This window comes from Rattus norvegicus, chromosome 4 (assembly GCF_036323735.1).
Source record: "Rattus norvegicus strain BN/NHsdMcwi chromosome 4, GRCr8, whole genome shotgun sequence".
In the NCBI taxonomy this organism is placed as follows: Eukaryota; Metazoa; Chordata; class Mammalia; order Rodentia; family Muridae; genus Rattus; species Rattus norvegicus.
The window spans coordinates 101,912,509-101,984,597 of NC_086022.1; the positions used below are offsets into that span (position 1 = coordinate 101,912,509).

Consider the following 72,089-nt stretch of genomic DNA (forward strand, 5'->3'; position numbering starts at 1 on the left):
TTACAGTAACATGGGCTGGCATTTGTGTTCTCTTAGGGTCTGTATGACATCTGTCCAGTATCTTCTGGCTTTCATAGTCTCTGTTGAAAAGTCCTGTGTGATTCTGATAGGTCTGCCTTTATATGTTACTTGACCTTTTTCCCTTACTGCTTTTAATATTCCTTCTTAATTTTGTGCTTTTGGTGTTTTGACTATTATGTGATGGGAGGAGTTTCTTTTCTGGTCCAATCTATTTGGAGTTCTGTAGGCTTCTTGTATGTTTATGGGCATCTCTTTCTTTAGGGTATGGAAGTTTTCTTCTATGATTTTGTTGAAGATATTTACTGATCCTTTTAGCTGGTTTTCTTCACTCTCTTCTATACCTTTTATCATTAGGTTTGATCTTCTCATTGAGTCCTGGATTTCCTGTATGTTTTGGACCAGTAGCTTTTTCCATTTTCCATTATCTTTGACTGTTGAGGTGATGATTTCTATGGATTCTTCTGCTCCTGAGATTCTCTCTTCTATCTCTTTTATTCTGTTGGTGATGCTTGTATCTACTTCTCCTTGTCTCTTCCTTTGGTTTTCTATATCCAGGGTTGTTTCCATGTGTTCCTTCTTGATTGCTTCTATTTCCATTTTTAATTCCTTCAACTGTTTGATTGTGTTTTCCTTGCATTCTTTCTGGGATTTTGTGATCCCTCTATGTAGGCTTCTACTTGTTTATGTTTTCCTGCGTTTCTCTAAGGGAGTTCTTAATGTCTTCCTTAAAGTCCTCTAGCATCAAGATCAAATATGATTTTGAATCTAGATCTTGCTTTTCTTGTGTTTGGACATTTCGTGTTTGCTTTGGTGGGAGAATTGGGCTCCGATGATGCCATATAGTCTTGGTTTCTGTTGCTTTGGTTCCTGCGCTTGCCTCTCACCATCAGGTTTTCTCTAGTGTTACTTTGTTCTGCTATTTCTGACAGTGGCTAGACTGTCCTATAATCCCGTGTGTTAGGAGTGCTATAGACCTGTTTTCCTGTTTTCTTTCAACCAGTTATGGGAACAGAGTGTTCTGCTTTTGGGCGTGTAGTTTTTCCTATCTACAGGTCTTCAGATGTTCCTGTGGGCCTGTGTCCTGAGTTCACCAGGCAGGACTCTTGGCACAGTAAAGTTGGTCTTACCTGTGTTCCGAGTCTCAAGTTTGCTCGTGAGGAACAGAAAAGGAGATGTAGATACAAGAATCACCAACAGAATGAAAGAGAGAGAACAGAGAATCTCAGGAGCTATAGATTACATAGAAATCATCAAATGAACTGTCAAAAATAATGTAAAACAGAAAAATCTACTGGCCCAACACATACAGGAAAAGCAGGACACCCTGATAAGATCAAGCCTAAGGATAATACTTATAGAAGAGTTTGAAGACTCCCAATTCAAAGGACCAGTAAATATCTTCAATAAAATCATGGAAGAAAACTTCCCTAACCTAAAGAAAGAGATGCCGATAAATATACAAGAAGCTTACAGAACTCCAAATAGATTGAACCAGAAAAGAAACTCCTCCCTTCACGTAATAGTCAAAACACCAAATGCACAAAACAAAGAAAGAATATTAAAAACAGTAAGGGACAAAAGTCAAGTATCATATACAGGCAGACCTATCAGAATTACACCAGACTTCTCACCAGAGACTATGAAAGCCAGAAGATCCTGGACAGATGTCATACAGACCCAAGGAGAACACAAATGGCAGCCCAGGTTACTGTATCCAGCAAAACTCTCAATTAACATAAATGGAGATATCAAGATATTCCATGACAAAACCAAATTTACCAATATCTTTCTTAAAATCCAGCCTTACAAAGGCAAGATAAACCCTTAATTGTTTTTGCAACAAAACAAAGCAAAGAGAAGCAAAAATTTAATTTCTCATCCAAACACAAATATAACAGGAAGCAACAATCACTATTCCTAAATATCTGTATACATCAGTTAACTCAATTCCACAATAAAAAGACACAGATTAACAAAGTGCTTACACAATGAGGACCCAACATTTTGCTGCATAAAGGAAACATACCTCAGAGACAAAGACAGGCACTACCTCAGAGTAAAAGGCTGGAAAACAACTTTCCAAGCAAATGAAGAAGCATGCTAGAGTAGTCATTCTAATACTGAATAAAATCAATTTTCATCCAAAGCTCATCAAAAAGTTAAGGAAGGTCACTTCATATTCATGAGAGGAAAAACTACACCAAGATGAATTCTCAATCCTAAATATCTATGCTCCAAATACAAGGACACCTACATTCTATCCTAAAACAAAAGGATATACCTTTTTCTCACCACCTAAAGGTACTTTCTCCAAATTTACCAAATAATCGATCATAAAACAGAAATCAATCAATAAAGAAAGATAGAAATAATCCCATGTATCTTATCAGACCAGCACGGGCTAAAGCTGGTCTTCAATAGCAATAAGGAAAGAATGCCCATATACGCAAGGAAGTTGAATAATGCTCTACTCAGTGATAACTTGGACAAGGAAGAAATAAAGAAAAAATTAAAGACATCTTAGAATTTAATGAAAATGAAGGTACAACATACCCAAACTTATGGGACACAATGGAAGCTGTGCTAAGAGGAAAAGTCATAGCTCTGAGTGCCCGCAGAAAGAAACAAGAGAGAGCATATATCAGCAGCTTGACAGCACAGGTAAAAGCTCTAGAACAAAAAGAAGCAATCATACCCAGGAGAAGTGGAAGGCAGGAAATAATCAAACTAAGAGCTAAATTCAAACAAGTAGAAACAAAAATCACTGTACAAAGAATCAACAGGACCAAGAGCTTGTTCTTTGAGAAAATCAACAAGATAGATAAACCCTTAACCAGACTAACTAGAGGACACAGAAGAGTGTGTGCAAATTAACAAAATAAAAAAAAAAAGGGTGACATAATAACAGGTAAAGAGGAAATTCCAAAATCATCAGATTCTATTAGAAAAATCATATAATCAACAAAACTGGATAATCTGGAGGAAATGGACAATTTCTTAGACAGATACCAACTACCAAAGTTAAACCAGGAACAAATAAACCATTTAAACAACCCCTAACTCCTAAACAAATAGAAGCAGTCATTAAAAGTTTCCAACCAAAAAGAGCCCAGATCCATATGGGTTCAGTGCAGAATTCTATCAGACCTTCATAGAAGACCTCATACCAATACTATTGAAACTGTTCCACAAAATTGAAACAGATGGAGTGCTACCGAATTCCTTCTATGAAGCCACATTTACTCTTTTTTTTTGTTGTTTTTTTTTCTTCTTTTTTTTTTATTAACTTGAGTTTTTCTTATTTACATTTCGAGTGTTATTCACTTTCCCGGGTTCCAGGCAAACATCCCCCTAATCCCTCCCCCTCCCCCTTCTTTATGGGCGTTCCCCTCCCCATCCGCCCCCCATTGCCACCCTCCCCCCAACAATCACGTTCACTGGGGGTTCAGTCTTAGCAGGACCAAGGGCTTCCCCTTCCACTGGTGATCTTACTAGAATATTCATTGCTACCTATGAGGTCAGAGTCCAGGGTCACTCCATGTATAGTCTTTAGGTAGTGGATTAGTCCCTGGAAGCTCTGGTTGCTTGGCATTGTTGTTCATAAGGGGTCTCGAGCTCCTTCAAGCTCTTCTAGTTCGTTCTCTGATTCCTTCAACGGGGGTCCCATTCTCAGTTCAGTGGTTTGCTGCTGGCATTCGCCTCTGTATTTGCTGTATTCTGGCTGTGTCTCTCAGGAGCGATCTACATCCGGCTCCTGTTGGCCTGGACTGCTTTACTTCATCCATCTTGTCTAATTGGGTGGCTGTATATGTATGGGCCACATGTGGGGCAGGCTCTGAATGGGCGTTCCTTCTGTGTCTGTTTTAATCTTTGCCTCTCTATTCCCTGCCAAGGGTATTCTTGTTCCCCTTTTAAAGAAGGAGTGAAGCATTCACATTTTGATCATCTGTCTTGAGTTTCATTTGTTCTAAGCATCTAGGGTAATTCAAGCATTTGGGCTAATAACCACTTATCAATGAGTGTGTTTTTCTGTGATTGGGTTACCTCACTCACGATGATATTTTCCAGTTCCAACCATTTGCCTACGAATTTCATAAAGTCATTGTTTTTGATAGCTGAGTAATATTCCATTGTGTAGATGTACCATATTTTCTGTATCCATTCCTCTGTTGAAGGGCATCTGGGTTCTTTCCAGCTTCTGGGTATTATAAATAAGGCTGCTATGAACATAGTGGAGCATGTGTCTTTTTTATATGTTGGGGCATCTTTTGGGTATATGGGCAAGAGAGATATAGTTGGATCCTCAGGCAGTTCAATGTCCAATGTTCTGAGGAACCTCCAGACTGATTTCCAGAATGGTTGTACCAGTCTGCAATCCCACCAACAATGGAGGAGTGTTCTTCTTTCTCCGCATCTTCGCCAGCATCTGCTGTCACCTGAGTTTTTGATCTTAGCCATTCTCACTTGTGTGAGGGGAAATCTCAGGGTTGTTTTGATTTGCATTTCCCTTATGACTAAAGATGTTCAACATTTCTTTAGGTGTTTCTCAGCCATTCAGCATTCCTCAGCTGTGAATTCTTTGTTTAGCTCTGAACCCCATTTTTTAATAGGGTTATTTGTCTCCCTGTGGTCTAACTTCTTTTTTTTTTTATTAACTTGAGTATTTCTTATATACATTTCGAGTGTTATTCCCTTTCACGGTATCCGGGCAAACATCCCCCTCCCCCCTCCCCTTCCTTATGGGTGTTCCCCTCCCAACCCTCCCCCCATTGCCGCCCTCCCCCCAACAGTCTAGTTCACTGGGGGTTCAGTCTTAGCAGGACCCAGGGCTTCCCCTTCCACTGGTGCTCTTACTAGGATATTCATTGCTACCTATGAGGTCAGAGTCCAGGGTCAGTCCATGTATAGTCTTTAGTTAGTGACTTAGTCCCTGGAAGCTCTGTTGCTTGGCATTGTTGTACATATGGGGTCTCGAGCCCCTTCAAGCTCTTCCAGTTCTTTCTCTGATTACTTCAAAAGGGGTTCTATTCTCAGTTCAGTGGTTTGCTGCTGGTATTCGCCTCTGTATTTGCTGTATTCTGGCTGTGTCTCTCAGGAGCGATCTACATCCGGCTCCTGTCGGTCTGCACTTCTTTGCTTCATCCATCTTGTCTAATTGGGTGGCTGTATATGTATGGGCCCCATGTGGTGCAGGCTCTGAATGGGAGTTCCTTCAGTCGCTGTTTTAATCTTTGCCTCTCTCTTCCCTGCCAAGGGTATTCTTGTTCCCCTTTTAAAGAAGGAGTGAAGCATTCACATTTTGATCATGTCTTGAGTTTCATTTGTTCTAGGCATCTAGGGTAATTCAAGCATTGGGCTAATAGCCACTTATCAATGAGTGCATACCATGTATGTCTTTCTGTGATTGGGTTAGCTCACTCAGGATGATGTTTTCCAGTTCCAACCATTTGCCTACGAATTTCATAAAGTCGTTGTTTTTCATAGCTGAGTAATATTCCATTGTGTAGATGTACCACATTTTCTGTATCCATTCCTCTGTTGAAGGGCATCTGGGTTCTTTCCAGCTTCTGGCTATTGTAAATAAGGCTGCAATGAACATAGTGGAGCACGTGTCTTTTTTATATGTTGGGGCATCTTTTGGGTATATACCCAAGAGAGGTATAGCTGGATCCTCAGGCAGTTCAATGACCAATTTTTTGATAATCCTCCAGACTGATTTCCAGAATGGTTGTACCAGTTTGCAATCCCACCAACAATGAAGGAGTGTTCCTCTTTCTCCACATCCTTGCCAGCATCTGTTGTCCCCTGAGTTTTTGATCTTAGCCATTCTCACTTGTGTGAGGTGAAATCTCAGGGTTGTTTTGATTTGCATTTCCCTTATGATTAAAGATGTTGAACATTTCTTTAGGTGTTTCTCAGCCATTCGGCATTCCTCAGCTGTGAATTTTTTGTTTAGGTCTGAGCCCCATTTTTTAATAGGGTTATTTGTTTCCCTGCAGTCTAACTTCTTGAGTTCTTTGTATATTTTGGATATAAGGCCTCTATCTGTTGGAGGATTGGTAAAGATCTTTTCCCAATCTGTTGGTTGCCGTTTTGTCCTAACCACCATGTCCTTTGCCTTACAGAAGCTTTGCAGTTTTATGAGATCCCATTTGTCGATTCTTGATCTTAGAGCGTAAGCCATTGGTGTTTTGTTCAGGAAATTTTTTCCAGTGCCCATGTGTTCCAGATGCTTCCCTAGTTTTTCTTCTATTAGTTTGAGTGTGTCTGGTTTGATGTGGAGGTCCTTGATCCACTTGCACTTAAGATTTGTACAGGGTGATAAGCATGGATCGATCTGCATTCTTCTACATGTTGACCTCCAGTTGAACCAGCACCATTTGCTGAAAATGCTATCTTTTTTCCATTGGATGGTTTTGGCTCCTTTGTCAAAAATCAAGTGACCATAGGTGTGTGGGTTCATTTCTGGGTCTTCAATTCTATTCCATTGGTCTATCTGTCTGTCTCTGTACCAATACCATGCAGTTTTTATCACTATTGCTCTGTAATACTGCTTGAGTTCAGGGATAGTGATTCCCCCTGAAGTCCTTTTATTGTTGAGGATAGTTTTAGCTATCCTGGGTTTTTTGTTATTCCAGATGAATTTGCAAATTGTTCTGTCTAACTCTTTGAAGAATTGGATTGGTATTTTGATGGGGATTGCATTGAATCTGTAGATCGCTTTTGGTAAAATGGCCATTTTTATTATATTAATCCTGCCAATCCATGAGCATGGGAGATCTTTCCATCTTCTGAGGTCTTCTTCAATTTCCTTCTTCAGTGTCATGAAGTTCTTATTGTACAGATCTTTTACTTGCTTTGTTAAAGTCACACCGAGGTACTTTATATTATTTGGGCCTATTATGAAGGGTGTCGTTTTCTAATTTCTTTCTCGGCTTGTTTCTCTTTTGTATAGAGGAAGGCAACTGATTTATTTGAGTCAATTTTATACCCAGCCACTTTGCTGAAGTTGTTTATCAGCTTTAGTAGTTCTCTGGTGGAACTTTTGGGATCACTTAAATATACTATCATATCATCTGCAAATAGTGATATTTTGACTTCTTCTTTTCCGATCTGTATCCCCTTGACCTCCTTTTGTTGTCTGATTGCTCTGGCTAGAACTTCAAGAACTATATTGAATAAGTAGGGAGAGAGTGGGCAGCCTTGTCTAGTCCCTGATTTTAGTGGGATTGCTTCAAGTTTCTCTCCATTTAGTTTAATGTTAGCAACTGGTTTGCTGTATATGGCTTTTACTATGTTCAGGTATGGGCCTTGAATTCCTATTCTTTCCAGGACTTTTATCATGAAGGGGTGTTGAATTTTGTCAAATGCTTTCTCAGCATCTAATGAAATGATCATGTGGTTTGTTCTTTCAGTTTGTTTATATAATGGATTACGTTGATGGTTTTCCATATATTAAACCATCCCTGCATGCCTGGGATGAAGCCTACTTTGTCATGGTGGATGATTGTTTTGATGTGCTCTTGGATTCGTTTTGCCAGAATTTTGTTGAATATTTTTGCGTCGATATTCATAAGGGAAATTGGTCTGAAGTTCTCTTTCTTTGTTGGGTCTTTGTGTGGTTTAGGTATAAGAGTAATTGTGGCTTCGTAGAAAGTATTCGGTAGTGCTCCATCTGTTTCAATTTTGTGGAATAGTTTGGATAATATTGGTATGAGGTCTTCTATGAAGGTTTGATAGAATTCTGCGCTAAACCCGTCTGGACCCGGGCTCTTTTTGGTTGGGAGACCTTTAATGACTGCTTCTATTTCCTTAGGAGTTATGGGGTTGTTTAACTGGTTTATCTGTTCCTGATTTAACTTCGATACCTGGTATCTGTCTAGGAAATTGTCCATTTCCTGAAGATTTTCAAGTTTTGTTGAATATAGGCTTTTATAGTACGATCTGATGATTTTTTGAATTTCCTCTGAATCTGTTGTCATGTCTCCCTTTTCATTTCTGATTTTGTTAATTTGGACGCACTCTCTGTTTCCTCTCGTTAGTCTGGCTAAGGGTTAATCTATCTTGTTGATTTTCTCAAAGAACCAACTTTTGGTTCTGTTGATTCTTTCTATGGTCCTTTTTGTTTCTACTTGGTTGATTTCAGCTCTGAGTTTGATTATTTCCTGCCTTCTACTCCTCCTGTGTGTATTTGCTTCTTTTTGTTCTAGAGCTTTTAGGTGTGCTGTCAAGCTGCTGACATATGCTCTTTCCTGTTTCTTTCTGCAGGCACTCAGCGCTATGAGTTTTCCTCTTAGCACAGCTTTCATTGTGTCCCATAAGTTTGGGTCTGTTGTACATTCATTTTCATTAAATTCTAAAAAGTTTTTAATTTCTTTCTTTATTTCTTCCTTGACCAGGTTATCATTGAGTAGAGCATTGTTCAATTTCCAAGTATATGTGGGCATTCTTCCTTGATTGTTATTGAAGACCAGTTTTAGGCCATGGTGGTCCTTTAGCACGCATGGGATTATTTCTATCTTTCTGTATCTGTTGAGGCCCGTTTTTTGACCAATTATATGGTCAATTTTGGAGAAAGTACCATGAGGAGCTGAGAAGAAGTTATATCCTTTTGCTTTAGGACAGAATGTTCTATAAATATCCGTTAAGTCCATTTGGCTCATGACTTCTCTTAGTCTGTCTACATCACTGTTTAATTTCTGTTTCCATGATCTGTCCATTGATGAGAGTGGGGTGTTGAAATCTCCCACTATTATTGTGTGAGGTGCAATGTGTGTTTTGAGCTTTAGTAAGGTTTCTTTTACATATGTAGGTGCCCTTGTATTTGGGGCATAGATATTTAGGATTGAGAGTTCATCTTGGTGGATTTTTCCTTTGATGAATATGAAGTGTCCTTCCTTATCTTTTTTGATGACATTTAGTTGAAAATTGATTTTATTTGATATTAGAATCGCTACTCCAGCTTGCTTCTTCTGACCATTTGCTTGGAAAATTGTTTTCCAGCCTTTCACTCTGAGGTAGTGTCTGTCTTTGTCTCTGAGGTGTGTTTCCTGTAGGCAGCAGAATACAGGGTCCTCGTTGCGTATCCAGTTTGTTAATCTATGTCTTTTTATTGGGGAGTTGAGGCCCTTGATGTTGAGAGATATTAAGAAATAGTGATTATTGCTTCCCGTTATATTCATATTTGGATGTGAGGTTATGTTTGTGTGCTTTCATTCTCTTTGTTTTGTTGCCAAGACGATTAGTTTCTTGCTTCTTCTAGGGTATAGCTTGCCTCCTTATGTTGGGCTTTACCATTTATTATCCTTTGTAGTGCTGGATTTGTAGAAAGATATTGTGTAAATTTGGTTTTGTCATGGAATATTTTGGTTTCTCCATCAATGTTAATTGACAGTTTTGCGGGATACAGTAACCTGGGCTGGCATTTGTGTTCTCTTAGGGTCTGTATGACATGAGTCCAGGATCTTCTGGCCTTCATAGTTCCTGGCGAGAAGTCTGGTGTGATTCTGATAGGTCTGCCTTTATATGTTACTTGACCTTTTTCCCTTACTGCTTTTAATATTCTTTCTTTATTTTGTGCGTTTGGTGTTTTGACTATTATGTGACGGGAGGTGTTTCTTTTCTGGTCCAATCTATTTGGAGTTCTGTAGGCTTCTTTTATGCCTATGGGTATCTCTTTTTTTAGGTTAGGGAAGTTTTCTTCTACGATTTTGTTGAAGATATTTACTGGTCCTTTGAGCTGGGAGTCTTCACTCTCTTCTATACCTATTATCCTTAGGTTTGATCTTCTCATTGAGTCCTGGATTTCCTGTATGTTTTGGACCAGTAGCTTTTTCCGCTTTACATTATCTTTGACAGTTGAGTCAATGATTTCTATGGAATCTTCTGCTCCTGAGATTCTCTCTTCCATCTCTTGTATTCTGTTGGTGAGGCTTGTATCTACAGCTCCTTGTCTCTTCTTTTGGTTTTCTGTATCCAGGGTTGTTTCCATGTGTTCTTTCTTGATTGCTTCTATTTCCATTTTTAATTCCTTCAACTGTTTGATTGTGTTTTCCTGGAATTCTTTCTGGGATTTTTGCGATTCTTTCAGGGATTTTTGCGATTCCTCTCTCTAGGCTTCTACTTGTTTATTAATGTTTTCCTGTGTTTCCCTAAGGGAGTTCTTCATGTCTTTCTTGAAGTCCTCCAGCATCATGATCAAATATGATTTTGAAACTAGATCTTGCTTTTCTGGTGTGTTTGGATATTCCATGTTTGTTTTGGTGGGAGAATTGGGCTCCGATGATGCCATGTAGTGTTGGTTTCTGTTGCTTGGGTTCCTGAGCTTGCCTCTCATCATCAGATTATCTCTAGTGTTACTTTGTTCTGCTATTTCTGACAGTGGCTAGACTGTCCTATAAGCCTGTGTGTCAGGCGTGCTGTAGACCTGTTTTCCTCTCTTTCAGTCAGTTATGGGGACAGAGTGTTCTGCTTTCGGGCGTGTAGTTTTTCCTCTCTACAGGTCTTCAGCTGTTCCTGTGGGCCTGTGTCTTTAGTTCACCAGGCAGCTTTCTTGCAGCAGAAAAGTTGGTCTTACCTGTGGTCCCGAAGCTCAAGTTCGCTCGTGGGGTGCTGCCCACGGGCTCTCTGCAGTGGCAGTAACCAGGAAGATATGCACCACCCCTTCCGGGAGCTTCAGTGCACCAGGGTTCCAGATGGCCTTTTGTGTTTTCCTCTGGCGTCTGAGATGTGTATGCAGAGTGCAGTCTCTTCTGGTTTCCCAGGCGTGTCTGCCTCTCTGAGGGTTTAGCTCTCCCTCCCTCGGGATTTGGGTGCAGAGAACTGTTTATCATGTCTGTTTCCTTCAGGTTCCTGCGGTGTCTCAGGCAGGGGTCCTGCCGCTCCTGGGCCCTCCCCCACGGGAGCCCAGAGGCCTTATACAGTTTCCTCTTGGGCCAGGGATGTGGGTAGGGGTGGGCAGTGTTGGTGGTCTCTTCTGCTCTGCAGCCTTAGGAGTGCCCACCTGACCAGGCGGTGAGGTCTCTTTCCCACGGGGTTTGGGCAGCCACATTTACTCTTATACCTAAACCACACAAATGCCCAACAAAGAAAGAGAACTTCAGACCAATTTTCCTCATGAATGTCAATGCAAAGATACTCAATAAAATTCTTCCAAACCGAATCCAATATCATATCAAAACAGTCATCCATCATGATCAAGTAGGCTTCATTCCACGCCTGCAGGGGTGGTTTAATATACAGAAAACCATTAGCGTAATCCACTATATAAAAAACTGAAATATTAAAAACCACATGGTCATTTCACTAGAGGCTGAGGAAGCATTTGACAAAATTAAACAACCCTTCATGATAAAAGCCCTGGAAAGAACAGGAATTCAAGACCCACAGATAAACATAATAAAAGCCAAATATAGCAAACCAGTACCTAATATTAAACTAAATGGAGAGACACTTGAAGCAATCCCACTGAAATCAGGGACTAGACAAGGTTGTCCACTCTTTCCCTACTTGTTCAATATAGTTCTTGAGGTCCTAGCCAGAGCAATCAGACTACAAAAGGAGATCAAATGGATATAGCTTGGAAAGGAAAATTCAAAATATCACTATTTGCAGACAATATGATTGTATATTATGTGATCCCAAAAGGTCCACCAGAGAACTACTAAACCTGATAAACACCTTCAGCAAAGTGGTTGGGTATAAAATTAACTCAAATAAATCAGTAGCCTTCATCTACACAAAAGAGAAACAAGCCAAGAAAGAATTTAGGGAAACGACACCCTTCATAATAGTACCATATAATATAAAATACCTCGGTGTGACTTTAATAAAGCAAGTGAAAAGTTCTTACCATAATAAGAACTTCAAGCCTCTGAAGAAAGAAATTGAAGAAGATCTCTGAAGATGGAAAGATCTCCCATATTCATGGATTGTCAGGATTAATATTGTAAAAATGGCCATATTACCAAAAGCAATCTACAGACTCACGGCAATCCCCATCAAAATTCCAACCCAATTCTTCATAGAGTTAGACAGAACAATTTTCAAATTCTTATGGAATAACAAAAATCCCAGGATAGTGAAACTATCCTCAACAATAAAAAGACTTCATGGGGGAATCACTGTCCCTGAAATCAAGCAGTTTTACAGAGCAATAGTGATAAAAAAACTGTATGATATTGGTACAGAGACAGACAGACCAGTGGAATAGAATTGAAGACCCGGAATTGAACCCACACACCTATGATCACTTGATTTTTGACAAAGGAGCCAAAACCATCCAAAGGAAAAAAGATAGCATTTTCAGCAAATGGTACTGGTTCAACTGATTGTCAGCATGTAGAAGAATGCAGATCGATCCATACTTATCACCCTGCACAAAGCTTAAGTCCAAATGGATCAAGGACCTCCACATCAAACCATATACACTCAAACTAATAGAACAAAACTGGGAAAGGATCTCGAACACATGGGGACTGGAGTAAATTTCTTGAACAAAACACCAATGGCTTATGCTCTAAGATCAAGAATCGATAAATAGAATCTCATAAAACTGCAAAGCTTCTGTCAAGCAAAGAACACTGTTGTTAGGACAAAACGGCAACCAACAGATTGGGTAAAGATCTTTATCAATCCTACAACTGATAGAAAGATTATATCCAAATATACAAAGAACTCAAGAAGTTAGACTTCAGGGAGACAAATAATCTTATTTTAAAAAAGGGGATTCATAGCTAAACAAAAAATTCACAGCTGAGGAATGCTGAATGGCTGAGAAACACCTAAAGAAATGTGCAAAATCTTTAGTCATAAGGGAAATGCAAATCAAAACAAACCTGAGATTCCAACTCACATCAGTCAGAATGGCTAAGGACAGAAACTCAGGTGACACATCAGATGGTAGGGAGGATGTGGAGAAAGAGGAACACTCCTCCATTGTTGGTGGGATTGCAGACGGGTACAACTATTCTGGAAATCAATCTGGAGGTTCCTCAGAAAATTGGACATTGAACTACCTGAGGACCTAGATATTAGCTCTCTTGGGCATATACCCAAAAGATGCCCCAACATATAACAAAGACGCATGCTCCACTAGTTTATATCAGCCTTATTTACAATAGCCAAAAGCTGTAAAAAACCCAGATGCCCTTCAACAGAGGAATGGATACAGAAAATGTGGTACATCTACACAATGGAATATTACTCAGCTATCAAAAACAATGACTTTATGAAATCCATAGGCAAATGGATGGAACTGAAAAATATCATCCTGAGTGAGGTAAGCCAATCACAGAAAAACACATATTGTATGCACTCATTGATAAGTGGATATTAGCCCAAATGCTCGAATTACCCTAGATGCAAAGAACACATGAAACTCAAGAAGGATGCCGAAAATGTGAATGCTCCACTCCTTCATTAAAAGGGGAAAAAGAATACCCTTGGGAGGGAATATGGAAGCAAAATTTAGAACAGAGACAGAAGGAACACCCATTCAGTGCCTCCCCAACATGTGGCCGACACATTTACAGCCACCAAACTAGATCTGATGGATGAAACAAAGAAGTGCAGGCTGACAGGACCTGGATGTAGATCTTTTCTGAGAGACACAGCCAGAATAAGGCAAATACATAGGCGAATGCCAGCAGCAAACCATTGAACTCAGAACAGGACCCCTGTTGAAGGAATCATAGAAAGGACGGAAAGAGCTTGAATAGGCTCGAGATCCCGTATGAACAACAATGCCAACCAACCAGATCTTCTGGGACTAAGCCACTATCCAAAGGCTATACATGGACTGACCCTGGGCTCCAACCTCATAGGTACCAATGAATAGCCTAGTAAGAACACTAGTGGAAGGGGAAACCCTTGGTCCTGCCAAGACTGAACCCCCAGTGAAGGTGATTGTTGTTGGGAGGGCGGTAATGGAGGAGGGGGAGAGACTAGGGAGATGTTGGCCTGGAAACCGTCAAAGGGAATAACAATTGAAATGTAAATAAGAAATACCCAAGTTAATAAAGATGAAGAAAAAAATACCAAAATAAAAAGAAAAAAATATGCATCAGTGTTCAAAAAAAAAAAAGAAAGAAAGAAAGAAAAGAAAAGAAAAAAAGGAAGTAACTGAAAAGCTTCTAAGCTTCTGTAAGGCAAAGGACATAGTCCATAAGACAAATTTGCAACCTAGAGGATGTGAAAAAATCTTCATGAACCCCACATTTAACAGAGGTCTAATATCCAAAAATATATAAAGAACACAAGAACGTATCCACAAGAAAACCAAACAACTCAATCAAAAAATGAGATATATAATTAAACCAAGAATTCACAACAGATGAACCTCAAATGGCTGAGAAGCACTTAAAGAATTTTTCAAAGGCTTTAGTGATCAGAGAAATGCAAAGCAAAATGACCCTGAGATTCCACCTAGCACCAATCTGAATGCCTAAGATCAAAACCTCAGGTTACAGCACATGTTGGCAACAAAGTGAAAAAAGAGGAACACTCCTCCATTCGTGGTGTGATTGCAAACTGGTTCAGCCACTCTGGAAATCAATTTGAAGGGTCCTTCGAAAATTGGAAATAGATCTACCTGAAGACCCAGCGATACCACTCTTGGGAATATAAGCAAAAGTTATCCCAACATGCCACAGGGACTCTTGTTCCCCTATTTTCAAAGCAGCCTTATTTGTGATAGACAGAGGCTGAAAACAACCCAGATGTCCCACAACATAACAAAGAATGCAGAAAATGTGTTTCATTAACAAAATGGAATACTACTCAGGTATTAAGAACAAGTACATTTGGAATTTTACAGGCAAATATATATAACTAGGAAGTATCATTCTGATTGAGTTATCTAAAACCCAAAACGGCATGCATGCTATGTACTCACTAGTTAGTGGATAATTGCCAAATACAAGTACAGAATACCCAAGATACAGTGCACAGAACTCAAAGAGGTCAATAAACTGAAGGACCCAACTGAGGATAACTCAGTCCCACTTGGGAGCGAGAAGATAGCAACCAAATGGTAGAGAGAGGGAGAGTCTGGGAGGGAAAGTCGGTGGGGGTAGGGGAACATGATCTGGTTAGGGGACATAGACTTTAGCCCTGAGGGCCAGCATAAAGAACAGAAACAGGCAACCTCAGGAGGACAGAAGTTGGAAGTACATTACAGTATCAGAAGCAACAAAGACTATTACAGAATATTCAAAGGAATATATAATTTTAGATCACCATATAAACAAGGGGAAAAATTCTTATACTACCAAAAGAAAATAAGTGGAACCATCAAAACCCCAATAATAATGCAGCATTCATGACATCAGTTCCCCAATAAAAGACACAGACAATAGATTGGGGTTGAAAATAGTTTCCATCTTTTTGTTGACTCTCAAAACACATCTTTATACCTTCATACCTTCACAGCAAGGAAAAATATTACCTGAGTAAGAGAAAAGGAAAAAGATAGTCTAAGCAAACTGCCCCAAGCAGCCAGAAGGTCTAGCCATTTTTTATATCTGACAAAGTATAAATTAAACCCAAATTAATCTGTTTGGCTAGGTTTTCGTCACTATGACAACATCCATTAATAATATTGAAACCTAAATATATACAAAAGAGTCTTTTATATGTATCTGGATGTATCTCCTTTATCTAGTTCTTTTCTTCATTTCTGAATTCTTATATTTACTCCAGTATTATTTATGTATAAACTGAAGAATATTCCTCTAGCGTTTTTATTTTAAATGTGAATTTGAGGTACCCCTGTGGATAAAATGCTTCCAAAGTAACTATGTTTACACTTCAAGAATTCACATAATATGAGTTGCAGCTACAATATGTGACTGTACTTGGAGTGATGCTATGGTAGATGAGAGACAGAGACAAGATAATCCTTAGAAGACTCTGAGCTAGGCTTCCTTTCATGAGAATTGTGAACCCTCTCTTAGATAAGGTCAAAGGTCAAAGGCAACAGCCACATCCAAAGTTGTCCTCTAATATTACACCATTATGCCATGGCAATGGGCCCTTACAAATGATATGTATACATATAGACGCCCCCTCATGGAGTTGTGAAACACATAAAAACATAGATATTAAAAAACATAAGGAATTATCCTAGGAATTAATTATATTATTTCACTTGAGTCTTTCTTTTTATTCCTTCTTAGAAAACATTATAGACTTCTGATCTCCATCTGCAAAGAGCTAAAGCTTTCTCACAGTCCTCCAGTTATAAAACCTTCCCAGAAAGAGTTGGTCTGCCAGGAGTGCTCTTACCCCTAAGACCACTTTTTCTCACTAACTGTCCAAAAGGGAACTGCAAGAGCAAACAGGGCACAGGAACCCCTGAGCAGTCTGGGACAGGATCGTTTCAGACTCCATCTGCACCCAGAGCTATGGCTGTCCACAGTCCTTTGGAACCAAAGCCTGCTCAGAGAGAGCTGAACTCCAAGGAGCACTCTCACTCCTAAAATCACAGGCTCGCTGGAGAGAAAAGATCTAGTCAAAGAAAGCAAAACCAACTAACATCAGAGATAACCAAATAGGAAGAGTCAAGAGCAAGACCCCAAGCAACAGAAACTTACTCTACTTGGCATCATCAGTACCCGGTTCTCCTACCACATCAAGTTCTGGATACCTACAACACACTGGAAAAACTAGATTTGGATTTAAAAATCACATTTCATGATGGTGATAGAGGACTTTAAAAAGGACATAAATAACTCCCTTAAAGAAATACAGGAAAATTCAGGTAAACAGGTAGAAGCCAGTAAGAGGAAACACAAAAATCCTTTAAAGAATTACAGGAAAACACAACCAAACAGGTGAAGGAATTGAACAAAACCAATCAAGATAAAAAAAATGGAAATAAAATCAATAAAGCAATCACAAGGAGAGACAACCTGGAGATAGAAAAGCTAGGAAAGAGATCAGGTGTCATGAATGTAAGTGTCTCCAACAGAATACAAGATATTGAAGGAAGAATCTCAGGGGCAGAAGATATCATAGAAAATATTGACACAGTAGTCAAAGAAAGTGCAAAATGCATCAAGCTCTTAACCTAGACATCCAGGAAATCCAGGACACAATGAGAAGATCAAAGCTAAGGATAATAGGTATAGAAGAGAGTAAAGATTCCCAAATTACAGGGTCTAGAAATATCTTTAACAAAATTATATTAGAAAGAGACGCACATAAGCATAAAAGAAGCCTACAGAACTCCAAATAGACTGGACCAGAAAAGAATTCCCTCCCTCACATAATAGTCAAAACAAGTGCACAAAACCAAGAAAGAATATTAAAAGCAGTAAGGGATAAAGGTCAAGTAACATATAAAAGTGGATCTATCAGAATTACACCAGAAGCCATCTGGTCTCTATCTGTACCCAGAGTTGGGGCTTCCCACAGCTCTTAGACCTAAACCTACCAGCAAAGATCTGGTCTTCCAGGAGTACTCTTCCTCCTAAGCCCACAGCCCACAGTTATGACCCCACTTACTCTCCACAGACTATCCAAAGAGAGACCCTCCAGGAGTGCATGGGGTTTGGGAACCACAGGGCAGCCTGGGATAGGACCCTTCCAGATCCCTCTACATACAAGGAGGGGCTGTCCCACAGCACTTGAACACAAAACCTGTCCACAGAGATCTGGTCTGCCAGGAACACTCTCCCTCCAAGCCCACAGCCCACATGTGGGACCCCAATTTTTCTCCATTGCCTATCCAAGGAGAGACACACAGGGACTGCACAGGACAAGAGAGCTGCAGGACAGCTTAGGACAGGGCCCTTCAGGTCTCCATCTGTGCCCAGAAATGAGGTTGTTCCACAGCTCTTGGACTCAAATCCTGCCCTGAGAGAGTTGATCTTCCAGGAGCCCTCTTAGTCCTAAAATCACAAGCTCAGTGGCATACAGGAGGGAATAAGCTGAGTCAGAGACACCAAGACCAACTAACCTCAGAGATAACCAGATGACAAGAGGCAAGTGTAAGAACCTAAGAAACAGAAACCAAGACTACCTGGCATCATCATAACCCAGTTCTTTCACCACAGCAAACACTGGATCTCCCAACACATTGGAAAAGCAAAATTTGGATTTAAAAATCACATTTCATGATGATGATAGAGGACTTTAAGAAGGACAAAAATAACTCTCTTAAAAAAATATAGGAATCTGTTTTTCAGAGGTTCCTCAGGAATTTGGACATGGTTCTACCTGAGGATACAACTGGGCTTATACTCAAAAGATGTTCCAAAATACAGCAAGGACATATGCTCCACTATGTTCATAGCAGACTTATTTATAATAGCCAGAAACTAGAAAGAACCCAGAAATTCTTCAACAGAGGAATGGATACAGAAAATGTGGTACATTTACACAATAGAGTACTATTCACCTATTAAAAACATTGAATAAATGAAATTCTTAGGCAAATAAATGGAACTAGAAAGTAACATTCTGAGTGAGGTAATCCAATCACAAAAGAAGACACATGATAATGAGTGGATATTAGCCCGAAAGTTCGGAATACCGAAGATACAATCCACAGACCACATGAAGATCAAGAAGTTGGATTACCAAAGTGTATTACCAAAGTGTTGATGCTTCAGTCCTTCTCAGAGGACAGAACAAAATATTCACTGGAGGACATACAGAGAAAAAGGGTGGGGCTGAGACTGAGGGAAAGACCATCCAGAGAAGTCCGCACCCAGAGTTCCATCCTATATCCTATCACAAAACTCAAACAATATTGTGAATGCCAAGAAGTGCATGCTGACAGGAGCCTGATATAGCTTCCTCCAGGGAGGTTCTGACAGAGCATGTCAAATAAAGATGTGGATGCTCTCACCAAGTATTGAACTGACATTGAGGTTACCACGGGAGGATTTAGAGAAATGACTGAAAGAGCTGAAGAGGTTTGCAACCCCCTAAGAACATCCCAAGGACTAAACTATGACCCATAGAGTACACATGGACAGACTCATGGCTCCCGCTGCATATGTTGCAGAAGATGGCCTTGTTGGGCACCAAAGGGAGGAGAAACCCTTTGTCTTGCAAAGGCTGGACCTGTCCCAATGGACTGGAATATCAGGACAGGGAGACAGGAAGGGGTGGGTGGTTCTGTGGGAGAAAGACATAAGTCTGAGACTTCTAAAACACAAAATAGGAGTCTACGTAGTGAATGGCGTAGTGAATGGTGTCATGCTAATGCTCTGAAAAACTCAGAACATCAGTCTGGGGTAGCAGAATCCAGAAAACTGAGATGAACTTACATGAGTTTATTCCAATAAAACTAGCACTATAAACCTGTACATTCTGCCAGGACTTCCTAAGCATCAGAGACAGCTCTTCCTAGAAGACAAACCATTCTCTCTACAGATCCTACAATGAACCCCTTACAAAGCACTAGCAAGCCTGCTAACAAGCAGGCTCTATCTCCTTTCATTGCTGATTCAAGTCACAGAAGGTCTGAGAGAAACTATTGAAGAGGCATGCTCCACAACAAATTTCCAAGAAGAATTGCTGAAACAAAGGGTATAATTTCATATTGCCAAATAACCTTCTGTACATACTGTACCAATTTATATTCTCATCAGCAATGTATATGAGCAGTGTTTCCTTGACAACTTAGCAAAAGAAAACCTGGTGAAATTTTACGAAGTTTGACAAATGGATAATTTCCTAGTGATAAGACTACAATCTTTTTAAGTTTACATTTTCCCAATTATCAATTATATTTAACTATTTCTTTTGTTTCTTTCTATGAGTTTCATGTTCAATCTTTGCTTTCTTTTTTAAATTTTTGTTTATTTTTATTTTATTTCTAAGACCTGTTTATTTTTTTATAATATTTATGGGAAAGATGCTCCCAACTTGATGTTTTGTAATTTTTATGCATTTTGCCACCCACATATTTCTTAATAATTTTCTTTTATGTATTCCTTTATGTACATGCATTTTTGTCTGTGTGAGATTGTTAGATTCCCTGGAACTGGAATTACAGATGGTTGTGAGCTGCCATGTGGGTGCTGGGAATTGAATTGTCCTTTAGAAGAAAAACTAATGCTCTTAACTGCTGAACCATCTCTCCAGTCCTGTTATGTAGATTTTATTTAACTCTAACAAACCAATCATTTCTTCTGTGAGTTTAGGAGAGTTTCCACAACCCTGGGTTTTCAAAGATATTTACTGTCCCATTTTCATCTGGCAAACATGTGTCATTTCTGGTGATAAAAACACTAGTATATTTGGAGTTTATCCTGTTTATGATTTCAGATAAGGAAGATAACATATTTTTTCCAGATAGCTACTTTGTTTTCTAGACAACATTGACAGAATGTTTCTTTAATTTAAAATTGTAATTTAAGCCACACTGAACTTATTCTAAACTATTATTTGTATACAGATTTGTTTCCATGAACTGTCTTTTCTATGGGTTTGTATTTATACATATTTTTAAAACAGTGAAGCTATACAATCTTTTAAGATAGGAGAGAGCCTGTCTAGTTTCACTGCCTTCTTCTAGGATTCATTCAACTTCCATGATAATCTTTGACTTTGTCCATACATAGCTATGAAATTACATATGCATAATTGCACAATATTTCTAGACTGGAGATATGGCTCAGCAGTTAAGAACACCTGCTTTCATGACAATCCATAACCATCTTTAACTCCACTTCCAGGACATTTGACGGCCTTCTACCCTCTTTAGCACCAGACAGGCACATAGTGGAAATATATATATATATATATATATATATATATATGCAAAGCACTCAAATGCATTAAATAAATGAATAAATAAATAAATATTTTTTATTTTCCTTCACATTTCTATTACCTCTAATCTAATTTCTTTCTGTAACTTAGAAATTTCTAAAATGAAAACAGTGTCATTTATGGTCATTCTTAAAAGTTTTTGAACTTCATAAAACTGTCTCTAGATTCAGTAAATATGCTATAAATATTCAGATAATATAAATATGTCATATTACTAAATGTATTGTATTGATAAAAATAAGTATTAAAACTTTTTCAAGGAAAAAAGAGATAATATTTGAAGTGTATATTAAAATATAAAATATGAAAATAAGAAAAATGGAGTTAGGGATAAAAAAAGAAAAAAGACAGCATTTTCAACAAATGATTCTGTTTCAAGAGTGGTCAGCATGTAGAAGAATGCAAATTGACCCATTCTTATATCCTTGTACAAAGCTAAAGTCCAAGTGGATGAAAGACCTCCACATAAAACCAGATACACTGAAACTAATAGAAGAGAAAATGGGGAAGAGCCTTGAATACATGGGCACAGGGGAAAATTTCCTTAACAGAACACTAATGACTTATGCTCTAAGATCAAAAATGGACGAATGAGACCTCATAAAATAGTAAAACTTCTGTTAGGCAAAGGAAAATGTCAATAGGACAAAACAGCAAACGAGAGATTGGAAAAGTCCTTTAATAATACTACATCCAATAGAGGGCTAATATCCAATATTTACAAACATCTCAAGAAGTTAGACTCCAGAGAATCAAATAACCCTATTAAAATGAGGTACAGCCCCCAGACACCACCGGAACCTGAAGGATTCTCTGTACCCCAATCATGTGGGAGGGAGAGCTAAACCTTCTGAGAGACAGACACGCATGGGAAGCCAGAAGAGACTAACCTCTGCCCACATTTCTAACTCCAGAGGAAAACACCAAACGCCATCTGGGACGCTGGTGAACGGGGGCTTCCGGAAAGAGCGGCGCAGGTCCTCCTGGTTGCTGCCCTCGCAGAGAGCTCATAAGCAACACCCCACGAGCAAACTTGAGCCTAGGGACCACTCCAAGTGAACGGCTCCAAGTGAACTGCCTGGTGCACTCAGGACACAGGTCGACAGGAACAGCTGAAGACCTGTAGACAGAAAAAACTACACACCAGAAAGCAGAACACTCTGTCCCCATAACTGGCTGAAAGAAAACAGGAAAACAGGTCTACTGCACTACTGACACACAAGCCTATAGGACAGTATAGCCATTGTCAGAAATAGCAGAACAAAGTAACACCAGAGATAATCTGATGGCAAGAGGCAAGCACAGGAACCCAAGCAACAGAAACCAAGACTACATGGCATAATCGAAGCCCCATTCTCCCACCAAAGAAACACTGAATATCCGAACACACAAGAAAAGCAAGATCTAGATTTAAAATCATATTTGATCATGATGCTGGAGGACTTCAAGAAAGACATGAAGAACTCCCTTAGAGTAACGCAGGAAAACATAAATGAACAAGTAGAAGCCTACATAGAGGAATCACAAAAATCTCTGAAAAGAATTCCAGGAAAACACAATCAAACAGTTGAAGGAATTAAAAATGAAAATAGAAGCAATGAAGAAAGAACACAGGGATACAACCCTGGATATAGAAAACCAAAGGAAGAGACAAGGAGCCCTAGATACAAGCATAACCAACAGAATAAAAGAGATAGAAGAGAGAGTCTCAGGAGCAGAAGATTCCATAGAAATCATCAACACAACTGTCAAAGATGATGTAAAATGGAGAAGGCTACTGGTCCAAAACATACAGGAAATCCAGGACTCAATGAGAAGATCAAACCTAAGGATAATAGGTATAGAAGAGAGTGAAGACTCCCAGCTCAAAGGACCAGTAAATATCTTCAACAAAATCATAGAAAACTTCCCTAACCTAAACAAAGAGATGCCCATAAGCATACAAGAAGCCTACCGAATTCCAAATAGATTGGACCACAAAAGAAACTCATCACATCTCATAATAGTCAAAACATCAAATGCACATAATAAAGAAAGAATATTAAAAGCAGTAAGGGAAAAAGTTCAAGTAACATATAAAGGCAGACCTATCAGAATCACACCAGACTTCTTGCTAGAGACTATGAAAGCCAGAGGATCCTGGACAGATGTCATACAGACCCTAAGAGCTGCAAAACTCTCAATTAACATAGATGCAGAAACCAAGATATTCCAGGACAAAACCAAATTTATACAATATCTTTCTACAAATCCACTGCTACAAAGGATAATAAATGGTAAAGCCCAACATATGGAGGCAAGCTAAACCCTAGAAAAAGAAAGAAACTAATCGTTTTGGCAACAAAACAAAGATAAGAAAAGCACACAAACATAATCTCACATCCAAATATGAATATAACAGGAAGCAATAATCACTATTCCTTAATATCTCTCAACATCAATGGCCTCAACTCCCCAATAAAAAGACATAAATTAACAAACTGGATACGCAATGAGGACCCGGCATTCTGCTGCCTACAGGAAACATACCTCAGAGACAAAGACAGAACTACCTTAGAGTGAAAGGCTGGAAAACAACTTTCTAAGCAAATGGTTGGAAGAAGCAAGCTGGAGTAGCCATTCTAATATCGAATAAAATCAATTTTCAACTAAAAGTCATCAAAAAAGATAAGGAAAAACCCACCAAGATTAACTCTCAAACCTAAATATCTATGCTCCAAATACCAGGGTACCTACATACATAAAAGAAACCTTACTAAAACTCAAAACACACATTGCACCTCACACAATAATAGTAGGAGATTTCAGCACCCAACTCTCATCAATGAACAGGTCATGGAAACAGAAATTAAACAGAGACGTAGACAGACTAATCGAAGTCAAGAACCAAATGGAATTAGCAGATATTTATAGAACATTCTGTCATAAAACAAAAGGATATACATTCTTCTAGGCGCCTTCTGGTACTTTCTCCAAAACTGACCATATAATTGGTCAAAAAGCAGGCCTCAACAGATACAGAAAGATAGAAATAATCCCATGCATCCTATCAGACTACCACAGGCTAAAGCTGGTCTTCAATAAAAATAAGGGAAGACTGTCCACATATAAATGGAAGTTGAACAATGCTCTACTCAACGATAACCTGGTCAAGGAAGAAATAAAGAAAGAGATTAAAGACTTCTTAGAATTTAATGAAAATGAAGGTACAACATACCCAAATCTATGGGACTCAATGAAAGCTGTGCTAAGAGGAAAACTCATAGCGCTGAGTGCTTCCAGAAAGAAACAGGAAAGAGCATGTCAGCAGCTTGACAGCACACCTAAAAGCTCTAGAACAAAAAGAAGTAAATACACCCAGGAGGAGTAGAAGGCAGGAAATAATCAAACTCAGAGCTGAAATCAACCAAGTAGAAACAAAAAGGACCATAGAAAGAATCAACAGAAACAAAAGTTGGTTCATTGAGAAAATCAACAAGATAGATAAACCCTTAGCCAGACTAATGAGAGGACACAGAGGGTGTGTCCAAATTAACAAAATCAGAAATGAAAAGGGAGACATAACTACAGATTCAGAGGAAATTCAAAAAAACATCAGATCTTACTATAAAAGCCTATATTCAACAAAGCTTGAAAATCTGCAGGAAATGGACAATTTCCTAGACAGATACCAGGTACCGAAGTTAAATCAGGAACAGATAAACCAGTTAAACAACCCCATAACTCCTAAAGAAATAGAATCAGTCATTAAAGGTCTCCCAACCAAAAGGAGCCCAGGTCCAGACGGGTTTAGTGCAGAATTCTATCAGACCTTCATAGGAGACCTCGTACCAATATTATCCAAACTATTCCACAAAATTGAAACAGATGGAGCACTGCAAAATTCCTTCTATGAAGCCACAATTACTCTTATACCTAAACAACACAAAAAACCAACAAAGAAAGAGAACTTCAGTCCAATTTCCCTTATGAATATCGACACAAAAATATTCAATAAAATTCTGGGAGACCGAAGCCAAGAGCACATCAAAACAATCATCCACCATGATCAAGTAGGCTTCATCCCAGGCATGCAGGGATGGTTTAATATACGGAAAACAATCAACGTGATCCATTATATAAACAAACTTAAAGAACAAAACCACATGATCATTTCATTAGATGTTGAGAAAGCATTTGACAAAATTCAACACCCCTTCATGATAAAAGTCCTGGAAAGAATAGGAATTCAAGGCCCATACCTAAACATAGTAAAAGCCATATAGAGCAAATAAGTCACTAACATTAAAATAAATGGAGAGAAACTTGAAGCAATCCCACTAAAATCAGGGACTAGACAAGGCTGCCCACTCTCTCCCTACTTATTCAATATAGTTGTTGAAGTTCTAGCTAGAGCTATAAGACAGCAAAAGGAGGTCAAGGGGATACAGATTGGCAAAGAAGAAGTCAAACTATCACTATTTGCAGATGATAAGATAGTATATTTAAGTGATCCCAAAAGTTCCACCAGAGAACTACTAAACCTGATAAACAACTTCAGCAAAGTGGCTGGGTATAAAATTAACTCAAATAAATCAGTAGCCTTCCTCTACACAAAAGAGAAACAAGCCGAGAAAGAAATTAGGGAAACGACACCCTTCATAATAGACCCAAATAATATAAAGTACCTCGGTGTGACTTTAACCAAGCAAGTAAAATATCTGTACAATAAGAACTTCAAGCCCCTGAAGAAAGAAATTGAAGAAGACCTCAGAAAATGGATCCCATGCTCATGGATTGACAGGATTAATATAGTAAAAATGCGATTTTACCAAAAGCAATCTACAGATTCAATGCAATCCCCATCAAAATACCAATCCTAATTCTTCAAAGAGTTAGACAGAACAATTTGCGAATTCATCTGGAATAACAAAAAACCCAGGATAGCTAAAACTATCCTCAACAATAAAAGGACTTCAGGGGGTATCACTATCCCTGAACTCAAGCAGTATTACAGAGCAATAGTGATAAAAACTGTATGGTATTGGTACAGAGACAGACAGATAGACCAATGGAATAGAATTGAAGACCCAGAAATGAACCCACAAACCTATGGGCACTTGATTTTCGACAAAGGAGCCAAAACCATCCAAAGGAAAAAAGATAGCAGTTTCAGCATATGGTGCTGTTTCAACTGGAGGTCAACATGTAGAAGAATGCAGATCGATCCATGCTTATCACCCTGTACAAAGCTTACGTCCAAGTGGATCAAGGACCTCCACATCAAACCAGATACACTCAAACTAATAGAAGAAAAAGTGGGTAAGCATCTCGAACACATTGGCACTGGAGAAAATTTCCTGAAAAAAAAAAAACACCAATGGCTTATGCTTTAAGATCAAGAATGGAAAAATGGGATCTCATAAAACTGCAAAGCTTCAGTAAGGTAAAGGACACTGTGGTTAGGATAGAATGGCAACCAACAGATTGGGAAAAGATCTTTCCCAATCCTACAACATATAGAGGGCTTATATCCAAAATATGCAAAGACCTACAGTTTTTCAACTGTAGGGAGACAACCCTATTAAAAATGAGGAATGCCGAATGACTGAGAAACACCTAAAGAAATGTTCAACATTTTTAGTCATAAGGGAAATGCAAATCAAACAACCCTGAGATTTCACCTCACACCAGTGAGAATGGCAAAGATCAAAAACTCAGGTGACAGCACATGCTGGCAAGGATGCGGAGAAAGATGAACACTCCTCCATTGTTGGTGGAATGCAGACTGGACAACCATTCTGGAAATCAGTCTGGAGGTTCCTCAGAAAATTGGACATTGAACTACCTGAGGACCCAGCTATACCTCTCTTGGGCATATACCCAAGAGATGGCCCAACATATAACAAAGACACATGTTCCACTATGTTCACAGCAGCCTTATTTATAATAGCCAGAAACTGGAAAGAATCCAGATGCCCTGGATAGAGGAATGGATACAGAAAATGTGGTAGATCTACACAATGGAATATTACTCAGCTATCAAAAACAATGACTTTATGAAATCCATAGGCAAATGGAGACAACTGCTAAATATCATCCTGAGTGTGATAACCCAATCGCAGAAAATCACACATGGTATGCACTTATTGATAAGTGGCTATTAGCCCAAATGCTTGAATTACCCTAGATGCACCGAACACATGAAACTCAAAACGGATGATCAAAATGTGAATGCTTCACTCCTTCTTTAAAAGAGGAACAAGAATACCCTTGGCAGGTTATAGGGAGGCAAAGATTAAAACAGAGGCAGAAGGAACACCCATTCAGAGCCTGCCCCACATGTCGCCCATACATATACAGCCACCCAATTAGACAAGATGGATGGAGCAAAGAAGTGCAGGCCGACAAGAACTGGATGTTCTTGTCGAGAGACACAGCCTGAATACAGAAAATACATAGGCGAATACCAGCAGCAAACCACTGAACTGAGAACGGGACCCCCGTTGAAGGAATCAGAGAAAGGACTGGAAGAGCTTGAATGAGCTCGAGATCCCGTCTGAACAACAATTCCAACCAACCAGAGCTTCCAGGGACCAAGCCACTACCCAAAGACTATACATGGACTGACCCTGGACTCTAACCTCATACGTAGCAATGAATAGCCTAGTAAGAGCACCAGTGGAAGGGGAAGCCCTTGGTCCTGCTAAGACCGAACCCCCAATGAACGTGATTGTTGGGGGGAAGGAGGTAATGGGGGGAGGATTGGGAGGGGAACACCCATATACAAGGGAAGGGGATGTGGTCAGGGAGATGTTGGCCTGGAAACCGGGATAGGGAATAACTTTTGAAATGTAAATAAGAAATACTCAAACTAATAAAGAAAAAAAGGAAAAATAAGAAGTTAGATTGGATTGATCGTCCATACATAGTTTCAGCATGGGAAAATGAGACAGGAGGTACCAGGACCAAGCTGGCTAGTGAGAGTAGCTTTATTGGAACACACTGGGTTTGACTGAGAGATGCTGCCTCCGAAGAATGTGATAGATAAGCAATCGAAAAAGATTCTGGGGATCAACCACAGCTCTGTCAGCACACACAGGTACCGGCACACAGGTAAAGACACAGGCACACATGCATGTACAACACACAAAAAACATATATGTGTAAGAAGCAAACAGCAACAACTATATTATGCCATTTTATCTAAGGGACTCCAGCATCTTTGAATTTGAGTCTCCCCAGCACATCCTGGTCCCACTCTCCTGGTCATCTAAAATGGGGGTGGGGCAGTTTGTGGTAGGGTAATGAGAAAATGCTAACCATAAATTGTGATGTATTTTAACCATGAAATTGTTACTTCAGGAAAGTTTCTTCCTTAGATACATAAGGAATTAACAAACAAGAAAGGGTATTCCCTGGAAAAATTACGTAATGAGGAACCTACACTTTAAAAAAAAAAAACCTCGATAAATTTAGTTCCTGGACTGTTACAGCCTTTGAAAGCAAGACAGACATGGGTGAAATTCCCAGGCCTCCCATTTGTCAACTGGGGGAAATAATTCCTAAGATTCGTGAGATTACCTAGAGCCATACATCACAGCATGACGAAAGAACAATCAGTAAATTTCTAATTTCTTCTCTTTATTCTTGGTCTTAAATACAAATTTATCTGATTTTTATCATTCTTATATGTAATTTTTAAAATAAACATAAACTGTGTGTCCATTTTTAAAAAAAATGAGGTACAAATCTAATTAAAAATATCAATTTAGGAATATTGAATGACCATGAAGCACCTCAAGAAACGTTCAATATCCTTAGTCATCAGGGAAATACAAATCAAAACAAACCTGGGATTCCACTTCACACCAGTCAGAATGGCTAAGTTAAAAAACTCAGGTGACAGCCGATGCTGGCAAGGATTTGGAGAAAGAGGAACACTACTCTATTGCTGGTGGAATTGCAAGCTGGTAAAACCACTCTGAAAATTAGTCTGGAGGTTCCTCAGAAAATTGGAGATAGTCCTACCTGAGGTCCCAGCTATACCATTCCTGGGCATATATGCAAAAGATGTTCCAAAATATAACAAGGGCACATGCTCCACTATGTTCATAGCAGCCTTATTTATAATAGTCAGAAGCAGGAAGAAACCCAGATGCCCTTCAACAGAGGAATGAATACAGAAAAATGTGGTACATTTACATAATGGAGTACTACTCAGTTAATAAAATCAATGACTTCATGAAACTAGGTAGATGGATGGAACTAGAAAATATCATCCTGAGTGTGGTAGCCCAGTCACAAAAGAACACACATGGTATGCACTCACTGATAAGTGAATACTAGCCCAAAAGCTTGGAATACCCAAGGCACAATTCACAGACCACATGAAGCTCAAGAAGTAGGAAAACCAAAATATGGATGCATCACTCCTTCGTAAAATGGGGAACAGAATACTCATGGGAGGAAATATAGGAACAGTGAATTGAGCAGAGACAGAAGGAAAGGTCACCCAGAGACTGCCTCTCCAGGGAATCTATCCTGTAAGCTTTCACTAAATGCAGTCACTATTGCTGATGCCAAGAAGTGCTTGCTGTCTGCAACTTGATATGGATGTCTTCTGAGAGGACCTGCCAGTGCCTTAATGATACAGGTTAAGATGCTTGCAGGTAACTATCAAACTGAGCATCAGCACCCTAATAAAGGAGTTAGAGAAAGGACTGAAGGAACTGAAGGGGTTTGCAACCCCATAGGAAGAACAATATCAACTATTCAGACACTCCCCCAGAGCTTCCAGTGACTAAACCACCAACCAAAAGGTACACATGGAAAGGGATGGGGCATGGCTGTAGCAGCATATATAGCATAGGATGGCATTGTCTGGCATCTCAAGGAGAAGCCCTTGGTCCTGTGAAGGCTCTTTTCCCGAGTGTATGTGAGTGCCAGGTTGTTGTAGGAGTGGATGCATGGGAAAGGGGAATGGGAAAGGGGGGAAACCAGGAAGGGGTTTGAAATGTAAATACATAGATTACCCAATAAAAAATAGCTATTTATTAAGCATGGCATGATGACACAACGAGATTCCTCTACACAGAGGGTAGAAGTAGGAGGATCAGTATGAATTTGAATGCAGCTGAGTGTACATAAAGCGTAAGCTCTCTTAACAAAAGCCCCAATGCCTTGTCATGGGAAACTTCACTTGAAGGTGTTGATCAGGGGAATCCAACCAAGTCTGAAAGCAATAAAGCTATTGATGTTGCCCTTGGTTGCCTCCTGTCATTTGAAAGTATGAGCCTATTAGAGAAGATTCTACATATTTCAGACATAGGACTTGAAAAAATAGGACTAGAACCTACAAGTCTCCCACCCAGGGACTAGTTCTTCCTATATTGCAAAGACCTAAGAATACTGCCTAAAATGAAAAGCAATCTTTAGTTCAACCCATCTGTAAAGCCTGTGAAACACATCAATAACCAGTAAGGCAAAATATTCTCAACAGTGCAAAAGTAACACTTAAATTTTGTGGGCAACCAACAACCTCTTAATTGGGTTTAAGTCCCACTAAATAGGAAGGAACTTATGCTTGGTTTTGTAAGTCCACCTTACAGATGAAATCCTGGACCCTAAAAGAGAACCTACTATTATTACTTTCCTAAAGCAAAATAATTTCTAATTGTATGCTAAAATCTTACACTATATCCACAACTGAGGGCTGTTTTCTCATCTAATATCAAAGAAATTTCTTTTAACAGTATGTAGAGATCATCACAGAAATCTGCATGTGGTCAAAATGCAAAGAATAACTGAATAATGGTAAGATTCCTGGTATCTCTTTAATGCATCCCATATGGTAATACCTCAATAAATATATTACTCATGTATAAAATTCTCAAATAAACAAACATAATGCTACATCATAAAAGGTGCTACAAGAAGAGTCTAAGAACCAGACATACAAAATGTGTGCTATAAGAGAGTGTATTTTTATAGAGACTGAGAAGCTGTTCTCAAGAAATCTTAATGGTACAGCTGCCTAAATAAACAAGACCTGAAGAATAACACCACCAGGTAAAATACCAATGTAGATTTCGGAATCTCCCAAGGTCCTAATCCTAGATAAAGAGCTACTCATATATATATGTCTATATATATATATGGTCATGACTTTGGGAGAAAGTAGAAAACAAGGAAAGAGTTGGAGGGTGGGGTAGAATTGATATAAATACAATATTTTGTATAAAATTTCACAAAAATTAAAACACAAGAAAACAAAAACACATTATCATTGGTTGTGTATAATTTTGAGGTATCAAGTTGATCTTGAAATGTTTCACATTCTTTACATAGTACATTTATTTTTGCAATCCTCCCCATAACACCTCAGAAAGACCACAGAGAATGCATTTAATAAAATAGACCTTCAGTCTCCTTTAAGATACACATGATGTACTAGTAAATTTTCTGCTGACACCAACTCCCTGTGGGTTAAACAGGACCAGGTGCCCCTGGAGCAACTGTACACACTCTGCTGAGCTGATTTGCATATGAAGTCCTTATACAACAGCCCAGGCTCCTTTAAGGGCAGCTTCCAGGAGCCTAAGAACCAGCCTCTCTTCCAGCTTTCAGAGATGGAGACAGACACACTCCTGCTATGGGTGCTGCTGCTCTGGGTTCCAGGTGAGGATGTAGAGAAGTCTTGGAAGCAACCTCTGTGGCCATCATGCCTTTCCATGCCTCTGGGCTTTTGATTATATAATTAGGGCATTTGTAGTTGCTTTTACGTTTCACATTTTTCTTGATTTTCTGGCTTCTCAGAGAGATGTCTACAGTTATTCTTAAAAATTTCAATTAAAAGGTCCTCCACTGGGAAGGTTTTCAATCATATATAACACCTATCTGTGTTTATCCTTCCAGGTTCCACTGGTGACATTGTGCTGACCCAGTCTCCTGCTTTGGCTGTGTCTCTAGAGCAGAGAGCCACCATCTCTTGCAAAACCAGCCAGAATGTCGATAATTATGGCATTAGTTATATGCACTGGTACCAACAGAAACCAGGACAGCAACCCAAACTCCTCATCTATGAAGGATCCAACTTAGCATCTGGGATCCCTGCCAGGTTCAGTGGCAGTGGGTCTGGGACAGACTTCACCCTCACCATCGATCCTGTGGAGGCTGATGATATTGCAACCTATTACTGTCAGCAGAGTAAGGATTATCCTCCCACAGTGCTCCAGGGCTGAACAAAAACCTTCTGGGGTTGCAGTTCACTAAGGCTCTGTTTCTTAGTTCTCTGTAACTCTCTGACATCTCAACACAGAATTATAAGCTTGTTTTGAAAAATCTCAAATAATGAAACAAGCTTTTACAAACAGATACTCATGTGTGCTCTGTCCTATATTCTTTAGAATTTAATCATATCTGAACAAAATTTAGACTTTTATGATTGCTTCTTAATTACTATTTATCACTTAATATTTTTACTAACATTTATTTTATGATTTTTTTCATGCCTTCTACCCCATCTCTCTGATCACACCTCTGCCTATTTCCTACTCTCAGTATTCCACCTTTGATTTTCCTATCTCTTAGGATGTACTGTTTCCTTTCAAAAAAGATTTGAATTTAAAAAGGATAATGAATACAAACTACTGTTGTTGAGAAACTTAATGAAGACATTTATTATTATGGTGTGTGTGTGTATGTGTGTGTGTGTGTGTGTGAGTGTGTGAGTGTGTGTGTGTGTGTGTGTGTGTACAAGAGGACAATATGAGAAATCTGTTCTTTTCTTCCACCATCTGGGGGCTAGGAATCAAACTCAGGCCTTCAGTCTTTGCTGTAACCATCTCTCCTGCTTCAAGGAGCAATCTCGGTAGCATGATACAATATTTCTTTTTCTTTCAAGATTTTTTTTATTTTAAATTGTGTTTGGGATTGTAGGTATGTGAATGAGTGAGTGCCCATAGCAGAAGTAGCAGGAGGTTTTGGGCTAGTTGATGTGGATGTTGGGAAAAAATGAGGGTCTTCTATAATAGCAAGAAGCACTACGTCCTTTTGTTTACCACTTCTTAATAACGTATTTTACAGATTGACAAACTGCTTTCCCCTAAGATAATATTAGACTTAGTGGAAGCTTTGTAATCCACCATTTAAACTAAAAAGAGATTTTCATATTAAATATTGTCAATCATTATCTGTAATACACAGGCTTATAATGCACCTTAGAGGTTTTTAATTTTCAACTGCTTTTATGTTTGTGCTCACAAACAGCTTGCTGTAGTTACTTAGAAACATGAGTCTGTGTGACTATTATTTTTGTGCTTTTCTTTCAATGTCTACACTTCTGTTTTCATTTTCTAATCATGTCTTTAGTAACAGATTTGTTGGTTGACCTTTTGTATATATCAAATAATTATTGTTTTAACACTTGTATGTGTGGTCAAAATCCTTTCCATCCTTCTGTCTTTCCTTCCTTCCTTCCTTCCTTCCTTCCTTCCTCCCTTCCTCCCTCCCTCCCTCCCTCCCTTCCTTCCTTCCTTCCTTCCTTCCTTCCTTCCTTCCTTCTTTTCTTCTTTCCTTCCTTCCTTCCTTCCTTCCTTCCTTCTTTTCTTCTTTCCTTCCTTCCTTTCTCCTTTGTGTATACATATATAAAATATGAGTGTTAGAGACTTGAGAGATGGCTCAGTAGTTAAGAGCACTTATAGCTCTACCTGAGGTCCTGAGTTAAATTTCCAACAACCACATTGTGGCTCACAACCATCTGTAATGAGATCCAATGCCACACTCCAGTATGTCTGAAGACATAGTCGTTGTACTCTCATATATAAAATAAATAAATACATCATTTTATAAAGTGAGTGTGTGACACGGAGTGCATGTGGAGAACCGAGAACATCATGGGCTGGTCTTGAGGCTTCACTTTGAGAAAGGATCTCTCAGCCGTCTCCACTGTGAACTTCTAGACGTCCCTGTCTCTGCTTCCATGTTTCAGGACAAGGACTGGAATTACAGATGGCGCACGTGCTTCATTGTTTATATGTGAGTTCCAAGGACGCAAACTTGGTCATGAAGCTTGAGGCATTTACTCCTTGACCTATCCCAAGCCATTTTTAATTGGATTCTCCTTTTTTTTCTTTTGATCAGGTCTCTCCCTACAGACCTCTTTATACAAAAGGCCAAGCTGATCTGGAAGCCCCTGTACAGCCCAAAATTCCTTTGACTTGGAACATCCATAGTCCCTTCTCCTAAGTGCTGAAATTCTGATGTCATATGAGTCACAGTGCTCCTTTCTAATTTATAGTTGTTCTACCTGGAAAGTGACGGACAGAGTCACGGAAAATTTATTTACCAAACATTTGGTGCATTGTGCTGGAAGACTTTGTGCTCCTACACTCTCTATGAATCATACTAGTGAGTGCTATAGTAGTATTTCTGAGTAAATACTGATTAGTATTTGATTCAGCAGAATACAAGTGTATACCTCCCAAGGTGACATACATAGGTTTCACATGTAAATATATTCTTGTATTAGTTGTCTACTGCCCACAATAATAACACAAGTTCAGTGATGTGAAAACCACTTATATTCCTAAGTGGAAGAGACACTGGCTGCATTTTCTCCAGGTCTCCTAAGTGAGTCAGAAAATAGGCTCTTAAATAAATCAGATACATACAAATGGCCACTGAATGGGCAATAAGTAGAAACATTCCATTGGTAAGTACATTCCCTGAGAAGACTCGCAAAAAAAAAAAAAAAAAAAAAAAGGACTGTTTTTCCTTATTGATGAGAGAACTAAGAGGGGCATTGTCCTTGATGGGTAGTCCTTTTAAAACATTGTCTTTTTACTCCAAATTTATAGGAAAATAGGAGTTAAGTTCTTGGCCCATGTTTACACAAAATTATAGATTTTTATAAGGAGATAGATAGATACATCTAATAGTACCTTGTAGATTAACTTGGTGGGGAGCATATGATTCCAAACGACAAGTCTAATGGAAATTAGACTGCTACCCCAACCCATGTGAAAGTATTATACTGTTCCCCAGCTTCAGGAGTTTATAATTGGGGTAGAGACTAATTCTTGAGGCAGCCAGGGTACCCTAAATTTAAAGAAAACCTAAGGAGGAAATAGGCAGGATGAATACCAAGTTTGGTACAGAGAAGACTACTACAGGTGAATTGACCCTACTTGATCATTAGGGCTGGCTGTCATGCACTCCAGATTTTAGTGTTCAGAGAACATAACAGATACAGTTGGGAAAAAAAAGACATCCAGGATACCTGCTTTTCTTTTTACAAGGGCAGCGAATCCTCATCAGCTTGTAATTATTGGCCCTCTGAGACACTGCAACTCACTGGATGCTCGGTCCTTAGGGGAGAAATGTTTAATTTTTTCCCTCTATTTTAGCTTGCCCTAGCTATCATCTGCAAAAGAGTATTACCTTCTAAGTGAAGTACTAACTGCAATACTGTTATGCATATCAATCCAGCCTGTTCAGACATAATGTTGTGAACTGACCTGCATTACCCTGTATTCAAATATTCTTTGCTTCTGAGAAGATTCAAACTTCTACAGACACTGTTGGTAGAGTACGAGTGTCTACCACTCCTACATCTGTTCCGGATCAGCCCCTCTCTGAGAACCTGACAGGTGAGAATCTGCCATGTGCTCTTTCTGTTCAATCCTAGCCAATTTCTCCACATTCATCTCCATGGGTCAACTTAACAATTAACAATTATTAAATGGTTCCTGAGCTTCACTTTCCCCTTATGAAAAATGCCAAGTGAATTCCTGTTGGCCAGAGCACAAATCCCACTTTCTTGAAAGACTTAAATCTGATTAAATTGGATTTTAGAAGGTTTTCAAATGATTCTGATCAATATATTGAAACAGCAGTACCTTGGTATTTATTGTATAATCTTTCAGCAACCTGTTAGAATCAAGACTCAATAAGCTGTAATTTAACAATCAAATTTATATGTTAAATTCTTAGTCCACAGTACATCCACACAACTCACAACCAATTGATAAAAATATAAACTGCCCACCTAGATAAAAAAAATTGACCTATAGAAATCCATCCCTTAAGAAATATGCATACTAGATGTGGCCATTTAAGGCCACCCAGTTCTGGATGATCCTTCTCTGACTCCGTCTTCATTCTTATCCTCTTTCTGCTTCCCTCCCACTTTACAAAAATTTTGTCCCTCCCTTTTTTTACTGTCCAATCATGGGCCTTGACATAACTTGTGCCATCCCTCACCTGCATATAGACATCAACCTACACTTCACCCTTTCTGTCTAATTAAAAAAAAACTTTCTCTCAAATGTAAGCTGAGCATAACTGTTTTCATTTTGTAATTTATAAAGTATAATATACACCTAAAACTGAGTCCATCATTTTTGTCAATGAAATAGGATATTTTGTTATCTATCCTAGCTTAGGAAAGGCTTAAAAATCTCTGTTATGTCTTTGCTAGCTTGTATACGATCTGATAACTATCCAATTAAATATGTTCTCTCAATGTTAAATAGCTTGAATGGCTATGGCAATAAAACTATTTTTCTTTCTTTTTTTTTTTTTTTCTTTTTTTTTCCGGAGCTGGGGACCGAACTCAGGGCCTTGCGCATGCTAGTGCTCTACCACTGAGCTAAATCCCCAACCCCGGGTATAAAACTATTTTTCAACCCTGGCAGAAATCAGAGAACAAATAATATTATCTGAAAACATAGAAAGCCTAATGTGGTTTCTTTATCTGAGGCAAGTTGAAGAAATAATTGTCTATTCGTATGATCCCCTGTCAGGAACTTATATGAGCATCAATTTTCAACCTTCTGGCCCAATATCATCTGACAGACCTTTGTAACACCGAATTTTGAAAGACTGGGCAGAGATTATCAGTCGACTACTCTGTAAGTGTATTATAGGAAGTAGAGATGCTCAATTTCTCCTTTGAATTCACAAAAAGGGAGCTTTTATGAGCATATATATCTCAACAGCAAAAGAATAATTAACATTAAATGTCATATTTGTGGATTTCTGACGTTTTTGAAAACCATCTATGTAAGTAATGTGGGGTTCAATGTGTATTTGAACATTAGTAAAGTTTCTTTTGTGAATGTGGGTACCTTTGCATTTGGGATATAGATGTTCAAATTTGAAACTTTCTCTTGGTGGATTTTCCCTTTGATGAATATCCTTCCCATCTCCCTTGATAACTTTTGGTTGAAAGTCTATATTATTGGATATCAGGATGGCAACTCCACCTGTATTTTGCGACCGTTTGCTTGGAAGGACTTTTTGTATGCTTTTACTTTGAGGTACTATCTGTCTTTGTAATTAATGTGTATTTATTATGTGCAGCAAAATACTGAATCCTGTTTGTGCTTATCTAGTCTGTTTATGTTTTTTAATTAGGCAATTGAGTTTGTTGATGCTGAGAGATATTAGAGACAGATGATTGCTACTTTCCTGTTATGTTTGTTGTTGTAGATGGCAATATGTGTATGTGATTCTGTCCTTTTGGCTTTGTTGTTAATATCTTGCTGTTTCTTTGGTGTAGATACCCTACATTTGTTGGAATTTTCCTTCTAGAATCCTCTGTAGGCCTGGCTTGATATAGATATTGTTTAAATTTGGTTTTCTCCAGGAGTACTTGGGTTTCTACATCAATGCTGTTCGAGAGGTTTACTGGGTATAGTAGCCTGGGTTGGCATTTGTGTTCTCTTAGGATTTGCATGGTCTCTGTTCCGTTCTTCTGGATTTTAGTGTCTCTGTTGGAAATCTAATGTTATTCTGATAAGCGTGCCTTTATATTTTACTTGACACTTGTCCATTACAGCTTTTAATAATCTTTCTTTGTTCTGTGTTTTGTTAGTGTTTTGATTTTGTGATGAGAGGTTTGTCTTTTCGGTCCATTTTGGTGTTCTATATGTTTCTTGTACATTTACGGCCATTTCTTTCTTTAAGTTGGGGAAGTTTTCTTCTATGAATATGTTGAAGGTGTTTTGAGGTTCTTAGAGCTGGGAATCTTCACTCTCTTCTACTTCAATTATATTAGATTTAGAACTTTTCATTGTGTCCTGGATTTTCTGAATGTTTTTTGTTAGTATTTTTTTTTTATGTTCTGAATTTTCTTTGACCATTGTGTCAATACCTTCTAAGGTATCTTCTATGCCTGAGATTCTCTCTTCTGTCTATTGTATTCTGTTGGTGATGCTGTCATATGTATTTCCTGACCTCTTTCCTAGGTTTTCCCTTTCCAGGATTGTCTCCATTTGTGCTTTCTTTCTTGTTTCTACCTCTACTTTTAGGTCTTTGACAACTTTGTTCAATTCTTTCACCTGTTTGCCTGTGTTTCCTGTATTTCTTTAAGGAATTTATTTGTTTCCTCTTTAAGGGCTTCCATCTGTTTACTGTGTTTTCCTGTATTTCTTTCAGTAAATTATTTATATCCTATTTTAAGTATTCTAGTATCTTCATGAGATGAGATTTTAGGTCAGTATCCTGATTTTCAGGTGTATTGATGTGGCCAAGTCTTGCTGTGGTATGAGAACTGAGTTCTGGTGATGCCAGTGTATATTGGCTTTGGTTGCTTATGGAGTTACACTTGACTCTAGCCATCTGGGTATCTCTGTTGTTAGATGGGTTGAGTGTCTCTCTCTGGAGCCTACCTACTGTATCTCTGGGTTCCTGCAGGTCTCCTTGAAAGCCTGTGGCTCTTGTTGAAACAGACCTCCTGGGAGGCCTTCTAACTTTTGTGTCTTCAGAGGAAAATCAAGCTGTTTCTCTGAATATAGCTGTTCACCTAGGGGATCTTCAGACCATGGCTTTTATTGCTATGAGTGCAGAAGAACTCCTGGGAGGCCTTCAGATATCAAGGTCTTTATAGGAATAGTCAAGCTGATGATATGCCCTGGTGGAAGTCATAGGACAGAAGTGGTGATAGAGTTCAAGTGGGGGAGGATGGGTCCTGTGTTTCCTGGGCTGCCTGTAGCTCCCAGCTGCTTTGTTTGTTTGGGAGGGTCCCTTACCTGTTTCCCTGAATGCAGCAGAGCTCCTGAGAGGCCTTCAGACTCTGTGGTCTTTAGAAGAGCAGAAAAGCTGTTGATTTGCCCCTATGGTAGGTATAGGTCATAAGGGGAGTGGAATTGTGAGTGAGGAGATTGGAGGGAGTGATGGGCCCTGATTACACTGAGACCCTTGGGATTTCAAGCTGCTATAATTGTTTTGTGTGGGAGGGGGTGCAGGAGATATTCCTTACCTCATGCCATATGTGCAGCACAACTCCTGGAAGGCCTTTAGATTGTAGAGTCTTCAGAGGAGCCTGAGATAAAATTGTAGTAAGATGAAGCAATAGCCTGGCCTGGGTGATTGCAAAATGATTTTGATGAGGTGGTCCTTATAAGTGACCAGGTTTTATGAATTTAATCAGTGTCAACATGACAAAATGTTTTGCTGCCAAGGCATAGGAGATGCCAAGGTCAAGAAGATGCCATGACTACTTCTATTAAAACCTCAAAATGGCTTTTCAAGCTTGGATATATCAAAAAAATACTATCCACAGATGGTGAAACAGAAAAGAATGGCTGGGCATCCTAACCAAATCTTTTACTTCTTTGAAGGGTTTTATTATGACTTGTATTGTAACATTGTGGGAGGAAACTCATCATCTTGGTAACAGTAATAGCTTTAAAATTTTTCATATGGTACACTATTGATATTGAGGGTGAATTTTCAGTCCCTTACACACTGCCAGTTAACCTTGAGGGGACCCCATTCTTGTTTGATGCATCATAGTACAGGAGCTTAGAAGCATGCCCTTGTTTCTCCTGGAACAAAGATATATTATTGGTAATGTGCTGTCTGGTCATACAGTGGATAACAATACTTTCTTCCAATGATCCAGAAAGAGATGACGGAAATTGAGTCAGCACACTTGTACCTTAAGTACCTGAGTTTGTAAACATAACAAATGAGTTCTGTAAATCATGCTAACTGGTAAAATTATCTGTAGATTTGAACAGCACTGGTAATGTGGGCTATTTAATTCCATGTGGGCATCCTTCCTTACATGGGAGTGAAAGCAAGAGGAGCCTCAGAATAAACGTGGGGAGATGAAAAGGAGCCATCATACTTCAGCTTGTCCCCTGTGACACTGACACTTGCACTGATTTTGAACAGCGTATATGAAGTCATTAAGGATTTTGTTAGTTGAACAAAACAACCAGGCTTGTTCATCTAAGCTAAGTTTGCAATGTCTGAAACCTCAAGTGTCTCAATGTGAGTAATTCTAGTGGTAATGCAAGCTTTCTATGCTACAGCTTTATATAGAACAGAGACTATTCACATAATATAATATTAGAAACACAAAAACGTTCAGCAACGATTTTTGCTAGTGTCTTTTGTTTGCTCTATTTTAATGACATACTTAGTAAGAAACAGAAGCACAATAAGAACCAAAACACTAAAAAGGAAACATATGAGTTATAATACAGAGCAGCCTGTGCAATTCCCAAACTTGTGATCTGCAGCTAATATATTTAGAATTTCTCTCATTGCAAGTATGCATAGTTAGGATTTCATCTATTCTCATGTGAGGAAACTGTATCTCCTTCACATCTCTGCCTAAAATTACATGCAACTATGCCTAGTATTACTAGACAATACAGATTATTACTGTTCTCCATTGAAGAGTAAAGCAAGCCATTTTCTACAGATATGAAAGTCTTTTTGGTAAAATGTTAATTCATAGCTTTAGATCTGCTATGCCTTCTAAATTTTCATAGTTTTACCACAACTGCATTGTTTATTTATCATAGAAAACAAACTCCTCAATGTATGTCTTTAGTACAATAGAACATAATGAATGTGAATAAATTTATATTCAGGAATACTGTTAGAAACTCTTTACAGAAAATTATAGGCACAACAAAGTTCAGAGTGAGCCCTTCCAAATTAAGAGTGTTGTTACTGTGGGTCAAGACTGTCAAAGCAAAAGAAGTGGAATGGGGATACAATTAACATATGGAGTTTCGCTGTATGTATGAGTTACTCTAAAATTGTGTGAGACACGTCACAAAAGCATAATAAGAGATATCATCTATATGTGTAGAAATGTAAATATGTAAGACATAGTGATAAATTGTGATAAATTTACACATGGGATTGATCCAATGAGTAAAAGAGTGAGTGAATGAATGTATGAATGAATGAATGAATGAATGAATGCAAATAAATAAGAGCCTTGATATTAGTTTTAGGAGAGGCAGTTGAAAGAAATTATGTATATAATGTAGGAGTGTTTGAAATAGCTTTAGAAGAATCTAATATTTAAACTTACAACATTTTTACTAGAAATTTCAAAATCTGTATGGATTTTTGTGATTAGAATCACAGAGCTGAGCAATTTCCATTAAGGATAGATACAATCAATTATCTACTCACTCAAAATTCAAAATTCCACAAATTGAAGACATATTTACCATATTTACCATATTCTTCTGAATTAGACCTCTGCCTTGATATAACCATCCTGGCATGATAACCTTCCCTCTGCTATTGTTCTTCCTTCCTATCCAACCAAAAGGAATCAAGGTATACTGTTCTGCCCAGGCCTGGTTCTATGTTTAATTAACCTGCTTACTTTTGCCAGAACTTTGCTATTCTCTACAGTCGTTGCTCATACAAATTCACATGTAGTTTCTCAGCTCACCTAATTAAACCTCACAATATAAACTTCTGCAGTGTTGTTGACCTTGGCAGAACTGTTCATGAGGTCAATCTCTATCACAAAATGTTTCAATACACAACTCTGTGAGCTTTGCTGACATAGCATTTCACATAGATTCCATTTTTGTCTTAATCCTGATGTCAAAAAGTATATCTAAATGGTAGATCCAGCCTGTGATAATGCTTTTTTATGCTCAAAAACAAACCAAAAATGTTCTATGTACCAATATCCATTGGATATATGATGTCATTTCAGAAGATTCCTTAAAACAAGATTTACAAGTATGTTCCTCCTGTCAGGAATAGAACATCAAGGGTATTCACTTGAAAACAATGAGTTTACTCAGACAGACAAAGAATATTTGGTCTTATTTGTGTCTTGCTTATCAAAAATCATAAGCAACTATATCCATCTGATATTGGTCAATGATCACCAATGAAAGGATATTATATATTCACTTTCATTTTATGTGTAAGATGAGGTTACAAAAGCTCAAGCCACTCCCAGTTATCGCTTTGCCTCTCTGTGTCTCCTATTTGTAGCTACATATTTAAGTTATTAATTACCACATCAGGTCCATTCCTTCTTGCTTGCTATCTTGCTTGCCACCATGTTACTCCTAGACTAAGGCTCTGGAATTGAGACCTCCCCAACTAAATTCTTTCTTGACAAATTAATTTGGCTATGTTGTATTTTCACAGCAATAGAAAAGTACATCCTTAAATAAATAATAACTAAGGTATGATTCATAGACATAGAAAAGTAAGGCATAGAGGAAGAAACTAGTTAGGGTAACTTACATTTACTCTATAGCCAGAGCCTCCTCCAAGCTTTAATAACCAGGTGGCTAATAGCACAAATGACATCCATCCCATCTGTATGACCAGAAACATGCCAGACCCTTCCTTTACCTCTTAGGATAGTACAGTTAGTTTATTTCTAAAACTCATGTTCTTGTAAGAAACGACATGTATCCTGGGTTGAGTTTCTATGTAATAACATTTCTTTGTGTACCCAGGATTGTATTAAACCAGGAAACTTTTTTCCTCCCAAACTATACTATGTTTAAATTTCATGGAAATACTCTGAGTGAGATCAGACTCCTCCAGTCTGATCCAGGATGAAAAAGTAAATTTAAACCGAGCTTTCTTCATCATTTTTTTTTTGCTGCTTGCTTACATGCATGGACACTGGCAGCATTTCCCTTGTCCAAACACAGGAAGAGTGGTTTATAAAATCTCTGATTTGGAGTTATCAAAAGCTAGAAATCAAGTTAGTAGTACATCTTAAATTCAGATCCTCTGTATATTTTTAATCATTAAACCATTTAAACAGACTTCTTCCTCAGGGTATTAATCCTATAAATAGATACATTTTTCTTGCCAATATAGTGCAACCTGAGTGGTGTGTGTGTGTGTGTGTGTGTGTGTGTGTGTGTGTGTGTGTGTGTGTGTGTACAACCATGCTGAATGAATCTCAGCTGTTGCCATAAAACTGCTACACATAAACAGGTATTTTTGTTTTGTTTTCTTTTTGCTTTTTTATTACTCATGTAACGCATTTCCTTGTTTTGAAACTAAGCCTGGGTAAAAAAGAAAGGAATTAAAGACAGAAAATTTTCTCTTACTATTATACAAAAACTTCCCATTGCCCTTTAAGCCATGCAACGTGAAGCACTCTAAGTAGCTGAGCAGCTAAACACCAAAAGGAACATTTGAGGCAGCCAGCATTCTCATTCCTGCTTCTCTGGGCGGTTTGTGTCATGGGTTGAATCACTGTGGGAGGGGTACTAAAAGCACTTTGACAGTAATAAGTTTGAACATCTTCAGGCTGTAAACTGTTAATCTCGAGAGAATACTGTGTGCCAGACCTACTGCCTCTGAACCGCGATGGGACCCCATCTAGCAAGCTGGATGCATCCTAGATCAGGAGCTGAGGAGATTTCCCTGGTTTCTGCTGATACCATGCTAAATACTTGTAAATGTTCTCACTTGTTTGATATGTGATGGTGACACTTTCTCACAGAGATACAGCCAGGGAGGCTGGAGACTGAGTCATCTGGATGTCATGTCTGACATCTGAGATTGAAAAATTGAAAACAAATCCCCATATGATTAATTATCTCACAGAGGATTTTACTGAAAACTAGTAGCACTGACTACTAAAAGCTGAAAAAATTTCCTAAATTGCCTTCTTTAACTGTAAGCCACAGCAACAGAAACCCCAGGAGCTGAGAAGGCACATTCATGTCTTTGTGTGGTCTCTGTAAGACTGATTCCACCGCAGGGTGAGACCTAACCATGAAGAAGTTCTCATATCAGTAGGTTGTGCTTTGGGTACATGCAAATCAGCAATCAATGTAAGTACAGCTTCGAACTAATCAGCTCAGTAGCTCAGTAAAGGCCTGTGGTTCTCTTATGTCTCCGACTGAGAGTCAGGACAGATTTATCTGTTAGGAATGTGCTTCTCTTTGAACCACAAATATCAACAATAGTCTGTGAGTGGCATCTTTTTCTCAGTCTATGATTTATAATCTATGTTGGGTTTGATTGTGCTTTCCTCCATGTCAGGGTGTTTTAGATATCATATCGTCCCAGGGAGTACCTAACTGGTTCCATTGTTCATTCGAAGTTGGTTGTAGACTTTATTGTGACCATATAACTTCTTCTGGATTTTTCCCCTATGTTTGTTGTGAACTTGAATTTTAATTAATAATATTTTTCCCTAACCTTTGCTTATTGCAAGTCTCCCCCAAAATTCATTCCGGTTCTGTTTCAAATTCACAACCTCTTTTACCATTGTTTTTATACATACTTATGTATTTATATACAAGCACACAAGCACACACACCCACACACACATACACACACACACACACACACACACACACACACACACACACACCAAACCCTGGGACATATCCTCTCTTTATCTTTTTAAACACATCACTAACTGCTTTAAGTTTGGCACTATTTATAGAAGTTTTGTCTTCATACACATCATTAGAAATTTCTTCATTTTTTGAGTATTTTCATATATATACATATATACATATATATACATATATACATATATATATAAACTTCAGAAAGCAAAAATTTTAATCACTCTACTCTCTGAACAATTTCTTCAGTCCTCACTAAATTATATGATTCTCAATAAACAGGAATGATTCAGAAAGGAAGCAGAATATGGTTTCTCTTAGAAACAGAGGACAATTTTTAAAGGGGTCTATGCTCAGAAAGTGTGTGGCTTTGGATGGTATGAGAGGTGTGGAGGATCTCAAAGGGTTTGGAAGAAGGAAAAATGTAGCTGCTTATACTCTTGAGTTCTCAAATCTATTTGAAAGAGAGAGACTTCTCATAGCTTCTGGGAACCTACCCCGAGTTAATTCTAATTGAGAAACAAAAAATGCAAGCAGCCAACACATAATGAGAAGAGAAGTATTCATGAATTAGGTTTCCTGAACTTGGGAGCAGGAGGAGAGCAAGGAAAGTGAGAGAAGAGGAGGCCACCATGGAAAGGTAATAACATGCTGTAGGTAGGGAGAAGCAGAGCTGCCATTCTTAGGGGCCAAGAGAACTCAACCCGAAGCCCTGCTCCATTAGCTCAAGAGTGGACAAGAGAGAACACAACAATTAGTGATGAAAAACTCAGAGTTATCTCTGGGAGGCAGATTCTAATAACAGGAAGTTTATGCAGTTATTCAGCCATTGTGCTACTTAAAGCACATTAAAATATAAAGACTATTTGCATATCTTGGAACATAAATGGTCTAAAGCTGGAAGGAACACTGTAAAAGGATTTATTAAAAATTATAAAACATAAAAATATGGTCAAAAGCCATTTTATGAAAAGTCTATTTTGAATGAAAAATAAAAATCAATGAAGAAAGTGCATAAAGGTTATAAATTAGCACAGAAACCTTATTTAAAGTGAATGGAATACACTGGCAGATTTTACTGCATGTCACGTGTAAGGATATTATAGGACCCTGATTATTCTTCAATGCTTTTATTATTATTATTATTCAAAAATGTGAAATAGGTATTAGGGTTTCAACAGGGGTGGTTCCCTATTTTCACTGAGAGTCTTACTATAGATATCCATTTCCAAAATTTATCTTTGTTCAACTTATTCATGTCTAATTATACATTGTCAGGAGAGAGTTAATTGGAGTGTGCCTATACAGACTTCACTTAGAGGATATAATTTATCCTTGTCTTCAAAACCACTATAGGCTGTTTCTGCCTGTTGATTTAGATTTTCAAATGTATTCTAGAATGTGTTTGATTACAAATAAGGTGCTACCAGGAGGATTCTAAGGAGATAAACTTATTCCTGTTGCTAATATCAAGGATAATAGCAACTGCATTTATGTGAGAGTTCTAGGTTGCTAATGTATCTCTAGAGGTGTGCATTTGTGTGCGCGCGCGTGTGTGTGCGCGCGCCCGCGCGCGCGCGCGTGTGTGTGTGTGTGTGTGTGTGTGTGTGTGTGTGTATGTGTATGTGTTTGTTTTGTGTATATAGACCAGGACAAGTGGAGTTTCAGCTTGCTCACTTATTTTCTATCATTACCTGTTTCATAATCATAACCATCTTAAGGCTTGATAAATATAGGATGCAAAACAGCTCCAGAAAATAGGCTATGACTCCACTATAGATTACATTTCTCTACAGGTAGTTTGGCTCTGTTCTTCCTCAGGCTGAGCTTTTTTCTTTGCTGGAAAATGCTCATAGATCAAATCTTTACTTTAATCTGTAGTAATTCTATATGATTCGGCTGATCATGATATTATTGGCTATGTAAACACATAGAAAATGATTTATTATGAAGTTGGGACAAGAAAACAAATTAGGAAAGGGAAAGATGGCCTTATCAATCAATTACCTTGAGTATGAAGCTTTGGCATCAAAGTCACATTCCCTGGAAGAGTGAACATAGCAAATATGGAAGTGGTGTCTTTGAAGATGTAAACAAGAACAATTACAACCTTTCCTCTCTTCCCCATCTCTCTGACTCTGTTGCATGTCTGTGGATGCTGTTCCCCTAACTGGGTGCCTTGTCTGTCCCTAGGGGAGAGGATATGCCAACAGTGACATGGCATCTATGTTTAACAAAGAAACCTGGTTTCTCATGGGACTATTTCTGAAATTGATGTTGATTCTCTTGTCACTATAAAGAACTGGCATGGCTTAAAACTGAATTAGAACACTGTGTTAATTTAGAATTTAGTATATATGAAAATTCTAATAGAAATACAGAATTTGTTCAATATATAAATTGCACATTATGATTTTCCAAGGAAGTTGTTGTTTGTTAAAGATCTGTTTTTATCAAAGACATATCTCTCAGGCCCATGAGTAGTAGGAAGAAAAGCTCTGAGCACTCTCTGGAGTCCTCCTAAAGAAGGAAAGCCTGGGAAACATTTTTCCTATTCCCATTTTTCCCTGAGGCAAATAATAGGACATGCAGAGCTGAGACTGAGAGCCCTAGGCCACACTGATGAACCTGTGTCTTCTCTGGGAAAGGTGATATTAGCAAAAGGTGATATTAGCAACAGACTACAAAAATTTAAAATAGGTTTTAAAACAATCAAATGAAATTTCTATAGATCACAAAAGCTTGTGGACTATAAGAGATAAAGGTGAGAAAGAAAGAGCAAAACAGTCTTCTAGATTGGATAAGACTACTGCTTTCATAAAGTAATAACATTTTGTGGCTGCCTCTATAAGACCTGAGTGAGATTAAGCCCAGGAGCAATGAAGCATGAAGTGGGAGGGACTCCTGAGCCTATACCACTTGCTGATGAAATTTTGATAGGTGATGGCTTACAAGGGAGGGAAAGACAGTATTCTCTAAGATTGTTGTCTATGATAAATTTACCATGGTTGCTCCAGGGGGTGTTCCTATATCTATGAATATATGATGAATTCACATTCGATGAAGTGTGGAGGGTATATTGGATACAGTGTTTACCTATATTTCTATGTTAAAATGAAATGAGGGTGTAAGACATGAATAGTAGATTTGCTAATTCAAGGAAGAGTAGGGAAATGAGAATATCGGATACATTGTATCCATATATGATATTCTCAATTATAAGAATCTTGAATTTTGAAAAATTATTCAGTTTAATCATATTAAGCAGAATCAATTTTCCTAATTCATAAAACCTATTAAGATTTCATTTTTTTCTCACAGAAAAAGCAAGTCAGAATGATAAAGGTTGTTGAAAGGTACACTAGTGTGCACTCATGGCCGCTAAGGAAGAGGATAGGCTATCTCCAGGAATCTTACTTGCCCACTGAGGGTCCTGATGCATGGTATCTACCATTAGACATTTTGCGTGAAAATTACATTGAGTGTGTCACAGTGCTGTGCTTGGTCACAGTAATATACTGACTTCAAATACTTCTATAATAATAGACACAATCTAGTCATCATTTTCTTGAAGTTCCATACAATTTTTATTTATTCTTTTAAGCATGTTCTGCTCCTTCATTTTTCTTTTTCTCCTCCTTTTCTTCCTTTCTTTTTGCCTTTTTGAAAATTGCCTTCTTTCTGTACTTTTTGAAAATTCTAAGCAATTGTCCAATAAGTGATTTCCATCGCCCCTTCTGTATGTACAAAATGACTATAAATACTTTTAAAGGACATACAATGCTGTTGCTTGAGAACCTGACAAAGACTACTGGGGTGTGGGCATGAAGGCTCAGAGTCAATAAAACCAAATGTAGGAGTCAGGCAAGTGGCAAAACCAGACATATTTATTCCAGGAACTGTTCAACCTTTATACCCTCCACCTGGGCCCTTTTGGCCCATGACTCCTTGATCCATGTAGGTGACACCATCTGATTTGTTGTTCTATTCATGTGCCTTGTCATTATTTGTTTCAAGGTATCAGTAAGGCATTAGGTGGTAGCAGGCACAGAAGTTACTGTTGTGTATAAGTGGGCCTCTTTAAGCCACCGGCCAGTGTTTCTGGATTCATACCTCCTACAAATTGGAATACATATAAATATAAGTACTTACTAGATTTCCATGTTATATTAAATCACATGAAATAATTTACTTTTTCTTTTACATTTTTATTGGGTATGCTTTATTTACATTTCAAATGTTATTCCCTCTCCCACTTTCCCATCCATAAGCCTATCATACCAAGATAAAATGTTGACGCATCATACCCAAACTTACTGGACACTGTGAAAGCAGTGTTCAGTGCTAAGAAAAAAATTCATAGCACTAAGTGGACTGATAAAGAAACTGGAGAGATCATACCTTAACAGCACATTTGAGAGTTCTAGAAGAAAAAAAAAAAGCAAACTCACCCAAGAGGAGTAGAAGGCAAGAAATCCTCAAATTTGGGATTGAAATCAACCAAATAGAAGCAAAGAGAACAATAGACAGAATCAGCAAAACCAAAAACTGGTTCTTTGAGACTTTCAACAAGATAGATAAACCCCTAGCCAAATTAACTAAATGGCCCAGAGGAAGTATCCAAATTATCAAAGTCAGAAATGAAAAGGAGACATAAAACAAAAATGAAGGAAATTAAAAAAAAATCATCAGATTCCACTACAAACGCCAATGCTTAACAAACTGAAAAATCTAGATGAAATGGATGGTTTTATAGACAGATACCACATACAAAAGTTAAATAAAGAGCAGGTAAACTATCTAAACAGGCCCAAATCCTATAAGAAAATAGAAGTCATTAAAATTTCCCAACCAAAAAGGGCCAGGGCCAGTTCAATTTAACACAGAATTTCACCTGAGTTTCAAAGGAGACCCAATACCCAATATTCTTCAAACTATTTCATAAAATACAAACAGAAGGAATATTATCCAATTCATTCTATGAAGTCACAAAAGTTCTGATCCCTAAAACACACGAGGAACTTACCAAAAAAGAGAACTTCAGACCAATTTCACTTAATGAATTTTAAAGCAAAATTAATAAAATCCTTGAAAATTGGATCCAATAACACATCAAAACCACCATTGCCTAGGATTAAGTAGGCTTCATCCCATGGATACAAGTTTGTTCCAATATATGAAAAATCCATTAAGGATTCACTATATAAACAAACTCAAGAAAAAAATTACATGATCATCTCCTTAGATGCATAAAAAGATTTGACAAAAAAACACCCTTTCATGTTAAAAGTATTGGAATGTCAGGAATTCAAGGTCCATACTTAAACATAATAAACTCAATTTACTGCAAACCAACAGCCAATATCAAAATAAATGGAGAGATACTTGGAGCAATCCCACTAAAATCGGGGACAAAACAAGGATGCCCACTCTCCCCATATCTATTCAATATAGTATTTGAAGTGCTAGCTAGAACAATAAGACAACAAATAAATCAAGGGGATTCAAATTGGCAATGAAGAAATAAAGGTATCTCTATTTGCAGGTGATATGATAGTATATAAGCGACCCCAAAAATTCTACCTTTGAACTTCTCCAGTTGACAAACAACTTCTGCAATGTGGCTGGATATAAAATTAACTCAAATCAGTAGCCTTCCTTTATACAAATTTTTAACAGGCTGAATAAGAAAATAGAAAGCAATATCTTTACAGTAGCCACAAATAATAATAAAATATGTTGGGATAACTCTAATTAAATAAGTGAAAGATCTGTTTGAAAATAACTTCAAGTTTTTCAAAAGAATAATCAAAGAAGAACTCAGAAAATGGAGATGTCTCCCATGCTAATGGACTGGCAGGATAAACATACTAAATATGGCTATGCTACCAAAGGCAATCTGTACAATCAATGCAAACCCCATCAAAATTCCAACCGAATTCTTCAACTACATTGAAAGGTCAATTCTTAAGTTTATCTGGAAAGGCAAAAAACAAAACAGCAACAACAAAAACCCCCCAAAAAACCCCAAAAAACTAACAATAAAAGCCAAATCCAAAAACAAAACCAGAAACAAACACAGAATAACAAAACAACACAACAATATAAGAACTTCTGGGGGAATCACCATTCCTGATCCCAAGTTATACTACAAACAAATAGTGATAAAAACTGCACAGATTTGGTACACATACAGACACATTGATCAATGGAATAGAATTGAAGACCCAGAAATAAAACCATACATGCATGCACACTTGATCTTTGACAATGAAGCCAAAAATATATACTGGCAAAAAGAAAGCATCTTCAATAAATTATAATGTTCTAACTTGCTGTTTACATATTGAAAAATGAAAATAGACTAGTATTGGTCATCCTACACAAAGCTCAAATTCCAAAAGGATCAAGGACATCAACATAAATCCAAGTAGACTGAATGTAATAGAAGAGAATGTTGAAAAAGCCTTGAACTTATTGGCACAGGGAGAAATTTCCTAACCAGAACTCCAATGGCTCATACTCTAAGATCAATAATTGATAAATGGTACCTCATGGAACTGGAAACCTTCTGTAAGGCAAGAGACATTGTCAATAAGACAAATTGGCAGCCTACAGATTGGGGAAAAATTCTTCATTAACCCCACATTCAATGAAGGGCCAATATCCAAAATATATAAAGAACTCAAGAAGTTAACAACCAAAAAAAAAAAAAAAACACCAAAACCAAAAACAAAAACAAAAACAAAACAAAACAAAGAACTCAATCAAAATGTGGTATAGAACTAAACAGAAAATTCACAATGGAAGAATCTGGAATGGCTGAGAAGCACCCAAAGAGATGTTCAAAGTACTTAATGAACAGAGAAATGCAAATCAAAACGATCCTGAGATTCCACCTTACTCCAATCAGAATAGTTAAGATCACAGCCTCAAGTGACAGCAGATCTTGGCAAGGATGTAGGGAAAGAGGAACATTTCTCCATTGCTGGTGGGACTACAAACTGGTGCAGCCACTCTAGAAATCAATCGGAAGGTTTCTTAGAAAATTGGAAATCGATCTACCTGAAGACCCAGCAATACCACTCTTGGGAATATATCTAAGGATGCCCCAACAGGCCACAAGGGTATGGGCATGTTTTCCACGATTTTCCTAGTAGCCTTATTTGAGAAGTTGGAAACAACCCAGATGTCCCAAAATAGAAGAATGGATACAGAATATGTGGTTCAGTTACACAATGGAATATTATTCAGTTATTAAGAACAAGGACATCCTGAGTTTTGCAGGCAAATGGATGAAACTAGAAAATATCTTAAGTGAGGTAACTCAGACCCCAAAGGACATGCATGGTATGTACTCACTAATAATTATATATTAGCCAAAAAACAAAACAAAACAAACAAACAAACAAAAAACCAGAATAACTAAGTTTCAGCCCACAGATCTCAAAAGTTCCAGAAACTGAATGTTCGAGGTAAGAATGCCTGAATTCCACTTGAGAGGGACAAGAAAGCAATCGCAAAGAGAAAGGAAGGGTGGGAGCTGCGTGGGTAAAGGTTTCAGGAGAGAGGAACATGATCAGGTACTGGGTGGGATAAAAGGAGTGAAGCTCTGTGGGCAAGCAGAAAAAATGGAAACAGGAAACCTCTGGAGATAGGTGGTTTGTGGGACCCTTCAGAAAGAACCAAAGACCTGGAAGATGAGAGAATCTCAAGACTAAAACGTAGAGGGGAGCTGGGGGAAATTTCTACACTGGGGAGAGGGAACTTTTAGAGCCCATCTCTAGCAGAAAGACAGGGCATCAAGAGAGGGATGTGGTTGCTATCCCACAGTCAAAGTTCTCACCTCTAGTTGTTCCTCTCTGAAAGAACTGCAGAGATGGAAATCAAGAAGAACCTGAGGAAAAGAAGGTCCAGCAACAGGCCCAATGCGGAATTCAGTTCAAAAGGAATCCTAAAAGTTGGACACTATTACTGAGGATATGGAGTACTCACAAAAGGGGCCTATCGTGACCGCTCTCCAAAAGACCGCTGAACAAGCAGCTGAAAGAGTCAGATACAGATATTAGTACCCAACAAATGGATAAAAGGTGCTCACCCCTGTGGTTGAATTAGGAAAAACCTGGAAGAAGTTGATGGCCACCATGTAAGAGGACTAGCAGCCTCAATTAACCTCGGCCCCCAAGATCTCTGACACAGGACCACCAAACAGGTAGCATATACCAGCTAACATGAGGCCCCCAACACATATACAGCAGAGTACTCCTTGGTCTGTGTTCAATCAGAGAAGATGCAACTAACCCTCAAGGCCCCAGGCAAGTTTAGAGGTCTGGTAGGGTGGGGAATTCGGGGTTGATGGGGAACAGTCAGAGGGTAGACTGGGAGGGGAATAAAATCTGAAGTGTTAAAAAATAAATAAATAAAATTTCAAAATAATTAATAAATATTAAGTAAATAAAAAATAAATAATAAAATTATTAATAAATATAAGTAAATAAAAGAAGGGAAAATTGTGGATTATGTAAACAGTGGAGGAGTAGCTTCCCCTCAAAAACTCAAACTGTCCCAGAATCTGCAACTATCCCATAGTAGAATAGAGATACACTTCTTTTTCTACTAGATTAAATATTCAAACTTGAGGCTTAGAGTAGTATTGTGTATTTTATAACTCCAGGTTCAGGTTCAGTGTGTGCTTTCCTTGAGACTCTCCCATTCAGGACAGAGTCATCTACTACAGCACAGACTCAGAAGTGAAATGAAGATCACAAGCTATTTTCCTTCTTGACTATTAAATTATTTGCACCACCCATGTAATTTTATGTATGAAATTGAACTGCAGAAAATAAAACTAAGGAGAATTTTTTCCTCATTTCATTGGAAAATGATCAGAGGTTCCCTAAATTGTATCTATCCTGCTTTTCCATATTCTTGTGACTGAGACCACTGCCTTGCCATCACCATCCTGGAATGACAACCTTCCCTCGGCTATTGTTCTGGCTCCCTATCCAGTCAGAAGGAATCAGATATACTACACTGACCAGTCCTGGCTCTATGTTTAATTCTCCTGCGGATTTTTGACAAAATTTTGCTATTCTCTACGGTCGTTGTCTCATACCAATTCTCACTTAGTGTCTCAGCTTACCTAATTACCCATACAACATCAGGGCAGTATTACTGGCCCTGAAGGTACTGTGCATAACCTAAACATCCATCACAAAATGATTCAATAACTTACCCAATTCTGTGAGCTTTACTGACATAGCATTTAATATATATTTGATTTCTGAGGGCAGAAAAGGTATCTCAGTGATAGGTTGAGCATGCAATAATGCTTTTTATGCCCAATGAAAACAATTTAATCAATATTCTATGAACCTATCTCCATTGGATATACTATGACATTTCAGAAAATCCCTGAAAACAATGTTCAAAATTACATTCCTCCTGTGAGGAATAGAAAATCCAATCTTTAATGTAGTCACTTGCAGTCACTTGGAAGTACTTGAAGAGTACAAAGAATGCTTGTCCTTATTTGTATTTTGCTTATCAAAATTCATAAGTAAATATATCCAGCTCATGTCTGTCACTCCCAGTAATCTCTCAGGTTCTCTGTTTCTCCTATTTGTAGAAGAAGATTTAAGTTATTAACTACTACATAAGGTCCATTTCTGACTGTCTACTACCATGATTCCCACCATGTTAGTCCTGGACTAATCCTCTGGAAGTAAGAACACCCCTATTAAATTATTTTTAAATACATTGCCTTGGTTATGATGTCTTATCACAGAAATAGAAAAGTAAGTCATTGAATATCTTATAACTAAGGTATGATCCATAGTCACAGAGAAGCAAGTAATAGAGAAAGAAACTAGATTCAGTAACATAGATCTCCCAGGGAGGGAAACATAGGATAGAAAGGATTATATGTGATCCTTAAATTATCTCCCCCAAGCTCTAACACCCAGGTGGCTAATACCACAGATGACATTTATACTATCTGACCATAAACATGACAGACACTTCCTACATCTTAAGATAGTACATGTAACCTATCTCTGAAACTGAGCTTCATATAAGAAATAGCATGGACCCTGGTTTGAGTTTCTCTGTAATAACACTTCTTTGTAGTGTTCCATCCAGGAGTAGTATTACATCAGGAAACATTTTCCAAAACTATACTATGTTTAAATTTGTTGGGAATATAGTTAATGAGATCAAACTACATAAATCTGGCCTAGGTTTAAGAAATCAATTTAAATGTGTTTTCTTCCTTACCTCTATGCAGTTTGCTTACCTGCCTCAACACTGGCACAAATTCCTTCACTCAAAGGAAGGAAGAGCAGCTTAAAAAGAATCCTTGAATTCGAGTTATCAAAAGCTAGTTATCGAGTGAATGTTGGAACTTGAATCCAGATCCCCTGGAAGAACAGTCAATGTTCATAATCATTAAACTATTTTCCCAGACTTCTTCCTCAGTATATTAATCCTATAAATAGATAAATTTTTTCTTCCAAAATAACTGAAGGTCTCTCCTCCCCTCCCTTCTCTCCCTCCTTCCCTCTCCCCCTCTGTGTGTGTGTGTGTGTGTTGCATGTTTACAACATTGTTAAATGAAATCGCTACTGCGAATATTCTGCTACACACAAACAGGTATTTTAATGTTTTTATTTTCCTTTTTTAATAAGTAATGTAAACCCTTCCTTTCTTTCCATAATAGACATGGGGAAGAAACAAGGATTTAGGACACAGAACAGTTTCTCTGACTCCTATGTAAAAACACTACATTGACCCTTTTCCCTGGCAAAGAAAAACACCGCAGCTGAGCAGCTGGAGACATCAAGAGAATCATTAGGGGCACCCTGTACTCTCACTTCTGCTTCCCTGCATGGTTTATGTCATGGCTTGAATCACTGTGGGAGGATACTTGTAACTCTGTTGACAGAAATAATCTGCTTCATCTTCAGGTTGCATGCCGCTGATCTTGAGAGAATACCGTGTGCCAGATCCACTGCCACTGAACCGTGATGGGACCCCGTCTTGCAACCTACTTGCAGCATAGATCAGGAGCTGAGGAGATTTCCCTGACTTCTGCTGATACCACGCTAAATCATTGGAAATGCCCTCACTTGCTAGACATTCGATGGAGACAGTTTCTCCAAGAGATGCAGACAGGGAAGCTGGAGACTGTGTCATCTGGATGTCACATATGGCATCTAAGATTGGAAAATTGAAAAAAAAACCCACACATGATTAACTGTGTTGTAAGAGGATTTTCATGGAGACAAAGCAACATTGATTACAGGAAGCTGATTATATTTTCAGTGCTGTTTTCCTTACCTGTAATCCAGAGCAGCAACAACCCCAGGAGCTGAGTGGGCACACCCATGTCTGTGTGTGATCTGTGTGAGGCTGACTCCAACACAGGGTGTGACCTGATTATAAAGAAGTCCTTATGCCAGTGCTTTGGATATATGCAAATCAGCAAAGGGTAGGCACAGCTGCAGGATTCATCAGGTCAGCACACATTACAGACATGTTGCTCTCTTGATTCTCCAGTTAAGACACAGTACAGGTTTACATGTAGAGGATGTGTAACTGTTGGAATAACAAACAAGGGCCATAGTCTATGAGTGAAATATTGTTTTGATTTCTACCATGTTCTATTCAGAGTTACCATGTGTTTTCCTCCATGTCCAGTTTTTTCAGATATCATACTGTTCTAGGTAGTACATAATTTGTTCCATTGCCCTTTCAAAGTTAGGTGTAGATGTCGTTGTAGCCATAGAGCTTCTTCCATTTTTATTTTCCTTTCCTTATGTTTGTGAGCCTGAATTTTAGTTAGAACATTTTTCTCTTCCCTTTCCTTACTACCGGTCTCCTCTATACTTATCCCTGTTCTTTTTCAAATCCATGGCCTCTTTATCCATTTTTTTATGAACTTATATTGTTACACACACACACACACACACACACACAAACACAGGCACATTCCTCAATATCTTTTAGACTCCACAGAACATTACTTCTGTGTATGTTTTCAGGACTGATCTTTTCATCCTGAATAATCTATTGGTATGCTCCTCCCTGGGGAAGAGCACCACTTCTGCTGACAGCTTTCTCCTCTTCTTCATAGTGATTTTTTTTTGTAGATGTGAAGCCTCATGGACTGTGGCCCATTCTGTTTGTCACATTCATTGGTGTCCTCCTTGCTCAACTCACATTTGAGTACTCATATTTTCAATATTTTATAGGTAGCTTCCATTGTTACTTTGAGACACAACCTCACAGAAAATCCCCTGATCCTCTGGCTCTATCTGTCTTCCCATTTCCTTTCCCCTAATGTTTCTGGGCTTTGGGTAGGGAAACCTTTTGCAGATGTATCATTTTGGACTGAGCACCACAACTCACCTTGGAACTTCCTGTTCACAGTGATCCCAGAAGAGTAAGAGAATAATACTAGAAGGTGTAGTTTGTAAATAAAGACAGAATCTCACATAAATAACCCATCTTTTCTGGTAAACAATATCACTTTACTTATTTCTGGTAACTCAGTTACGCAATAGTCTAGGCACAGTGGCATGGGTTTTCTCTGCTCTTTACATACAATAACCTTTTCTTGATTTATCTGGGATTATATCTATATCCAATGTTCTTTTGAGTCTTCAGATCATGTCACCTGTCTTCTTCCCCATTTTAACACAAGCTATTTTATTCTATTTGCATGAGTATTCTCTCAGAAATAATTATTCATCTCCTTAAATATATAGTGGATCCAAAATTTTCATATGCTATGGGCACCATATACTTTCAAAATATTAAAGGACATGTACACCAGTCTAAGTTTTGGACAGAAATATTTAAGATATGTGATGAAAGAAGCATATAAAGAAGAAAAAGTGGAAGGTGTACAAGGGAAGTTATAGCTGTGTCCTGACTTAGTGTGAGTTTCCATCAAATATTGAATGGAAAAAGTTTTACGTGTGCAGAGAAGCATTCTATCAGAAATAGAGATTTTACTGGGTGAAGTCACCCACCCATGGCCTGAAGATGGTAGACAGAAGAAAGCTGTCAGAAACAAGAGGATAATGAATAGGTTAAAAAAATGATTGATTTGAAAAAATCATGAGGAGAGTGACTCTGAAGTAGCCAGCCATAGAGTTTCCACTCAGGGATATATAAGAGATGTACTTATGTGCAAGAGACATAACAAGTTTGCATATAGCACTAATAACATTATATTATTAGTTATTATAGCACTATTATATGAACATAATTTGTGTAGTGACACCATATATATATGCTTTCATTAAACAATAAAAACATAACAATAAACTAAGTTCATCAAAATGCTAATTTATTATACAGTTTCATAAAAGTGTGGCACAGACACTTACACACAGGGTAATTATGGCCTGATTTGTTCTCTACAGAAAGTCAGGATTAAATTCATTGCTGCCTAGATCCAAGGTCAGGAATGTGGCTGGCTGACTACAATGTCTCTTTGCGCTAAACTGGTCCCACACGTGAGTAACTCAACAGAGAAGACTATCTCCTTTCTTACTACTTGAAATGTTTGACTTCACTTGCCACACTTCTGCTTTGTGGATAGACTGATATAGTACCTAGGTTTTTCAGATGACTATCTCTACCTTCACTTCCTTCATGAGGCTACAGTCCCAGAATATTCTAATGTTACTAAATATGATACGTGACAAAATGGTTGGAACTTGGTGAGTCACCTCTCTAAATCAGCCATTCTTCATAATCCTTTGGAAGCACATTTTCCAACACAGTTCATTGTCTTAGATCAAATAACACTAAAGTCCATCTATGATCAAAGTCTTGGACTTCTGGTTAATCATCAATGGCATTCAAATTTTTTATCCATAGAAATATGCAAAACACTCAGAGAAAAAAGTGCATTACCTATAAGAAGGCTGGGCTAATTTAACTATCATTGATCCAGTGCCTGGATTGTGATCTATGTCTTGATGACTGGAACACCAAAGGAAAGGTGATACTTATTTAGTGTTAAGAAAGTGTAAGCCCTCAAATCTTTCTCACAAAACTGAAAAGAGACTTCCTAAATCTGAAGTTCACATTTACATTGGTTAACTGCCAATTTCTTCATGGCTATAAATATAGGAGAGCTGTAATATACCATCTCATTTATAAGTCTCTCATTTATAAGACTGCACAGAGTCTTTCAAAACAAACAAAGAAACAAAAAACAAAGAAAAAATTATTGAATAGAGTCATACCATACCTAATATGTCACATCTTGAAAATTTTAAATGTCTATCATGATCTTTTGAGATCAATCTGGAGAAATAGTATGGAAGCTGCATTTTGTCGTCTTTTTTTTTATAGACTTACTGATTATATGTCTTTCTACGTCCTTTAACTTTCTCAACTTTGAAAACTCTTGATGATAATAACAAGGACATTTTATTCAGGTAATAAGATTATATAAGTTTGGCTTATAACTGCTTTAAGTTTGACAGTATTTCAAGGAGTTTTTTCTTCAAATTCATCATTTAGAAATGTCTTCTATTTTTAAGCATCGATATTCTCAGATATGTAAACATTCTAAAAACTTCAGAAATTAGAAAAAAATCATTCACTATACACTGTGGATAATTTACCCAGACATCGCTAATTATATGATTATCAATAAATACTAATGGTTCAAATCAGGAGGAGAACATGATTTCTCATGGAAACAGTAGGCAAATTTCAGTGAGCTATGATCAGAGAGGGTGTAAATTTGGATAGTATGGTAGGTGGGGTACATCTCAGTGGATTTGGGAGAAGGAAAAATCTAACTGCTTGTACTCTAATGCTAATTGTGTCACCAAATTGGTTTGAAAGAGTGGGTTGATAAATATAGGATGCAGAAAAGCTCCAGAGACTAGGCTATGACTCCAGTATAGACCTCATTTTCTGTATAGAAATTTGGCTCTGTTCTTCCTCAGGCTGTGTACTTTCCTCTGCTGTAGAATGCTGAAAGAGCAAGTCTTTAAATAAATCTTCACAATTCTACATGATCATTCTCAGCCTGATATTATTGGCTATATGGACACTTTGGAAGTGATTTATTATAATGTTGGGACAAGAAACGAAAATTGGAAAAGGGAATGATGGCTTTAACAACCAATTACCATGAGTATGAAGCTTTGTCATTAAAGTCACACTCCCTGGAAGATGTGAATGCAATTTAGATAAAAATGGTGTCTTTCCTGGAAAGGACCCAGATGCCCTTCAACAGAGGAATGGATACAGAAAATGTGGTACAGCTACACAATGGAATATTACTCAGCTATCAAAAACAATGACTTTATGAAATTCGTAGGCAAATGGTTGGAACGGGAAAATATCATCCTGAGTGAGGTAACCCAATCACAGAAAAACACACATGGTATGCACTCATAGATAAGTGGCTATTAGCCCAAATGCTTGAATTACCCTAGATGCCTAGAACAAATGAAACTCAAGACAGATGATCAAAATGTGAATGCTTCACTCATTTAAAAGGGGAACAAGAATACCCTTGGCAGGGAATAGAGAGGCAAAGATTAAAACAGACACAGAAGGAACACCCATTCAGAGCCTGCCCCACATGTGGCCCATACATATACAGCCATCCAATTAGACAAGATGGATGAAGCAAAGAAGTGCAGGCCGACAGGAGCCCGATGTAGATCGCTCCTAAGAGACACAGCCAGAATACAGCAAATACAGAGGCGAATGCCAGCAGCAAATTCTCACTGAACTGAGAATGAGACCCCCGTTGAAGGAATCAGAGAAAGAACTCGAAGAGCTTGAAGGAGCTCAAGACCCCTTATGAACAACAATGCCAAGCAACCAGAGCTTCCAGGGACTAAGCCACTACCTGAAGACTATACATGGACTGACCCTGGACTCTGACCTCATAGGTAGCAATGAATATTCTAGTAAGATCACCAGTGGAAGGGGAAGCCCTTGGTCCTGCTAAGACTGAACCCCCAGTGAACGTGATTGTTGGGGGAAGGGCGGCAATGGGGAGAGGGTGAGGAGAGGAACACCCATAAAGAAGGGGAGGGGGAATGATTAGGGGGATGTTTGCTCGGAAACCTGGAAAGGACATAACACTCGAAATGTAAATAAGAAATACTCAAGTTAATAAAAAAATAAACACTAATAATATCAAAAAATGGTGTCTTTGAAGGTGCAGACATGAAGCCTTACAGCATTTTTTCTTCTCCTTTCCATGCACCGAACTCTTTTGCCTATTTATGGATCCTATTCCCCTAACTGAGCTCACTTGTCTGACCTCAGTCAAAGAGGATATGTCTACTCCTGGAGTGACTAGGCATCTGATTTCAAAAAAGAAATCTCATTTCTTATGGGACTAATTCTGCAGTTGATGATTCAGTCCTCAATTTAGAGACAACTGTCATGACTTGAAAATTAATTAGAATACTGTATTAATTTAGAATCAATAGATGTGGAAAAGCCAATAGAAATAGAGATTTTGTTCAACTTATATGAGTATTGCACCCTAAAATTTTCAAAGGAAATGGTATTATTTTTAAGATCAGTGTTTTTTATCGAAGATAGGTCTCTCAGGTTCATGAGTGGTAGTAATAACAGCCCTGAGATCATTCTGGAACCTTCCTTAATAAGGAAAGTCTGGGAATCATTTTGCTGATTCCTAATTTTCCCAGAGTTGAAGAATAACAGAAAGCACAAAGATGAAACTGAGGCCCTCTGTTGTTATGAGAGCCCTAAGCCACACCAGTTAATGTATGTCTTCTCTGGGAAAGCTAATATTGCTAACTGACTGAAAATTTTTGATATAGCTTTTAAAACATTCAAATAGAATTTCTATAGATCACAAAATTGTGGAGTGCAAGAGCCAAAGGTGAGGAAGAAACATAGCAAAACAGTGTTCTGGACCTAACAAGACTCCTGCTTTCATGAACTAACACCAGCTATGGCTATCTGTATAAGACATGTAAGAGATTAAGTCTATCAGATCTGAAACATGTTTTATGAGGACCTCATGACCCTGTACCAGTTGCTGATGACTTTTTATAGTTAATGGCTTCTAAGAGAGGGAGAGACAATATTCTCTAAGGGTGTTGTCTCTGATAAATTTACCATGCTTGTTCCAGTGGGTGCTCCTACATCTATTAATATATGATAAACCCACATTGGACTCATTGTGTTGGGTATATTGTACTCAGGGTTTAGGTATATGTATATGGAAACCTGAAGTTAGTGGATGAGGAATAAGTTGTAGATTCAGGGAAGAGAGGGGAAAAACAATACCAAATATGTTGTATCTATATATTAAATTTCCCTTTATAAAATATTACATTTTGAAACATTATTCAATTTAATCATAGTAAACAGAATCAATTTTCCCCATAGAAGATTTCAATTCTTCCATAGAGAGGCAAGTCAGAATAATAAAGTTTTGTTATTCTCACTGCAGGGCTGGGCAAAATGTCTCATCAGTTAAGATCAGATACTCTCCTCACAGAGAAAATAAATTCCTTTATAGGCATCCTTTCTTATATTTCACAAATGAATACAGCTCCAGCTGTCTTCTGGCCTGCTTCGGTAGTTCATTTACATGCACTCATTTGCATTTTTACATATGAACTTCCATTTGAAAATGAAATATATAAAAAAAACATGTACTGCTGTTATAGAAAAGCAAGTTACGTTTCAAGCAGATATGTATAATTAAATATATTCCACACAAATTAAAAATGTAATAATCATTTTTAAAAACAAAGAATATTATATTGATATATAAAGGTGGAACCATTTTATTCATAATGGTCCACATAATGAAATGGATTGCAGACATAATCAATAAGGTGCCACATCAGTGAAAGATCTGGTTGGATTTATGAAAGAGGAGGCCATGAAAAAGGGATGAGAAGTGTCTTTGATTTGAGAAGATAGAAGACAAATAGTTTCTCCTGGGTCTCTGATGAGCATAGCACTTTAGACTCTTGATTTTTTTAAAAGATTCATTGATTTTTATTTTATGAGTATGTGTAATTGTCAATATGGATGCATGTGTACAGTGTGCATTCCTGGAATGGCTAAAAGATGTGTTCACATTCTCTGAGGCTAGAGTTATATGGATGGTTGTGAACTTACAATATGAAATTGAACCCAAGGCCTCTGGAAGAATTACCAGTGATCGGAACCACTAAGCCAAACTTCTAATCCATTGCATACCTTGACTGTTCCCCAGTGTGTATTATGACCTATATAATACTGAGATGATCAAGTTGTATTCTTGGAAGATATTCTGACTCTAATAATAATTTAAAAAATTAAAAATAAGTTCAAAGGAGAATCTGCATCTCTTCTGTTCCCTCGAATGACTCCACCTCCTAGATATTACGTGTTTGACAAACAACACTGTATACGTCATTGTAAAATAAATAAGTAAATAAATAAATAAATAATAAATAAGTAAATAAGTAAATAAATAAATAAATAAATGGAAGTAGGGTCTTTTTGGAAGGGGTGTGGCCATGTTACAGTAAACATTTCACTGTGGAGGCAGGGCCTTGAGGTCTTAAATTCTCGAGCTGTTTCAAGGTGAAACACATCTCTCCACTCCTAGGCTGCCTTTGAATCAAGATGTAGAAATCACACCTCCTCCAGCACCATGTCTTCCTGCCTGTTGCCATGCTTGCCATAAAGATGATAATGGACTGAACATCTAAAACTATAAACCAGGGCTAACTATAAACCAGCCTTTATAAGAGGCTCCTTGATCATTTTGTCCCTTCACAGCAATGGAAATCTTAACTAAGACAGAAGTGTATTGATGGAGATAACTGATGGGGATAATGAAAGCAGTTAATCCATTTATTTAAATACTTCCCAATATTTCCAGTACTGCAGAGATATGTTGCCATTTCTGTCATTAATAATAAAATTTATCTTTTTGCTAAAATCATAACTGATATCCTGAATTGTATGGAACTAATGGCATTGATGAATAGAAAATAGAAACTGAATGAGCAGCACTATTTGTTAAATATTAGATTGCTGGGGGCCAGCCTCAACAAGGTTAGGTGATGAAGTTGGACCCAACATTGGAGAAAGAACAAATGGTAATGACCTCTATCCTTTAATTTTCTCTTAATGTTTTTGGGACCAGAAGAAATTCTGTCTTGCTCCCCTGTGACTGAAAGCTGAGGGCTTCTGGCAATTTATCTCCTGAAGATAGTTACTGCAAGGAATTCTTTTTTAAATAACTAGTTACTTAGGCTCATTACTCCTTGAATCAAAGGAATCTTACTTACCAGTTTGTTAATTCTTCATGACCCAGAAATAAAGAAAAAAAAAAGGAAAAAAATTAGGCACACAGACACAGGACACTAGATGAAGCAGAAATGGGGTATGTCAATTTTTTATGAAAGCTTTCAGCTTTTCATAACCTTTTAGACAAAAATTATTTTGGGTAAAATAAAAATACTTCATAGATAAAATGTGACTCAAGAGGGTAATTACATAGCAGGTTCTAAGCAGTGTATTATTCTATAACCTCACTATAAATTCAGGCTATAGTTTCTTAAAGCTTTGCTTTATCATAGCTTCCATGTGTAGCTTCATCCTGGCACCCAACCTAGAAGGAATGCATTTTTTCCATCAAAAATCTGTTCCAAACCTATTTCTCATCTTAAAGCAATTTATGGAAGCCCATGGTACACCTAATTATGCAGCCCATACTTAACTATTATTCTATGAGGAGGAGGCATATTTTATTCATGATTCTAACTGTAGATATAACTTTCTAGTAAAACAACTACAACCATCTCCTTATACTTTCTTTCTAAAATTATTTTAATCAAATCAGGAATTCTTTAGAGTCACCAATTCATCTAAACAGCATTACTTCATGAAGTTCATCTTCATGATGATCTGCAAGCAATTTTTCCAATAGGGAGGGCTATAACCCAGGAAGTAATTACATCAGGCTACAGGTAGTGAAAGTTTTACAGTATCCCCTCACACCAAGCCACATGAATGAGGAGTATGCAGTGACAAACATGCGAAAGCACATGAGTTGAGAGAAGTAATTCTGAAATAAAGTTTTTGGGGCTTTAAGAACCTATTCTGGGAGGAAGTCTTTGTAGCCATGCCTCACCAGAGTGCACCCTTCACAGCTGGGCAAGAAGATGGGAAGTCTCCTGTGATCTCACTTGCTCACTGAAGCTCTTTCTGAATGATGACCATCACTAGACATTTTGCATTAAAATTACATTGAGTGTGTCACACTTCAGTAATTGGTCACAATAATAATTGGCCTCAGATACATAATAATACAGATAATCCAGTCATTATTTCCTTGTAGACATATTTTTCTTCTATGCAATTATTATTTAACCTTCTAAGCGCATTCTGCTTTTCACTCTATCATTTTGTGCTCCCATTCTTCCTTACTTTCTGCCTGCCTGCATTCCTCTTGTACTTCTTGAAATTCTAAGCAATTGTCCAATAATTGATTCCCATCACCATGCTGTATATATACAGTGACTATATATACATTGAATATATGTACACTAGTCTTGCTTGTGACCATGACCAAGACCCTAGGGGATGGTGTTGGAGTAAAAAGATGAAGGGTCAACCACACAGACTCCAGGAGTAAGATAATTGGCAAAAGGAGATTCTTATTGCAGGAAGTGGGCAAGCCTTTATACTTTCCACCAGGACACCACTGGTACATGACCATGTAGTTCAAACCATCTGTTTGATTGTTCTGATCATGCATTCTGTCATCATTCCCCTCATACTGTAAATGGAACCCAGGGTTTCTTGCTTAAAATAGCTGAGACACATGTCAAAATGAGACTAGACTGTGTAAAACTTAAGTTATACAATGAATAATTCATGAAAAAAAGAAATATTATTCAGCATTTTTCATGCTCAGGAAATTTATTCAATACATATATCACTAAAAATTAAAAATAATATTTATTTTATTCTAAGTACTTATTCATGTTTATGAAAGCAGTTCCAAAATTTTAAAGTCACTAGATTGTAGGTGGAGTGAATTCTCAATGCTTATAAATGACTTGCCACACCATTTTGAAGACCAGAGTTTGGATGCCTAGCAGTCATATCATTGTTTAGTGGGCTGGCACACCTGTAGTTCCAACATCAAAAAAGCTAAGAAATAATATTCAGCCAAATATAGCCAAATTGGCTATAAAGCAATCATGATACCTAGTTTTGTCTTTGATTGAGATACTTGTTGCAAAGAAGGGATAATAATGATGAAGGACAACTCCTAATATCAATTTGGGCCTTCAAATACACAGGTACATAATGCAAAACAATCATGCAGATAGACAGAAATTATACCAAACACACATACAATACTGAAAACAATAAATTCTCCTGTTTAATATTTGATTCTTTAGCACACATCAGAGTCAAATTCACCAGCTATACTCTGTTAGGGACTCTTTTCCTTGCCCCACTCAAATAACTGCATTTTAATGGGAATATCCTTTTTAATATACATCCCCCACCTTTGGTTGCCTTTACCTTTAAAATGTTTACTAAGTCTTTGGTGATCTCATATATTTATATAATAAATTCTGATTATTCTCTTCCCCAATCTTCTCCCATGTCTATACTCTTGCACTCTTCCATCCAAGTCCCTTCCCCAGAATTAGGACATTGCTTTTTGTTTTGTTTTGTTTTGTTTTGTTTTGTTTTGTTTTGTTTTGTTTTGGTTATATACCCTATTGAGTTTATCTAAAACCAGGTGTTGGACCAGTGATTCCTGAAGTTCCTAATGGTGTAACACTTTAATATAAGTTCTCATGTTCTGGTGAATCTCAAGTACCAAATTACTTAAAAACACTCTTTCATAAGTGTAATTTTGCTATTCTTATGAATTATAATGCCCATATCTGATATTTCTAATGATCATTAATGATCTCTGTGAAATTTTACACTCAAAGTGGTCTCAACCCACAAGTTGAGAGTCTGTGTGATGGGCCTTTGGATTTGAACTACCATTTGGAGCCTGTTAGGGTTATCAGTAAGTACACAGATGAAAAGATTAGCTCCCTCTCTCCAATTCTATCTGTAGCAAGTTTCTCAGCAGTGGGTAGGTAGATATATTTTGGAGAAGTTATTTTCAATGTCTAAAACTGAAAGTTTTCACATGCTCAAAAATGTAAAACAATTTAAAGGATTATACAGATACAATTACTCAGACTCTTGGTACCATCAATGGAAATATAGTATAATGAAAAATTTCTAACTTCAGAAAGAGGATGATAAACTTTAATTGCATACATTCAGAAAAAAACTTTGCTTTAAAACCTTTTCTTTATTAACTATATACACTATGATATTTTGTTATAGAAACAGGATATTTTCTCAAAAGATGGGTTAATCAGATATATATCTCTATATTTCAAAATAATTATACTTATATCCAAAAATTTATACTGCCCTCATTCCCAGCTTGAGATGTACTGATTCTTATCATACATCATACTTTGGGCATCATACTTTATAGGCTATTAGGATAAAAGCTCTGACTTAGTCTTGTGAGGCTCAAGTTCCTCAATACTACATATATATATATATATATATATATATATATATATATATATATATATATATATATATATACTCTTTCTGTAGCCAAGGAGACTTCCCTTGAATAGAATTCGAAGACATGGAGTACATTGTAATCCCTGACTAATTTTTGTTTAGGCCAATTGCAGTCAATTTTCTACACATAGCATGAACACCAGCATCTGTCTAAATTGCAAAATGTCATTTGCTTTGTGAGACCAAGAGGAAGTCAAAGAAGACCATATATCCTAGTAGTATGAAAAAAAACATGGTATCTTCAGGCTACTGTAAATTCTTCAAATGGATTCCACAGTTCAACATAGTGGGAAGATTGGTCTCTGAACAATGTCCTAAACCATTTGTTTCAATTATAACTCACAGGCATTTTATAGCTCAGAAAACCCCCCTCCCCCATCTCTCACCTTCTGATAGGTGCCTGATGCCCATTACTTCTATATATAGTATCTAAAATAGTTGTGTTAACATGGAGAGGTAGCAATGTAATTCACACAGAGAGTACAGGAGTTGATAACAGTAACTGTGACTGGATAATTTTCTTTCAACGTGACACAAACTAAAGTCATCAGAGAGGAGGGAATGTCAATTAAGAAAGTACGTCCAAAAGACAGGACTTATAGGCAAACCTAGGGGCAGCTTTAAATTAGTTATGGATGGGAGACAGACTACCTCATTATGGACTGTTGTTCATGGAATTCTATAAGAAAGGAGGTTGAGCAAGAGTGCACAGCTTTCGCTTATGGCTCCAGACCTATTCCCTGATTCTGTTGCTGTCCTTATTACCTTCAATGATGCACTATAATTCAGAAGTATAAGACAAATTAATTATTTCCGCCAAAACATACTTTTAGTACTGATGTTTCATTACACCAATTGTAACAATACAGCAATAATAAAAGAAGTAATTATTACTATTCTCTAATAAAATATCATACTGTTTTATCTATTTATGAAATATATAGGGATATTAGAAGACAAATTAAGGCACTCTTTACACAGTTGAGAAAATTCACAACTACAGATTCTTCTCAGGACAATGGTTGTGGGACCAGGAAAGATACTCTGGGTCCTGATTGAGCAAAGGCTAGAAACCCCAATAAACCTAAGGAATTGTACGCATTTTGCCTGACTCGTGGGAAACCAGACCCTGTCACTAGCCCCAGCCCTCCATAGATTTTGGCCATCAATCAGGTAAGGGCAAGGCCCCAAGACCCTCCAAAGGTGGAGGATGTGACCAGAGGTTACAATGGCTCAAGATAAAACTCCATTGTAATGAGGTACCTAAATGCCTGGAGGCTTAGCTAAATGAACTTTCCTTCCCAGATATTCCTCCCTGCAAAAGGTATTTAATTTCAGGTCCACCCTGAGGAGTGGTGTACATTTTTCCTCATCTACTTCCCACCATGACACAAAATGTCTTAAAAAAACAATGAACTGGAGAGGGGCAGACACACCTGGGAAGCCAGAAAAGACTATGCTCTGCCCACATTTCTGACTCCAGAGGAAAACACCTAATGCCATCTGGGACCCCGGTCCACCAGGGTTCCGGGAAAAGGTGGTGGAGACCCTCCTGGTTGCTGCCCACACAGAGAGATCAAAAGCAGCCCCCCTTGAGCAACTTGAGCCTCTGGACCACAGGTAAGAACAACTTTTCTGCTCCAAGCGACCTGCCTGGTGGACTCAGGACACAGGCCCAGAGAAACTGCTGAAGACCAGTAGACAGGAAAGACTACACACCCGAAAGCAGAACATTCTTTTCCCATAACTGGCTGAAAGAAAACACGAAAACAGGTCTACATCCCTCCTGACACACAGGCCTGTAGGACGGTCAAGCCACTGTCAAAATAGCAGAACAAGGTAACGCCAGAGAAAACCTGATGGCTAGAGGCAAACACAGGAACTCAAACACCAGAAACCAACACTACATGGAGTCCTCAGAGCCCAGTTCGTCCACCAAAGCAAACATTGAATATTCAAACACACCAAAAAAGCATGATCTAGATTTAAAATCACATTTGATCATGATCCTGGAGGACTTCAAGAAAGGCATGAAGAAATCCCTTAGAGAATTGCAGGAAAACAAAAATAAACAAGTAGAAGCCTATAGAGAGGAATCACAAAAATCCCTGAAAGAATTCCAGGAAAACATAATCAAACAGGTGAAGGAGTTAAAAATGGAAATAGAAGCGATAAAGAAAGAACACAGGGAAACAACCCTGGATATAGAAAACAAAAGGAAGAGACAAGGAGACATAGATACAAGCATCACCAATGGAATACAAGAGATAGAAGAGAGAATCTCAGGAGCAGAAGATTCCATAGAAATCATCAACACAATGGTCAAAAAATGGAAAATGGAAAAAGCTACTGGGCCAAAACATATAGAAAATTCAGGACTCAATGAGAAGATCAAACCTAAGGATAACAGGTATAGAAAAGAGTGAAGACTCCCAGCGCAAAGGACCAGTAAATATCTTCAACAAAATCATAGAAGAAAACTTCCCTAGCCTAAAGAAAGAGATGCTCAAAAACATACAGGAAACCTACAGAACTCCAAATAGATTGGACCAGAAAAGAAACTCCTCCAGTCACATAATAGTCAAAACAACAAATACACAAAATAAAGAAAGAATATTAAAAGCAGTAAGGGAAAAAGGTCAAGTAACATATAACGGCAACCTATCAGAATCACACCAGACTTCTCACCAGAGACTATGAAAGCCAGAACATCCTGGACAGATGTCACACAGACCCTAAGAGAACACAAATGCCATCCCAGATTACAGTATACTGCAAAACTCTCAATTAATATAGTTGGAGACACCAAGATATTCCATGACAAAACCACATGTACATACTATCTTTCTACAAATCTAGCGCTACAAAAGATAATAAATGGTAAAGCCCGACATAAGGAGGCAAGCTACACCCTAGAAAAAGCAAGAAACTAATCGTCTTGGCAACAAAACAAAGAGAAGACAAGCACACAAACATAATCTCACATCTAAATATGAATATAACAAGAAGCAATAATCACTATTCTTTAATATCTATCAACATCAAAGGTCTCAACTCTCCAATAAAAAGACACAGATTAACAAACTGGATATGCAATGAGGACCCTGCATTCTGCTGCGTACAGGGAACACACCTCAGAGACAAAGACAGACACTACCTCAGAGTTAAAGGGTGGAAAACACCTTTCCAAGCATATGCACTGAAGAAGCAAGCTGGTATAGCCATTCTAATATCGAATAAAATCGATTTTCAAATAAAACTCACCAAAAAAGATAAGAAAGGACACTTCATATTCATCAAAGGAAAAATCCACCAAGATGAACTCTCAATCCTAAATATCTATGGTCCAAATTCAAGGACACCTACATACATAAAAGAAACCTTACTAAAGCTCAAAGCACACACTGAAACTCACACAATAATAGTAGGAAATTTCACCTCCCCACTCTCATCAATGGACAGATCATGGAAACAGAATTTAAACAGAGACATAGACAGACAAAGAGAAATCATGAACCAAATGGACTTAACAGATATTTATAGAACACTCTATCCTAAAACAAAAGGATATAGCTTCTTCTCACAAACTAATGGTACTTTCTCCAAAATTGACCATATAATTTGTCATAAAACAGGCCTTAACAGATACAGAAAGATAGAAATAATCCCATTTGTCCTATCAGACCACCATGGGCTAAAGCTGGTCTTCAATAACAATAAGGGAAGAACACCCACATATACATGGAAGTTGAACAATGCTCTACTCTATGATAACCTGGTCAAGGAAGAAATAAAGAAAGAAATTAAAGACTTCTTAGAATTTAATGAAAATAAAGTTAAAACATACCCAAACTTATGGGACACAATAAAACCTCTGCTAAGAGGAAAACTCATAGCTCTGAGTGCCTGCAGAAAGAAACAGGAGACAGCATATATCAGCAGCTTGTCAGTACACCTAAAAGCTCTAGAACAAAAAGAAGCAAGTACACTCAGGAGGAGTAGAAGACAGGAATTAATCAAACTCAAAGCTGAAATCAACCAAGTAGAAACAAAAAGGACTATAGAAAGAATCAACAAACCAAAATTTGGTTCTCTGAGAAAATCAACAAGATAGATAAACCTTAGCCAGACTAAGTGACTAAGGAAATGTGTGAGAGTACACAGAGACTGTGTCCAAATTTACAAAATCAGAAATGAAAAGGGAGACATAACTATAGAATCAGAGGAAATTCAAAAAATCATCAGATCCTACTACAAAAGCCTACATTCAACATAACTTGAAAATCTGCAGGAAATGGACAATATCCTAGACAGATACCAGGTACAGAAGTTAAATCAGGAACAGATAAACTATTTAAACAATCCCATAACTCCTAACAAAATAGAAGCAGTCATTAAAGGTCTCTGAACCACAAAAAGCCCAGGTCCAGATGGGGTCAGTGAAGAATTCTATCAGGCATTCATAGAAGACCTCATACCAATACTATCCAAACTATTCCACAAAATTGAAACAGATGGAGCACTACCAAAATTCTTCTATGAAGCCACAATTACTCTTATACCTAAACCACACAAAGACCCAACAAAGAAAGAGAACTTCAGACCAATTTCCCTTATGAATATCGACACAAAAATACTCAATAAAATTCTGGCAAACCAAATCCAAGAGAACATAAAACGATCATGATCATCCACCATGATCAAGTAGGCTTCATTCCAGGCATGCAGGGATGGTTTAATATACGGAAAACCATCAATATGATCCATTATATAAACAAACTGAAAGAACAAAGCCACATGATCATTTCATTAGATCCTGAGAAAGCATTTGACAAAATTCAACACCCCTTCATGATAAAAGTCCTGGAAAGAATAGGAATTCAAGGCCCATACCTAACATAGTAAAAGCCATATAAAGCAAACCAGTAGCTAACATTAAACTAAATGGAGAGAAACTTGAAGCAATCCCACTAAAATCAGGGACTAGACAAGGCTGCCCACTCTCTCCCTACTTATTCAATATAG

The 72,089-nt window shown here is 37.8% G+C and overlaps 2 gene segments (V, D, J or C); one reads left to right on the forward strand and one right to left on the reverse strand.

The window, feature by feature from the left end:
• The first annotated feature begins 31,320 nt into the window (after positions 1 to 31,320).
• Igkvl14 (immunoglobulin kappa variable like 14) lies at positions 31,321 to 32,047 on the forward strand. The segment is given in 2 exon segments: positions 31,321 to 31,467; positions 31,705 to 32,047. Coding segments are annotated over 2 exon segments (459 nt in total).
• A 23,125-nt stretch (positions 32,048 to 55,172) lies between these two features.
• On the reverse strand, positions 55,173 to 55,842 carry Igkvl16 (immunoglobulin kappa variable like 16). The segment is given in 2 exon segments: positions 55,173 to 55,618; positions 55,743 to 55,842. Coding segments are annotated over 2 exon segments (372 nt in total).
• Positions 55,843 to 72,089: the final 16,247 nt, after the last annotated feature.